The sequence below is a fragment of the Grampus griseus genome (assembly GCF_964374135.1).
Source record: "Grampus griseus genome assembly, chromosome: 9".
NCBI classification, from domain to species: domain Eukaryota; kingdom Metazoa; phylum Chordata; class Mammalia; order Artiodactyla; family Delphinidae; genus Grampus; species Grampus griseus.
The window spans coordinates 33196716-33268804 of record NC_139003.1 but is presented as its reverse complement, the minus strand read 5'-3'; the positions used below and the strand labels follow the sequence as shown (position 1 = coordinate 33268804).

At 38.5% G+C, this 72089-nt stretch overlaps 1 protein-coding gene across 1 annotated transcript; it reads left to right on the top strand.

Moving 5' to 3' along the window:
• The first annotated feature begins 15146 nt into the window (after positions 1-15146).
• On the top strand, positions 15147-62795 carry TES (testin LIM domain protein). Its single transcript, XM_082661908.1, has 7 exons — positions 15147-15310; positions 41175-41260; positions 52396-52648; positions 53827-54162; positions 55134-55349; positions 55768-55926; positions 61544-62795. The coding sequence occupies exons 1-7, from the start codon at positions 15284-15286 to the stop codon at positions 61730-61732; spliced, it is 1266 nt and encodes a 421-aa protein (XP_082518034.1). The 5' UTR covers positions 15147-15283; the 3' UTR covers positions 61733-62795.
• Positions 62796-72089: the final 9294 nt, after the last annotated feature.

Genomic DNA, 72089 nt, shown 5'->3' with positions numbered 1-72089 from the left:
CAAATCAAAACTACAAAGAGATATCATCTCACACCAGTCAGAATGGCCATCATCAAAACATCTAGAAACAATAAATGCTGGAGAGGGTGTGGAGAAAAGGGAACACTCTTGCACTGCTGGTGGGAATGTGAATTGCTACAGCCACTATGGAGAACAGTATGGAGGTTCCTTAAAAAGCTACAAATAGAATTACCATATGACCCAGCAATCCCACTACTGGGCATATACCCTGAGAAAACCATAATTCAAAAAGAGTCATGTGCCAAAATGTTCATTGCAGCTCTATTTACAATAGCCCGGAGATGGGAACAACCTAAGTGTCCATCATCAGATGAATGGATAAAGAAGATGTGGCACATATATACAATGGAATATTACGCAGCCATAAAAAGAAACAAAATTGAGCTATTTGTAATGAGGTGGATGGACCTAGAGTCTGTCATACAGAGTGAAGTAAGTCAGAAAGAGAAAAACAAATACCGTATGCTAACACATATATATGGAATTTAAGAAAAAAAAAAGTCATGAAGAACCTAGGGGTAAGACAGGAGTAAAGACACAGACCTACTAGAGAATGGACTTGAGGATATGGGGAGGGGGAAGGGTAAGCTGTGACAAAGCGAGAGAGTGGCATGGACATATATACACTACCAAACGTAAAATAGGTAGCTAGTGGGAAGCAGCCGCATAGCACAGGGAGATCAGCTCAGTGCTTTGTGACCACCTAGAGGGGTGGGATAGGGAGGGTGGGAGTGAGGGAGACGCAAGAAGGAAGAGATATGGGAACATATGTATATGTATAACTGCTTCACTTTGTTATAAAGCAGAAACTAACACACCACTGTAAAGCAATTATACTCCAATAAAGATGTAAAAAAAAAAAGTAAATAAATTGAAATGAGTTGAATTAAATTGAATGGAATTAGTAGCCTGCTGTAGGCAGTGAAACGTAACATTCTTTCCTTTTATTCACCAAAAGCAAAAGCACCAGGACAAAATTAACTGTATACCTATTTTGAATATGTATAGGTGTTTATTTTTTAAGGTTACAGAGAACTTGAGTCTTAAGGAGAAGCATACCAGTCAATTAATTCATTCACCTTTGATACTCTTGGAATGTCTTGTGCGCATATGAATACTGATACAGCTTCTATGACCTATCAAAAACAGATGAGATACGATGGAAATTTTATTGAGCAATTTCCTTTTCACGTATTCAAAAAGAACATGCTGGCCTTATTTGGCATACCTCTCACATCATTATTTTGACTAATCCTTTTGTTTAAATGATAGGCTTCTAGGAGTTACTACATCCTCTTATGGTAGAAGAAAAGCCTTTTAGAATGCATTCCAGGCTAGGTTTTTGTCCAGGGATTAAAAGCCTGAGTTTTAAGTGAACAAAATCTACATCTCTTTCAGAACTATAATTGATTTTCCTCCTTATCCAGCTATTACTGCAAGCATGACACTAAAATATTCACCAATAGGCTGTTGTCATCCCTTTTTAGGACTGATTCAACTTATGAAAAATAAATTAGTAGCTTGTGTTCACACTTAGGCTTACCAGAGACTCATATTTATACTATGGTTAAGAGGCAGTCTTAAAAGTACAACATTTCCATTAGCCATATCATATTGAGCTCTCAGGAAATGTATACGCAAGGAAAATCAGTTTAAAAAAAAATGAGATCTGTGTAAACTTTTAAGGTAAGAAAATTTATTAAATGACAATATATTAGATAGAAGAAGATTTTCCTATAAAGTAAAATTATGATTTTACTATTAAGTAATAATACTCCTTTAAGGCAAGGTATTGTGTTATAATTAATGTAGAATTAAAATATCTGTGAGCTTTGAGCTGTATAGGAATTGCACACAGTACTGTGTCTTATGTACAAGCCAACTTGTCTTTTTCTGTACTAAAACACTGTACTAGAAAAACCATAATTACATTGTTTAGAATATAAACTGCTAAAATAGTTAAAAGAATGTAAGACAATAATATTTGTTTAATTTTGCATGTTACTTGTCTTAGTCCTTTTGGGCTGGTATAATGAAAATACCATAGACTGGGTGGCGTAAACAACAAATATTTATTTCTCATAGCTCTGGAGACTGGGAATTCTGAGTTCAAGGCACTAGCAGATTAGGTGTCTGGTGAAAGCCTGCTTCTCCCTGTGTCTTCACATTGTTGAAGGGGCAAGGGAATTCCTTGGGGTCTCTTTTATAAGAGCATTAATCCCGTTCATGAGAGTTTTGCCCTCATGACCTAATCACTTCCCAAAGGCCCACCTCTTAATACTACCACATCGGGGTTAGGTTTCAGCATGAATTTTGGGGGGACGCAAACATTTAGTCTATGGCAGTGCTCATGGTTCTTTTCCACAGCTGTTTTAATTACTGAGCAAAACTAAAGAAGCCCACATTGCTTATTTCTAAAAGGTATCATTCTACCCAGGGAGCATGCTGCCTTAGACAATAATTCCACAAATACCATTCAGCACTCACTGCATTTGCCCACAAGAAAATATTTATTCTAAAAATGATGTGAAATTCTCCATTACAAGACACACAGGGATTCCTAGCCAATTACCTCAATAAACTCCAATGCTATAATGTCTCATCCTTTTATTTTACAACCCTTTTATATCACATTTTCCTTGTTTGCCTAGGAAAGTAGTGAGCATATACTTAGCATTATTATTAACCTTTAACAATGACTTGTGGGAGAAACAGATAATTTCTGCTTTTTACATCATTTCTAAATTCATCCAGCAATTCAAGAGGGGTTATTCAGTGCTCTAGGTTTAGGGTAAAAATAAATATTACTAAATTTTGGTGCAATAGTATGGAGTTTTCTCAACCAAAATAACAAAAGAAAAATGTTTTTTTTCCTAGAATAGAAAAATGAGTATTTTGTGCCAGTATCTTCCTTAAGGTTATAAGGGACTTAAATAAATAATAACACCTTGTGACTCCTTAGTATAATAAGAAAAGAAAGCTTGACTGATCATAGATCATTCCCAGAATTTTTCAAAATTGAACTTGTAAAGAAGAGCCTTATTTTATTTGGTTATGAAAGATGTGAGCTTGAACTATCCGTAGCCTTGTCACCCATGACATGGAGAAGCTTGTCTGAGAGAATGAACCTAAAATACTGCAAGGGGCGGGGGGGAGAGAGAAAGAGAGAGAGAGAATGAGAATTATAATGAAGTCAATAAACCTAACTGGCTTAAACTATTTCAAATTATGTTTCTGTCCTATGCAACTAGATAATGGCAAGACATTGAGAAATTACTATCTGAAAATGGGGTATTGCAAAGGAAAGGCTTTAATATGTGATTCTGTTGGTGGAGGGAGGTGACAATGAGATACAATTCTTTGAAAATGATATTAAGAAAGTTAGTCAAATTTCTTTCCAGTTTTCTGTTAGGACACAGGCCATACACATCAAGGCTGTCACTTAAAAGAATTCCATAGCAAATGTCAGGGTATTGGAGGGTATGGGTGACATCTTGAAGTCTTCATAAGTTACAAGACAGAGATAAGCTAGGATCCAGGCTGGCTCATCAGAAGGAAGAAAGGATCCCTTGGGATCAATCAACGGTGTTTTTAAGAGAAGCACTTTCCACCTGTTGCCAGAAATCCAAAATAGCAGAAGGTAAAAAAATCATGTGTTCTGCTCATTACAAAGACTGAACACTTTGTCCCATGCTAAATGTAGTGTGTTGGCTTAGAGTGGTGCTTTCAGAAGAAATCACAGGAAGGAAATGGGGAACATTTAATCTCCCATGATTCACCAAAGTATCTCCTGTGTACTCCCTACTACACTACTCTCCAAAACCCTCATTTCAAGCCACAGTAACCTGGGATTAGCCCTGTGGCAAGGCGAAGCTTTCTATTATCTCTGTTTGAGGACAGTGGCCTAGAGCAGGCAATTAAATTGAGGTTAGAGGGGGTAGATAGAAACCCAAACTTGTTGCTAAGAGATCAAATCTATGGCTATAGGCTAGAGATACAAGATTTTACTTGACAAGAGTGGCAGACTGTATTTTCCAAAGATGGCCACAAAAATATCTTCCATGCTATATTCTTACTATGTGATATTGACATCCTTCCTATTGCACAGTAAAGTTCTATGACCCCGTGATCCTGAGTGGACCGTTGTGACTACTTTGACCAACAGAATTTAGTGAAAGTGATGCCATGAGACTCATGAGGCTAGTTCAGAAAAATGTCAATCACTTCCACCTTGCTCTCTGATGTTTAATCTGGAACCCAGCTACCATATGTGAAGAAGTTCAAACTAGCTCATGCTGAAAGAACACATGGAGAGACCATTTATAGATGTTCTTGTTGATAGTCCTAATCACCAGCCATCATCAGCTAGACACATGAAACACCATCCGATAATTCTAACCCTCACCATTGAGACAACCTCAGTTTTCAAGTCTTCCAGCAAAAGTGTCAAACATGATGTAACAGAAACAAGCCTTTTCCTATGTCTGTGGTCCCCAAGACCACTCTCAGATTCAATGATTCAGTAGAAAGACGCACAGAACTCAGAAAAGCTGTTATACTCATGGTTATGTTTTATTACAATGAAAAGATGCAGATTAATTTCAGCAAAGGAAAAAGGCACATAGGGCAGAATCCAGGAGAGACATGAGATTCTAGTTGTCTTCTCCCAGTGGAGTTATAAGGACAGCACTTAATTCTCCCAGTAATGATGTGTGACAATATTCATGAAGTATTGCCAACCAAGGAAGCTCTCCTGAGCCTCGGTGTCCACCGTTACTATTAGTAGTCATTCACATAGGCATGGATCTTAGTTACTCAGTCTACAGTCCCTCAAGAGGTCAAATTGATACAGCACAGTCCAAGGCCCTTACCATGAGTCACGTTTTTAATATAAACCATCTAGTATATCCTAAGTCTCCAGATATACAAAGACTTTGTTCTCAGGAAGGATATTCCAAAGGTTTAGAGGTTATCTCCTAGGTGACAATTAAAGCCAATCTTATATGTGGAATGTGCAGGGTTTGAACAACCCAGATCTGCTGAGTTAACCCTCTACTGAGCACAAGGCTAGTTCAGAAAGATGCCATGCACTTCCACCTTGCTGTCTGGGATCTTGGAATTCAGCTACCATGCTGTGAGGAAGTTCAAACTAGCCTATGCAGAAAAAACACATAGAGAGGTCATATTTAGATGTTCTTGCTGATAGTACTGGTCAATATCGATCATTAATCAGACATGTGAAGACACCTCCAGAGAATTTTGTTCCCCAACCATTTTGTCATCCTTAGCCTTTAAGACTTCCAGCTAAAGTCCCAGACATCATGGAACAATACTTTCCCACTATGCTCTCTCCAAATTCTTGGCCCACAAAATTTTTAACCCTACTAAAATTGCTGTTTTATGCAGCTAACTTCGGGATGCTTTGTTACAAAGCAATAAATACAACAACAGCTTTTGAGCACTGGAAGTAGGGTCCTGCCCCACCCCAGCCCCCCAAAAAAAATCTAAAACAGGTGGCACTGGCTTTGGGAAGAAGTGAGAAGAAACTTAAGGGGCCTTAAGGATACTATCTGAAAGTCTAATGGGCTTCTAGGCAACAGTTATCTGAAGCTAAAGGAAGCTGTCAGTGAGGGCTTAAAGGAAAGTATGAAAGTGTTACTAGAAGCTGGAAGAAAGAAAGCAGTTGTTATGTAGTGGCAGAAAGTTTGCCAAGACTGTTGTCTGCAATAATGTAGAAAACAGAAAATACCTAGAACTTGATGACCGAAGAATATTGAAAGTGCCATCTGGCTTCTTTTTACCATCTATGATAAAATGTGAGAAGAGAGATGAACTAAAGACTGAAATGCACTGTTAAACAAAAAGGGACTGGTACTGTCTGCGTTCAAAAGTAAAACTGTTTCCCGTACCCAACATTTCCATATGTCAAATAATTTTTAAATTAAGAATTGAGAAATGACTTCTGGGAAAAGATCAAATCCAGGCTGGTGTGTAACAGCCTTTGTTAAGACATCAGAAAGGTTTAACAGAGTGACTCATATATAAACTTTTAGACAGATGGAAGGCCCCCTAAGGATCTTAAGGGTGTGCCTCAGAAATCTTCTGCATTTAAAACAGAGAGTTTCTAAGAATACTAAATGTGATATCTCATGGAAATTTCACACTGGTAGGACAAGATAAAGAAAGGATAGTATCAGAGAGGTTTGTGGATACGACTTTGGCTTAATAAAATAGATTATACATTGACACATAAGAAAACACACATGATTTTTCAAATAATTATACCAGCTTGGACTGAAAGGGAGAGAGTCAGTACAAAATGCAAAGGGTTTTGGATTCCTAACTTTTGCATTCAGGAGGCAGATTGAGACAATGACTCAAAAGCAAACATGGAGTACTTTTGATGGAAAAGGAAGAATGCCTCAGAGAGCAGAGCCAAGATTCCAGAGAGTGGAGCCAAGATCCATGAAGAACAATTGCCAGGGAGTAGAAATGAGTCCTAATCAAGAAAGTCACAACATGGTCCTGGCTGGATTTCAGAACTGCTATGGAACAGTGATTGTTATATGCCTCCTGTTTTACCCATTTTTGAAAGGGATGGTTTACAGCAGGTATTCTAGGACTGGCCCACTATGTATTAAGTGTGTGTGAGGTACAGATATCTTGTTTCTTTAGTTCAGAGTTTTTCAGATCAAGATGAATGGTATTCAAAGAGCTGTAACCAATTAACCACACCTGAGTATCATCCACATCTAGACTTGATTTAGATGACAGATAATAGACTTTGTACTGAGAAGACCTGAAGATCTTGGAGAATGAAATAATTATATTTGGCATGTGGAAGGGATGTGAGTTTTTTTGACAATAGGGCAGAAGGTAGAAGATGATATTTTCCAAAGAAGATTGCAACAATATCTCCCATCCTCTATACTCTTCTTAAATTGTGATTTGGATACTCCTCCCATCAAGGTGGGGGTCTATGTCTCCTCCACTTAAACTTGAGCAGATCTTTATGATTATCTCAAACAACAGAGCACTATATAAGTGGCACTATGTGACTTCCACAGCCAGATCATAAAGATGCCATAAATTCCACCTAACTCTCTTAGAACACTTGCTTTTGAAACTCAGCCACCAAGTTGTAAAGAAGTCCAAGCAGCTCACAGAGGCCCTAGCTGGAGAGGATCTGAGGCGCCCCCCTACAAACATCACTGAGGTCCAGCACCAACATGCCAGTCATGTAAAACCATTTTGCAGTACTCCAGTTCAGCCATCTCAGCTGATAATGCATGCAGCAGAGACAAGGGATTCTGGCCTTTCCTGCTCAAACTGCTGATTTGTGAGCAAAATAAATTTGTTGTTCTTATTGTGTAAAGCCATTAAATTTTAGGGTGGTTTGTTACACAACAATATATAATAGATTTCTGGAATCATTTAAAGCTGAGTGGTTCTCAACCGAGGATGATTTTGCTCCACAGAAGACATCTGGCAATGTCTGGAGATATTTTTGGTTGTCACAGCTGGGGAGGGATGCTACTGGCATCTAGTGGGTTAAAGCCAGGAATGCTATTAAACAGTCTACAATACACAGGACAGCCCCCTGCAACAAATATCAATAATTATCTGGCTCAAAACGTCATTGGTCTCATGCTTGAGAAATGCCGAATTAAAGTTCCCCTGAAATAAAAATGACAGGCATATAGTTACCTTAAGTCTCAAGCCTGGCAAAAGGTGTTATGTTACCCCAAATACCTCAGTCCTCCAAAAAGGTGCGTATGCTAGCACAGCTCTCCAGAAGGAAAACCTCAATCAATGCCTTTCTAGAAATTCACCTTAGGGAACACTGGATAAGGAAGAGTTTTCCAGAAGTAATAATCCAGTGCATCTATAGTAGAAGACAAAGGAACTAGCCCCGCTGACAGTAAATTTAGTTCTTATATTCTCAATTCTGCAAGATATAGTGTTTGCTGTGGAACAATGGCCACTGATTGCTTCTGCTTTTTCCAAGTAGCAGTTTTATTGTGGGTATGTTACTTTTGTTCCCCCACTGTAATGGGTCATACTGTGTCCCCCCAAAATTCATATCCACCCAGAACCTCAGAATACAACTTTATTTGGAAATAGGGTTTTTATAGATGTAATTAGTTAAGATGAAGTCACACCAGGTTAGGGTTGGCCCTAAATCGAATGACTGGTGTCTTCATGAGAGACAGGAGAGATTTAGACTCAGACACAGAGAAAACAGCCACGTGAAGATTCCTCAGGAAGGGCTCATGTGAATTGTATTTCCTAAGTTCTATGTTTATAAAAGTTTGTGCCCTTTATACTTGAAAGTCACTTCATACAAAATCCTTGGTTTATACTATCTTTCTTGAATAGCTTAAATATGTTACTCTACTTTCTTCTGATTTAGAGCATTGCTGTAGAAAAAGTGTGATGTTAATATAATTGTCTTCCCCTTGTAAGTCACACCCCTTCCTAAAGCTGGATACCCAAAGGATTTTTTTCCTATTGTTCAAAGTCCAGTAGCTTCACTAGAATATGTCTTGTGCTGGTTATTTTGAGTCAATATATTCTCAAGTATGCAGTATGATCTTTCAATATCTAGTTTCATATCATTTTTTTTTAATTCAGGAAAATTTTCTTGAATCACAGTTTTTTAGTGTTTGTTCCTTTGGTTTGGTTTGCTTCTTCAGAGACTCCTATCATCCATATGTTTGATCTCTTTATCTTATTTTCAATATTTGTAACATTCTTTAGAAAACTTTGTATTTCTGCCTTCATTATTTTTTTATTTGGTTAGAAAAAAGAATTTTTACTATCCATTGTTTGTAGGCATTATCAGTTTTTTGGCCTAGTATTCTTTTTACTTAAGTTTTCATCTATGTAATATTATTTTCTTCATTTCTAATTCTTGCCTGAGTCCTATCACCTCACTTCTGAGTTTTTCTAACTCTGATTTGTGTGGTTCTTTCATGACATGCATTAACTTTGTAATGTCTTTAACTTGTTTTAAAGTAATAGCTTATAGTTTTGTTCTGTTTTGTGGACACATCTTTCTGACGTTCTTTCTTTATCTGTAGGGAAGTTATTCTGCTCTGTTTTCTCTCTTTTCTTATAACCTTGTATTGGATTTGACCTTAATATAACATTTACTGTTACCTATTTTTATGTGATATTAATTTTCCTAAACTTTTACAATGACGCAGCGTTCCGAAAACCATGTCCAACTTGAGAGAGCTCCATCTTCCCTTGTTTTTATGGAGTGTTTAAAAATACAGCAGGACTTTTAGGATTTCCTGACTCTGTTCCCCTTTCTGGCTGCTGAGCACTTGAAATATGTCTAAATTTTAAATTTTAATTAATTTTAGTTAATCTAATTAAATTTTAAACAACTACATGTGATTACTGGCTACTCTAATGGAGAGAACTCCTCTAGCCTTTCACTTTCCACTGTCTCTCCTGCCCCATCCTACTTGATTTTGATTTCCTTCGACAAAGTTTCTTGTTGTGGGATCCTCTCCTAGAAAGGAGTCCTGGTGGGTTAGTTTTCACATATCATAGGGTGAGATTGCTTCAGCCCCTTCAGTCACTTTTCACTGTTTCAGTTGCTGTTAGAAAATTGGCCTGCAATGTTTTAAAATGAGTAACTGGAGGAGAACATCTTGAATTTTCCTGTCCATCGGACACCAACTTATTGCTTCCCTCCCTCCCCGACAGAATTTTTTATACATGCATGTCTTGTGGCTCTTGGTGGTTTGTCCTTACCTCTTGTGTTTGGGGATTTATGGACATACCTTGTCACCCAGTTTTATTGTAAAGGTTGTCCACAGCTTTCAGTTTTGCTAACCAGTTTTTTTTTTTTAATGTAGATTTTCAGGCAGATTGAAAAATTATGCTGCCACTGCCCTATCTTCCTAAAATGCTTTGAATACAGTAAGTCCCCTACATAGGAACCTTCAAGTTGGGAAATTTCAAAGATGCGTCCTTGCTGTGCAATACAAGGAGCTTACTAATGAAGACCTGATGGAATTGGAGGTCCATAGAAAGGACGAAGAGAGACAAGAGGAAGAAGAAGTAACTGAAGAACTAAGAGATTCACAATGCAGGAAATAGCAAGGGGATTTACTTTATTTGAGGAGGCACTGTTAGTTTCTGAGGCACAGGAACCGAACGTAGAATTGTACACGAAGGTTGCAGCAGCCGTTCAGTATGCAATCCAGGGCTACTGTGTCATCTATGACGAGAAGAAAAGAGCTACTATCCAGAAACACTGGATCATTTTTTCAAGAGGGTAGAACTGAATACAGCAAGGAACCAGAACCTGTGCCATCAATGTCAGGTGAGTGAAATTGCAGCTTGCCCTCCGTCTCCTATTGCTGATGACCCTTCAGCTCTACTATCCGCCACCTAGTCTCCCTCCTCCAGTCAGTAACTCTTCCTGCCTATCACTTGATGCCAGACTCTGTATGCCAGCTGTTGTACTATACTACTGCACTTTTCAAGGTACAGTACTGTAAGATTAAAAATGTTTTCTTTATTTTTTGTATTTGTTTTTTATGTATTATTTGTGTGAAAAGTTTTATAAACCTATTACAGTACAGTACTATACAGCTGATTGTGTTAGTTGGGTACCTAGGCTAACTTTGTTGGACTTACAAATGCGCTCTGGGAATGCAACTCATTCGTATGTAGGGGACTCACTATATTATATTTTTAAATAAGGTTTTTCCATTAAGAAATATGCCATGATCATCATGGAATATTTTTTAAAGGAAGGAAGGAATCCCTATGGACCCACCAATCACAGACAAACCACTGCTGACATTTTAGTGAATCTTCCTCATGTTTCTTTCCTGTGCATGATGTTTTTGCATAGTTGTGAGCACAATCTATATAAATTCTATTTTGTTCCTATAACATTATAATTGTTTACTGTTACAAAACAATTTAACATAAACCTATCATGTGAATCATCCATTATTTGCTTAGCCAATCCCCAATGCCTAGTCAATTAAAAAAATTTTTACAGGTAATAGTTTGCTCTGAGAAATGTTGGTATATCCCTATAGAACAATGTGTAATCCTATACAAGCTGCTAATGAGCAATAATAGCTATGTCAGTAGCACAGGAGTTCCTCTAACAGGTGTTAATAAATGATTAATATTCACTAAAGAGGCCACCTTGGACCACATTAATAATTGAGGAGACAGGTACAGTCATCTTTACCTTGAAAATTTACCTTACCTGGTATAGAAAACGTTCCAATTGGTGTTTCCTTTTCCTCGTGTTTACAGTATGTTGACCACGTGTGTGTGTTTATATGCACATGTGTATATGTAGATGTGTGTGCCTGCATATTTATAATCAGTCATCTGTATCTCCAGCCCAGATGTTTCTTTTGACTGCCAAACTCAGATCCAATTGGCCTTGCAAAATCATTACATACAAATGAAACCCCTCATCTTTCTCAATCAAACTTCCTCCTCCTGTTTCCTATCTTGAGTGATTTACAGCCATCATACCAGTTACCAAAATAGATTCCTAAGAGTCACTCTATGCTCATCCTCCCTCCCTTCATTTCAACCAGTCAATTCCAATTTTCTACTGCCTTAAAATCATTGGTTACTCCTTCTAACTCTCCATAATTGTTGCTGCCTCAGTTTGGCCCACAGCCTATTTCACATGGGATATAGCTATCACTTCCCAAGTTTACCAATGACTTCCTTTTTGTTAAACCCAATGAGAATTTGACACTTCTCCACAATTTGACATTGTTGATGAATTCCTTCTTGAATTTCTTCTCTTAGTTGTTGGGACTCTAATTTTTTTTTCTTACCATCTGACTAACCCTCAACTCCTTTCTGTGCTTTTTTTTTTTTTTTTTTTTTGCGGTACACGGGCCTCTCACTGTTGTGGCCTCTCCCGTTGCAGAGCACAGGCTCCAGAGGCGCAGGCTCAGCGGCCATGGCTCACGGGCCCAGCTGCTCCGCGGCATGTGGGATCCTCCCAGACTGGGGCACGAACCCGTGTCCCCTGCATCGGCAGACGGACTCTCAACCACTGCGCCACCAGGGAAGCCCTGTGCTTTTCTTGCTCAGCTTTGCTCAATTGTAGTCTTTGATATTCTTTTATTTTGCAATATCCCATGCTGATCTTACTCCATCCATGGCTTTCAATTATTTGTCTATGTAAGATGTTGACTCCTAAATTACCATAGCAGTCCAAGTCTCATCTCTAAGATTTATATTTGGATACCTTACTTCAATACCCCAACCTCAAACCCAATATATTAAAAACTGTACCCTTAGGGAGATCAGCTCCGTGCTTTGCGACCTCCTAGAAGGGTGGGATAAGGAGGGTGGGAGGGAGACGCAACAGGGAAGGGATATGGGGATATACGTATGCATATAGCTGATTCACTTTGTTATACAGCAGAAACTAACACAACACTGTAAAGCAATTATACTCCAATAAAGATGTTAAAAAACAAAACTGTACCCTTTGTCCCCACCTCACCCCCAAGAAAACACAACCAAAAAAACACTGCCTATCATGTATTTTCCCTTTTCCTGAACCAGCTATATAAATGATCAAGCCAGAAACATGTGTCATCTTCTACTCATTTTTCTGTTATCAACTACATCTTGTCACCAAACAATGCCAGTTCTAACTCCTCAATATCTCTTTAGCTTAACACTTGAATAGCTAAATAAGAAATTGAAATCTAATCCTCCTAACTTAATATTTATCTACCTCAAAGTTACCTTCTACATAATTGGCATAGTAATGATTCCAGGTAGAAATCACTGCATTTCACCTTGCCAATGATACACAAAGTGATGCTGGGAGGGTTGAGAGGGAAGAGAGAGAGAAGGGCAAAATATGATGGTAATAAAATGTTTCCAGATATCTTTCTTAGTGTTGTCTCTGAAATCTCACCAAATAAGCCCAAAATTTATGTTACAACATTTGTTTGATGCCTTATTTAAACTGTTTCACTGGACATTTTAAGCTCTCTGAAAGAGATCAAGTTGCCTTGTCATAACTAAACCTCATGCTCATTGGAGCTTACACTGGGTAAACTTTGCAGGGGCCCAAACATTGTAGGATGACTTGGGAAAATGGGATGGGAAAGTTTTACTTAAACTGAGTGAGAAGAAAAATTCATGACCATTTTGGTCATTCCATTTTTAGTTTATTAAGAGGATAAGGAAAACATCACATTATAAATCAATGTTCTATTACTGAACTGAATTTGGGTCTGCTCATCCAATGCACAGTAAAGCTAATCTACTGACATGAGAGGGTGGTGAAGTAAAGTATAGTGTTTATCGCAAGGCACCGAGCAAGGAGAACAGGAAGCTAATGCTCAAAAGACTGGAACTCCCCAATGGCTTTTACAGAAGGGTTTTTAAAGGCAACATCAGGGGTGTGGGCTGCAGGGTGCCTGACCAGCTTGTGCACAATTCTCTGATTGGTCAATGGTGAATTAACAGGGTGCTGTTTCAGGAATCCCTGAAGATTCATTCATTCCAATTGGTCTGGGGTCTACACTCTGGTGGTCAGCAGTTTTCATCTTGGGGGGGAGGGTCTGCTTTCTGCAAAATCAACTCAAGGATATGGTTCAGGATATTATCTATAGCCCTTAAGGAGGAACTAAAGGTCCTTGACTTTATTTTATGGTTAAACTATTATTATTTAGCCTTGCTTGACTGTTTTCCTTTGTTTCTGCATTTTCTCAGTTCTCTGTTTAAATCTGCTCTTTGGAACTTGGGAAAGGCCTAGGTGGCTAAAGCTCTTCTACAGACAAGGAGCAGAGGACACCAGGGGTCTGTCCCTGGGAAGGTCCTGCAGGGTCTTGCTCGGTTTCATGTTGAACAACATTAATAAACAGCCAAGTAAGCAAAGGGTTAAAAGTGTTAGCTAAAATGAATTTGGGGTGTTTTCAGTTACCAAATTTCCAGAGGTAAGGGGGAGAGAAATCTGGACCTATATATCTACATGATTTGGGACTTTTTCCTTTTTAAATTTAGATGCCAGATTAAGAGGTCACCTGCTACCTGACCATTATAATTTTCTGTCATTACCGTGAACTGGGGAAAAAAAAAAAAGGATTCTTTTCTTTTAATTAGTCAAAATTCTGTGTTTGCTGTCCCAAACATGCTGGAGACACTGCTTAAAGACTCATGAGCACTAGCTCTGCCCCCAGGAGACTATGAAATTGGGCAGGTCCCTATACCTCTGGGGTCCTCAGTTCCCTGCAAAATGAGAAAGCTAGACTCAATAATCCTTAGGATCCCTTTCAGATCCACCAAGCTAATGGTATATTCATTGCAACTGCTCCTGAATGAGGCCATGATTTGTATCCAGCTCTAGTGCTTCAGTGTTGCTTGTTATGTCTATGAAACTGCTTCATCAAAACATGACGCACATGAGCACCCTCACACCATTTCACACAACAAGGACAAAGGGCAAACCTCTACTTCCAAAGGAATGACATAACCTGTCTCTGAAGTGGTTCACATCATCCTCATCTTTGAACTAACAAGTGCTCAGAAAACACATAACCATCTTCATTGACATTAAGGCTGTGAGAGGAGATTCCCAGTCAGTGCTTGGGACTTGGAGAAAAGCATTTAAGAAAAGGCCATCTCCACAACTTAATAGTGAAATTAGGGTGCAACACCCATCACAAGGATCCCTAACAACCTCCACGATTTCTTTGCTAGGAAAAGAAACCAAGAAGCCAGTAGTGGTATACTACTCCGCTGGACACATATCCAAGGTCCCAAGCAAAAACAGGTACAAGCTTACTGAATGGAAGGGCTCTTCTTCAGTTGGAGGTAGGCTGGGTTCCAATTCTTTACCAGCAGGTCGGCTGAAGGCCAGGGCAGCCTCAGACACCAGGTCAGGGATACTGAATTGCGCTCTGCAGGGCGCCGCCCCGGACGGGGCCCCGCCCCTCACCTTGCCTTCGCCGCGCTCCGGCCGCGAAGGTGCGTGCGGCGCTCGGTGATTGGCGGCTGCCCGGCGGGGCCAGGCTGCCATTGGCTGCCTGGGCCTCTTTGTTCCCGGTCCCCGCCTCAGGCCGTCTGTAGCGGACTGGGCGGCGGAAGTTTGACGGCGCCGGGCGAGTGGCTGCGGCAGCGGCGGCGGAGACCCAGCAGTTCTCTCCTAGTACCTGCAGCGGTGCCGGAGGCCAGGCGAGCCTGGGTGTTAGATCCCGGACAGCAGGAGAAACCCCTCTGACACACAGATATGGACTTGGAGGCCAAAGTAAAGAAGGTAGGGCGGCGCGGGCAGCGGGGCAGCGGCCGCTTCACCTGCGCGGGGCGCCGCCCTCTGGCTGCCATTGGCGGGTGGGGCGCACGGGCCACCGGGCCCGAGCCAGCTCTGGGTCTCCGGAACCCGGAGCCCAGGTACCCGACCCTCTCGGTAGAGGGGATCCCCGGCGGCCTCGCAAACTCCTGAAACCTGGGAGCGACGGAGAGTCGTGCGCGCGCGCGCGCGCGAGGGTGGCACGGGACATTTCTCCCCGTCTAACCACGTCCAACGGTTGGAAGTGTTAGAAACTTTCCTTAAGATGTTTCAGCTGCGCCTGTGCCTCCCTAAAAGAAAAGGATGAGGTTAGGGCGCGTTAAGGCGAGGCTGTGACACTACTTCTTCCTGCCTCAGGAAGTTCAACTTTATTAAGCCTCTGTGGTTTGGGGTCACTGATGTGACTTTGACAGCTCAGACCTCCTCCCCGCCCAGCTCGGCTGTCCGAGGCTCTCTAGAGTGAGCGTTGATTGAATGCGCTTACTTCGCACCCGCGGCTGGTGATAACGTGAAAGGTGATGATGTTTTTTATATTTTTCTTGGTCATTCATTACTTGACTTCCAAAGCACTGCCTCCCTCTTCCAAAGAAAATGTTCTCCCTGTTTGGCAGCCATCCCCAAAGGACGATTGTCACCAGTGGTTTAGCTCCAGGAGACGTTTCCTGCCTGGCTGCCCTCCGGGCGTCAGTACCCACGGCCCTACCTGAGCCGCTCCCTGATTTGGGGAGCCTTACGTTTCTTGGCAGAAAGGGGTGGGGGACCACACTGTGTCTGAAAAGGAATGCTGATGTCACATTCCAGTGTAACGTTCGGTGTGAAAGGTCTCATTCCAGGGAATTGCTCATATTTACTTTGCGGTAAATTTAAGCTAGCTGCTTCTTATCAAATAAGGAAGGAAGTTTTGCAGAGAGAAAAAGGGGAAAAAATAGAACCTAATTTTCTTCTCTTGCCCACTGTGGGTTGCCAACATTGACATTATTTCATCTTCTAAAGACAAAGTTCCTGACCTGAGCATTAATTCTGTTTCATGCCCAGAACTGGATTTTTGAAAATGTATGCAAGTGCAAAATAGTAGGTCAGGAGGCTGTTGAAAAATGAAAACCTGCCGTGGGAAAAAAAGTTTGCCCCTTATGGCTAGAACCGGCACTCAAAACGGAATCCAAGGACGGGAAAACATAGTGTAAATTCTGACAGTCCTGATTGCATTCTGTTATCTTCCAGTTTGGTTTATTTTCTTTGCTTTTAGATGACACTAAAATTTTTTGTTAATTTTGCTTGCTACTAGGAAAGCATTTTGTTTGCCGCTAATTAGTCTTCTGTTGATGAACACTTCTTATTTTGTTTTTCAAGTGGGAAAGAATGGGTAATTTAGTACTTGTCAAAAATTTGGGAGGTCTTGTCTATGCTTAAACATATGTTGCTTCAAAAATTACTTTTTAAATGTTAACATCCTTTGGGAGGGGAGGAATGAATGCGTGAAGCACAGAGGATTTTTTGGGGGAAGTGAAACTGCTCTGTATGCTACTATAATGGTGGTTACATGTCATTATATATTTTTCAAAACCCACAGAATGAACAACACCAAGAGTGGACCCTAAAATAAACTATGGATGTTGGGGGATGATGATGTGCCAGTGTAGGTTCATCATTTGTAACAAATGTACCACTCGGATGTGGGATATTGACACTGGAGGAAGCTTCGAAAGGGAGTAGGGAGATATATGGGAATGCTGTCCCTTCTGCTAAATTTTGCTGAGAACCTAAAACTGCTCTGAAAAATAACATCTACTTATAAGAAAAAAAAAAATCAACATCCAAAAGTGATTTTGAAATTATTTGAGACAAAGAACAAGTAATTCTGAGGGAGAAAGTACAGAGTTAAGAATTACATGTGCTAGGAAGGGAAAAATCCAGACATTATTTATAAACAATTTACTTAGTTTTAGAATGTGGATTATAATAAGTAATGCTCTTGATATATGGTGTAATTTTTCTCCTCCATCTCCCCTTTACTTTAAAAGGTTATCTTTTCAACCAAGAATCTTATCCTTCTCTCTAATCCTCCTTCTCCCCTTCCCCCACCCTCAAGAAAAAGGATTCCATAAGTTTAGAGCTTTTACAGACAATACCATGACTGTAACAAATCCTTGTTTCACTACTTTGTCATCACTGGTGATTCTCAGGACAGAGTCCTTAACTAGTAAATTGCAAAGTACTAAAAGATCCCAAAGGTGTCCAATTTGACTGCCAACCATACCCTCTGTGTCTGTGCAGGACCCTTGACAGACTTAATGTTCTGTGAATTCAACAAAATGTTTCCCAGCACAAAGAATTTAGAGGTCCCAGGAACACATTTCATAATCTCAAAAAGAAACTTGCATTCCCTTTAGAAATTGCTTTCTAAGACACCAGAAGAAGGAAACATTACAAGATCATCTCTGATCTATGATCAGAGCCTTCTTACCCTATTTTGGTACCTAGATAGTTTTCAGGTCTCCTTTCTTTTTGACTTGGGTATACAAGAAAACTAATAGTTTGAATGTACCTTTTAAAAAGCGTGGTTGGAAGTTGGAACAAAGACACAACCATTTAAGTAAAACAATTTGACTTCTGGTTTAAGATACATGGCATTTTTTCCTTCTAAAACCCTTGTACTGTTGTTTTCATAAGAAATTTTCTCCAGGCAGATGATAAATGTTACTTTCCTTTCCCATTAACATTTTGTGTAAAAAGAATTAAAAAGGGTTGTCTTTATTTCACAACCACCTAGGTGGATGATACTATTATAAGATTCTTTGTTTATAAAATGAGAACTTGGGTGTCCATATCATTGGCATAAATTTGGATTCATTACCAGTTAAAACACACAGTCACAAAGGCAAGGAATTTTTATAATTAGATTTTACTATATTTTGTTTTGTTTGAGGTAAGTGAGCTGTTGCTAGGATGTGAGAGCTAGTTTGGTTATACAGAGTTTTTGTTTCAATAATATTTTAGAGTAGAATTTGACTTTTACGTATTGGCCCTGTTGTCTGAGTTATTTGTCTAGATCTCTTCATTATAATTGACTTCGTGTAAGTAGACCCTATGTTTGCTTGGAAAAAGCAATGGACTTTGAGAAGCAGAAAGAGAGTCTCATTTTGGTGGTGACTGGTAGATCATGGCCCACAGCCAGATGTTTTCTTCTTTCCTTTCTGTGTTACTCTTCCATGAGAATCACTTTTTTTCCCTTTAAAAACATACCAGAGAGAAAGAGAACTCTAGTAATTTCCCTTACGCTGCCTGGAATTGCTGCAGAGCTTTAAATTTTACACCTTATTCATTGTTTGTCTCCATTCTAACCTCCATCTTTTGATCCTTCCTGATGTCTTGCATTTTTTTTCTTAGGACTCTTTTGTTTCTTTAATTTAATTTTAAAAAGATGAGATGTACTTTAAAGATTACAAGTCACTAAAAACCCCCTTTCTCAGCATCCAAACATGTTTTGAAAGCTTCTGTCATTTGCCAAAAAAACAAAATGAAACCAAGTGATTGCGCTTGGAAAGAGTACTGAACCACAAAGATTGTTTCCATTAGAAATTAGAATGAGCCTTTTCTCTAAGGTGGCCCCTGATTGAATGGAAAAGGCAAGTAAATGGTGACCTGGAGGCAGAAATCTACAGTTGAATTCTCTGCTTGAAGCCATTCTTTCTGCGAGAATCATTGGCAAGGCTTGGGGTAATGGGAGGGCAGCGTGCTTCCAGGGCTTTACCTTAGAGGCAGTTACTCTCTCAGAACAAGTATAAAATAAAGTGGTCCTCAGCGGGGCTTTTATCTCTTCCAACCCATAGTATCAGTCATTACATTAATTGGATATGAAAAGTCACTTTCTCTAACTTGGTCTGAATATTGGTTTGAATAGAACTGTAGTAGGTTATCTATTGATTTTGTTCCTTAACTTTATCCTATGAAGTAGAATTAGTGATTTATGTCTCTGTTGGCTGTTAGCTGTGTACCATCATCTCTCTCCTTGACTTTGCTTGCTCACCTTCAATACTAAATACTACTCATCTTTAAAGACACACTCCTTACCCTACCCACACCACACATCACCCTCCAGGTGATCTTTCTTCTTGTTCCTATCTGGATGGAAAATCTTTCTTCTGTATTCCCAAAGTATGTCATCATAACTCTTAGGACATTCATCACTTTCTCCCTCTAGATTATAGTCTTCTTCTTACCTAGATTGCAAGCTTCTTGAGAGTGAAATTCATATCCTATTTATACTTGTATAGTTATTTTGTTTGCTGTTCAAAGCAATTTATGAAGTAGATCTTAGCCTCACTTTAAGGATAAAGAAACTAAGGCTTAGATACATTAATCTGAAACTGGCAGAACCTAACTGTGATCTTGAACCATAGTTTTCAGAATCCATGCAACTCCCATCATGCCACCTAGCCTGAGTCCTCTGATATCCTTTGCCTTGATCACTACATGTATGTTTGAATGAAGTACCCTAATATAAAAAGAGAAATAACCTGAGGTCTGTTTCAACATTTTTTATTGGTTTGTTTAAAGGAATTATATTGGAAGAAATGGTTTCTATTCCAATAAAATTACCACCCTACTGGTTTTCTACATTTTATTTATACTTTATCCATGGTTATATGTATGCCCTTTAGTGTAAGTTGCCTTTGACCTTCTTTGCACGGAAACAAGTCTAAATAAGTAAAAATATCATGAAAAGGAACTTCTGCGAGACTTTTACAGTCAAAGAAATTCCATAAGCTCCAATAATATTCTGGAACGTATCTTCTGGATTCTTCCAACTTCCCAGCTTTTGTTGGGAGCAATGATAATGCTGCCTCCTAGCTACTTAATATGGTTCTGAACAATAGCGACCCTGCTTTTGGCTCTCTGCTTTGGGATTTCAACCAGTGACATCTGGAATTGTATAGAGGCACTCATGGTTGGCCTGTTCAAGAATCTGTTCTACCTGCTGAAGCCCAGACTTGATAGAAAGCCTTACACATAGCATGGTAGGCTAAACCTCTCTTTCTCCTAGCAGCAAAGTGCTCAAAGTGCCACTGGAATGGCAGACCAGGCAGCTTAGAATAGAGCAGTTAAAAACAAAAAAAGTTCAATGCTAGGAAGAGAACTGTTCATTAAAGAGCTACCGAGAAGCAGTAGGAAACACCAAAATGTTGAACTGTTTTGTGAGGCTCTCACTGAGCTCTAGGATGATACCAGCATTGTGAGCACGAAATTAACATCATGGACCATCAGGGTTACTCTGAGGGGCCTATTTAGTAGAAAGAGAATGATAAATTGGTAAAAGAGTACTACTTCCTATGTTCTTTTTCTGAGAACCAGAAGTAGTTTGCCCCATGCTAATCTGAATATGTTTTTTACAAACCAGATCACTACAATGTGTTCAGAAATTAGAAAAGGTCAGTAAGTGCCAGTATAGGTAAAGAGCTGTAGTAGTATACAGAAAGATCTTCTGTACTATATCAGCTTTCTCACTCCTGTTTATCAGTATGATATCATTAAATTCACTCTGGGCTGAGAGTTAGTAGATCTGGGTCCACTCTAGTTTTTGTGATCTTGGCTACTTTGGATTTCAGTTTTCATATCTATAAAAATCAATAGGGGGGCTTCCCTGGTGGAGCAGTGGTTGAGAGTCCGCCTGCCGATGCAGGGAGCACGGGTTCATGCTCCGGTCCGGGCAGATCCCACATGCCGCGAAGCGGCTGGGCCCGTGAGCCATGGCCACTGAGCCTGCGCGTCTGGAGCCTGTGCTCCGCAACGGGAGAGGCCACAACAGTGAGAGGCCCGCGTACCGCAAAAAAAAAAAAAAAAAAAAAAAAAAAAAAAATCGGGGAACCAAGTGATTTCTAAGATTTCTTAAAACGCTGTTACTCTTTTTGACTATGGAAAACATTATAGTTTACCAAGTATAATAGTGTTCCACAGTGCTTAAAAATCATACAAGCCAAGAATATATAAATATATGTGATTTTAATGAAATGGCATGTATATACTCCTGTGAAGTCCATGAGAAAAATGAAATAATTTTTTTTCATAGATCTTAGCTGTGTTTCAACTTGTTTTTACTTAATTAGTTTGCCTTTTAAATATTTGTGGGGATTTGAAGACATTAAGTTTAATTAATTTAAATCTGTAGTATAAAGCTTCAAAGGCATATAAACTGCTCTGTTAGCATGAGTCAAATAAGCCTAGGCATGATGTATCACTTTCCTTGGTACTTAATTACAGGAAAGTGAAAAATAATGGAGCTTTTATTGTCTTTAAAAGTTATCTCTCCCCAAATAAGATGAGTCATTTAAAAACTATGTGAGTAGTTTATGTGCAAAGCACTGTTCTAAACTCTGGGGGTATAGTGTGAACAAAAAGGCAAGGTACCTTGTATTATAGAACTTACACTGTTGAGAGGAATGATAGAGCAAAGAAAAGTAAATGAAAGTAAATGACAAAATAAATGATAGAAAGTAAGCGCAAATGGGATTATACCCCTTAGTGAACTCTTTACAGGTCAGGAGTACATTAGATTTCCAACACAGAATGTCCTTTTTTTTTTTTTTTTTAAATAAATTTACTTTTTTATTTTTGGCTGTGTTGGGTCTTCATTGCTGCATGCGGGCTTTCTCTAGCTGCAGCGAGCAGGGGCTACTCTTCGTTGTGGTGTGTGGGCTTCTCATTGTGGTGCCTTCTCTTGTTGCTGAGCACGGGCTCTAGGTGTGCTGGCTTCAGTAGTTGTGGTGTGTGGGCTCTAGAGCACAGGCTCAGTAGTTGTGGCGCACAGGCTGTGGCATGTGGGATCTTCCTGGACCAAGGCTTGAACCCATGTCCCCTGCATTGGCAGGCAGATTCTTAACCACTGCGCCGTGAGGGAAGTCCCAGAATATCCTAATTTAGTGGTGATTCTTGGTATTGGTTCCCGGTTTTGCAAACTTTGTAATTAGGGGTTATTATTTATCTTAAGTAATGGCAAATGAAAAAGAGATGAGAAGGTAGCTTTTATGTATTAGAATATAAAAAAGCTCATAATTAGATAAAGCTAAAATATTTACAATCTTACACCTATAAAATACACAAACTGTCTTTTGCCTGATTACAAATGCTCTGCAAGAGTCATTCCTGTATTGCGTTTACTGTTTACAGTCATTACTAATTTTTGTTTGGTAACTACTGTCATGGTACCTGAAAGAATGACTTTTAAAAATCTGTTTATTAGATCATTAATATATAGTACATTTAGGAAATTATTTTGCTTTTTACAAAGTGGTGATGTTCAGGGAGCATTATATAAATTATGAATTATGAAATCAACTTTTTCAAGGAGAGGAAAATAGAGAAAAGACTAACCAAAATCAAAATGGGTTTTAAAACCTCATAAATTTTCAAGATCTTAAGGAAAAATAGTTTGATAATTGATAAATTCACCCCTAGTCTTTGAGTAAAATCCATATATTAAAACTTGCCTTAAGCACTGTTATTAGAGGATTAAATTTAGAGGTTATGCTTTTCAGCTGTCTAGCTCCAATCTTTGATTTTCCTATAAAAGAGCTCAAGTCATATTTGGTTTCACTTATTTTTCTAAGTACCTGATCTACCTAACTCCCTACTTGAATAATAGGAAATTAGATAATAATATGCCTGACTGTAATTTTCTAATGAAAGTTCATGCTGTGACCCTAAAATGACTTTTTAATTACTTTTCTTTCTTTCTTCTCAACCACTTTAATCACTGTTCATTGCCAGTGACAAGAACATTAAGAAAGAACAGAAGGTGATAGAGGAAAGAACGAAAAGAAACTTACTTGGTATAATTTGGGAACAGTGCTATGAAAGTGTTTCATGTTTCTATCACAATGAGTATTTAGCTATAAAAACTGGTTGATTCTAGGTATCGTTACTTTTATTTCGGTCATATTCAACAAAGGAGAAGAGCATAGCTCAGGATTGCCAATTTCTCTTACCCTTGGCTAGTCTGCCAAGAAAGCAGGACTGCTTGGGTTTGAGCACGGCTTGAGGCGGGAACTGTAGGAGAAGCCAGGCATTGAGCATTGCTGAGAGCTTATCTGCCAAATGACAGCCAGGCTCCCAGTATATAAATATAATTAATCTCTGAATGAGGCTGGATCATCCTCAAATCACAAGTGATTCAGCCTGTGTTTATTACGGTGACATTCTGACCACCATACAGATTTTAAAAAGGGGTTTCAGGTTGTCTGTTGGTTATAAAGGTTCTTATCTGAACAGTGAGCCTAGCAAAAAGGAGGCTGAAAGCCTAGCACCAATGCCTTGGTGCTGAGTCCATTAATAAGTCTGCCGCCACCATGAACTTGCCTGTGCTTTGTTTGAAGATGAAATGATATCATGTTTCATTGCAAAATGATTATGCAAATGTTAGGTGGATTTTTATTTCTGTAAGTGTAACATCATAGAAGTCTTGATAGAATGAGTCACAAAGTAAAGGTAAAGAATGTATTTCCTTCATGGGGTACTGGCCTACAATAAAAATAATCGGGGGTTAAACAAAACAAAGTCACCCTCTGTTTTTCATAGAGAATATTAAAAGTTTAGTTTAAATGTAAGACTACAGAATCTCAACTCCTTTTCTATCAATATTACCTGTGGAGCTTGTATCCCCCAAAATACTGTGATGTCAGCTTTTGTGGATAAAAGAAGGAAGGTAGGCAAGCTAGCTAGTGGGCAAGACATGTACGTTAACTACAGTGCTAGATAGAATGAAATAAGTGCTGTATGCTGTAATACAGTGTTGCTCAAAATATCTATGTTGAAGAACCATTTTTTCAAAACTCTGAATCTGTCATGGGCCGATACTTTTAAAACAAAAAAAAATGAATTACTAAAAGGAAAAAAAGACAAATACGAGGCCAATTTTAAAAAAAATAAGTATATCAGACATAAAACTACTGTCAAATTGCTTAACAATTCCTAATTGCTTTCTCTCAGTTTCTTTCTATGTCTGATCACAGACTGGTAACCAACAGTTTGCAGACTGCCACACTTTGTAGCAGTGCAATAATAGGAATAGACAACTACAGTATCCCCCCCCCTTATCTGCGGGGAATATGTTCCAAGACCTGCAGTGGATTCCTGAAACCCCAGATAGTACCAAACCCTATATATACTGCTTTTTCCTATACATACATACCTTTGATAAAGTTTAATTTATAAATTAGGCAACATTAAGAGATGAACAACAATAATAATAAAATAGAAAAATTATAGCAATATGCTGTAGTAATAAAAGTTTTGTGGATGTGGCCTCTCTCCTTAATTAACTTCTTCAACTCTGCCACAGATTCAGCAGTGGCTTCTTTATTGGCAGACGCGGCCTCTCCAGTAATTTTTATATTTTTCTTTCCAAACCTATTCCTGAATCTTTATAACCATCCCTTACTTGCAGTAAATGCTGTTAACACATTTTAGGGGATCCCTTGCTGAAGTCTTCATGTGGGCTCTATTGCTTTCTGGTGCCACATGTTACTACCAACTGGAACATGTTTTCTGTTTGTGTGTCCCACCCACAAATTTAATGTCTTTTCCATCTTAAATAAGCAATTAGCATGCACTGTGTGGCCATAACTTCTGCAGTTTGAGGTGCGACAGCAACACTAACATGAATTTCTTTTTCCTTCTTCACAATTTCATGGATAGAAGATTCCTTCTTACCATAGATCTTAGCAGCATCAGCATACAATTTTTGTTTGTTTGTTTGTTAAGTGGAGAACTTTCACCTTTTCACCTAAAGGAAGCACTTTAAGGCTCCTGTTTGGCAGATCCGAATTGCTAGCATCGCTGCTTCTGCACTTGGCCAGCGATTTTTATTTTGGCTGGCCAAAAATTAATTCTGTTATTTCACTAACACTTTGCAGGTTATTACAGTCTATAGTTACACGTGACACAGCTGTAAATTCTTCCAGTTTTCATGAAGTGCTGTCTTCAATCCACTCTTCTGTAGAAGCAAAGGAGCATTCTCTAGCACTGTGAGTTTCATTTTCACTTTCCATATCAGAATAGATCACTAAGGTTTTTTTGTCTTTTTGTTGGTCTAATATTCACATCATCTGAATCAGAACTATATTCTGAAGAACTATCATTTTCTGAGACACTAGTATATATGTCGCTCAGACAGTCAGAGAAAGTATCTGCATAAAATTCACCGAAAAATTCTTCTTCACTCAACATTTCGCAATGCATCATTTTTGAAAGTTTTACGTTTATAATATACACAAGATTGGAACAAAAACCTAACGGAGCAAAATGTGAATGATAATGACAATCATAAGTTGTATAATGAACGCTTGATCAATTTTAAGCTCTAACAACTTCTCATGTTATGTTAATTGTACCACTGTCTAAAAACGTATTGATACGTCTTCGGTCAATAACGTTCTGGTAACAAAAGACGAATTAATACGTCTCCAGTCAATAATGTGTTTAAGTAAAAATAAGGGTTACTTGAACACAAGCACTGCAATGTACTGCAACAGTCAATCTGATAACCAAGTTGGCTACTAAGTGACTACCTAGCTGGATAAACTGGACAAAGGGATGATTCGTATCCAAGGCAGGACTGAGCAAAGGCTGGAGATTTCATCACGCTACTCAGAATTCAATTTAAAACTTAGGAATTGTTTATTTCTGAAATTTTCCATTTTATATACATATACATATATATATATATATATATATATATATAGATAGATAGATAGATAGATAGATTTTTTTTTTTGTGGTACGCGGGCCTCTCACCGCCGGTGTCTCCCCCCCCCCCGCCCGTGGAGCACAGGCTCCGGACACGCAGGCCCAGCGGCCACGGCCCACGGGCCCAGCCGCTCCACGGCACGCGGGATCCTCCTGGACCGGGGCACGAACCCGCGCCCCCCACACCGGCAGGCGGACCCCCCCAACCACTGTGCCACCAGGGAAGCCCTCCATTTAATATTTTTGTATCATGGTTGACCGTGTATAACTGAAACCATAGAAAGCAAAAATGTGGATATGGGGTGGCTACTGTATTATGAAGTTTCAGAAGCAGAAGTAATTTAATTGGGTAGATTGGGAACAACATTATGGAGGAAACAACATTCAAACTAACTTCTGTAGGATAAATAAGGTTTCAGTAGGCAAAGAAGGAATTCCAGGAAGAATAAATAAATGAACCAAAGAAACAAGGCTGCAAAAAGTCGGTAAACCCTTGGTATTCTCACCATAACATTTTCAGTGTTGACGCTTCTAAAACAAAGCCAAGGTACATGATCTGTAGTGAGTTGTGACTTTCCTAGATTTCAGGTTTGAATTTAGGAAGTGTGCCACTGAGCTTGTACAGGAACCTAACCTACTGCTGAGGATCTCTATCTTTATCCTAATCTTGATTTTTATTGAATACACTTTGTCATCTCTTGAGGTAGAGGAGGAAATTTCACTGGCGTCTAGCTGATATAGTCTGGGCTTGGTTCCAAGCTGTGGGTTGGGACTACGTTGGCTCCCCGTATCTTTCATCTTCCTTAGATCATTGGATATCTTAAGCAAAAGTTTGGAGCAATAGCGGGCATGTCCAACTGCAGGAGCACATTTTAAGCCTCTGCTTGTGTCACAGCAGTCACATGTCCAAGTTCAAACTCAAGGGGAGGAAAAGTCCAGTTTAATGACTATGAGGCAAGGGTGTGGATGTTTAATAACTACTTGGGAATGAAAAATTGGGATCATTACTTCAGCCTATCACATATTCTACAGTGGGATTTTTTTTTTTTAAATTTGGGGGTATAAGTATACTTTTCTGAAGTTCTCTCATGTATCAGGAGTCCATTCTGAGAAGATATTCTGCACAGTTTCATAGACAGCTGGTATTTCAAAGCAGGGTAGTTTTTGACCCTTCTGAAAAATTATAAAGGAAAATTGACCTTGGGGTATCCTTTACTTGATTTTTAGAGGGTTCTTTTTTTCATTTAGTCACTCTTCTGTTAGTTTTGAGACTAACAGACTTCTCCAAATTCATCCCAGCTAGGTCATATGATCTCCATGTGAAGAAATGTAGAACTCATTTCTTTGGAAAATGTCAAGTTGCCAAAGGTTTTTAAGAGGAGTTAAAAAATCTGACCTTTGAAATACTACAACAAATTGGAAATAGATTCTACAGATATTCAAATGATGCCATGTGTTAGACTCTGCCAGTGGTAGCAGAATAGAAAATTATCCCAAGAGAAATAGGCAGAAATTAATGGTAGAGGGAGGCAAGACAGATTTGAGTGGCTTAATATCCATATTTCTTTTAAGATGTCACAGGTAAAAACAATTGAGATGTTATTTGTTGGCACTTTTCTCATGGACCAGATGAAATCAAGCCGGAGGATGGAATCATCCAGTGGACCACTGTTGCCCACCCCTCTGGAACACAGGGAGTTTAGAGGGAGAAGAACAGAACTTTCATAGGTTTGAATCCCAGTTTGACACTCCTCTAGAAATTTGGACAAGTTTCTTAGCCTCCTTGGCTTTAGGGGACTTATCGGTAAAACATAGATAATACCTCCTTATTGGGTTATTGTGAGATTAAATAAAGTAATGCTTGTAAACACTTAGAACAGTGCCTGACATATAGACAGTACTTGATCAGTGTTATTATTAATGTTCTCTGATCGGTTTTGTTTAGTTATCTAGACCTTAGTATCAATAAGTAAATGTTGGGAGAACCAGAATTGCAGGAAGGTTATCAGCTTTAGAATTCTGGGTTCAGTCTTAGCCTTGGCACTTACTGGCTATGTGAATTTGGCAAAATTATTTAACCCTCTAATCCTCAGGATCTTTATCTGAAAATGTATTGCAGCCATCTATCTCACAGGGGTATAAGAATAATTGACACAAACATTTTAAAGCACAAAGTATGGTGCCTGCACATACAATAAATAGATGTATCATAATCATTATCAAGAAATCCAATTTAGAGGGAAGAAAATCCTGCATAGATCTTCAAACCATTTAACAAGCACCTGAATCTATCATCAAGAATTTTATGATAACACGCTTTCAGAAAATTATTGATACTTGATGCTTTGTTGGACACAAAGAAATATTTAAAATTCAATAACTGGAATTTATTAAATTACTAGATTTCATTTTTTCCTTTTTATAATTTGCAAATTATTTTGATTTTAATTTTTTATGATAAAAATTTATAAGTTTCTAGTACTTGTTTGAGTACATGCCATGTGCTAGTCATTATGGGAAAGATTTCAAAGCTATATTAATTAGGTTCCCTAGCAGGGGCACTTGATTTAACATTACCAGGTACTTTGGTCCAGTATAGGAAATAGGTATGTTTTCCTGAATAGAATCTTCCTCAGAGTTTTTGGGGTAAATTGCAAAAATGGCTACAATTCTTTGCAGCACCTCCCATTAAGAAATGGAGTCTGTTTTCCTACCCTTTGAATCTGGGCTGCTGGTAGACAGTGGTAGAACTGATGTTGTGTGTGCTGCAGGCTTGGCCCTCACGAGGGCTTGTTTGCTTCTAACTACTTTATTGGAACCCTGCTACTATCATGTGAACTAGCCTAGTCCAGCCCACTGGAGGATGAAAGATGACATAGAAAAGATGAAACATCTCAGCTGAGGTTCCCCTATATTAGCTGTCCCTAGCTCACCTGAAAGGTGACTACGGATGTAGTGAGCCCAGCTCAGACCAGAAGAACTATCCAGCTGAACCCAGTCCAAGGTGTTAAACTGCAGAAGCATGAGCAGAATATCATGACCGGAAACTACAGAATAAATGATTGTTATTTTAAGCCACGATGTTTAAGGGTGGTTTGTTAGGCAACAGATCGTAACTTATACCCCCTCTATTGCTAGGATGTAAGTCTTCTCAGCCTCCCACAGTGAAAGCTATGGAAAAGGTCTTAGAGAAGGCTTTTCTCATTCAGAATTACCCTCATAGCCCTCTGTACATAAGAAAGAGTAAAGAATCAGGACACTGTAGGTTCCCTGACATCATTGGGCACTTGAGAATGGGCCCCCTTTCTAACCTAGTCAAATCTAATTTTGATTTTGAAAGTTGTCTATTTCCCCTGAACCCTAGACAAATCTAAGATGATGTCTGTGTACCTTTTGTAGTGACAAAGTCCTTGGGCTGTAGTTTAAATATAGAACAAAAAGCATGTGAATCTAAACCATTTCTCTAATAGATCAAAAATCAGAAGATGGATCAAAAATTAGTTAAGGCACTTATGTTTACACAACACATCATATAAACATAATTCATTTTTTCCAGAGTAAGGGATGGTGTGAAAAGGCTGAACAATAAGTAAATAAGCATAAGGCATCTGGCAGTAGGGTTTCTGTATCTCTCCCTTCCTTTCCCAGTTTCCAAGACCCCTATCTGTGCTATAAGACTTTGTTTTTGCTCTAAATACACCTGAATGCCAATCCTGGGCAAAAGTGGAAAATGAGAAGATGGTCTTTTTGTGCCTTTTACCCCCAATTTTCTGTGAAAGCCTTCTCTCCGTTGGGCTTTTCTCTCCAGGTCCTTTGGATGCTCATGATTCCCTGGGCATCCTTCTCTAACAGCTCTCTCAGCCAGTGCCACAAGCCTTTCCCTTCATTCTGGCTCTGAAAACATGCCTGTACTGTCCTCTTTTCCTGCGTGTGCTCTGATTAGATAGGCAATTAGTGGCAATAATCACTTAATTGTATAGTTAGCCTCACCCCACTCCTATAACAGGTTACTCCTAAAGAAATAATACTGTAGCCCTTAGGCCTGGTAAACAATGATGGTAATATTCAAGTTTTGGGATATGCAGTCTTATTAAAGGCTTCTCAATACACAGCACTGTCTGTGGAATCCACTCTTTAGAGCCAGCTGTGGAGGTAGTGACAAGACCAAATTAGAACTGTTTGTCATGATCTAAATTCTTTTAAGAGACTCCTACAGATGGCTTTTGGAATCAAGTTTTTAAAATCCCTTTTATAGCTAATAATTGGGAGTCTCTGAGACCTGTGTATAAAAGCAAACGCATTACGGAGTCTTTCCACTGAGCCAGAGCTCAGCCTATCCTAATTAAGAAGCCATTTCATCAGCAATTGTAGTCTGTGACATTTTTATAGCCCGCATTGTCTTTCTCAAAGTAACAGAGTTAGGAGGAGGCCCTTTTTGAGTAGAATTCGCGGAAGAGGTATTCTATTGGTGAACATCTCAAGTGACTGCCTTTAGGTAAGAGTTTAAAAATAATTTGATAGTAGTCAGTTTGAAAAACGTTTATAAGGAGCCAGCATAAACTGAACAGACACAATACATTTCTTTTTATAATTTGCTACCTAAAATAAGTGCAGTCTCTTAAAAAAAAATCTAAATTATTTTGTCCCTAATAATACGGTGAGGATACATTAGGTTTCGAAAAAGTATACAGTACTGAGAAGTTGGTTATGAACTGGTGACTATAAATACTACCTAATTTGAATCAAGTAATTTACATTCTGATATCACAAAGAAGTGCTATATATTTTTTCCTTTACTTTCCATCACCAGAAGAGTTATGTAATAGAATAAGGTTTATATCAATCTTTTTCCAGTTTTATTCTCTATTCATTAAGGAGGACTATGACATATAAAAATTGTGAAATTTTTCTCTTAAATATATTTCTAGAAATTTCTTGCTAGTCAAACCTGATATTTTGTATTCTGGTTTGTGGCTGTGTTCTAAAACACAAGTATGTGTGCACACAAGTGTGTATGTATATACATTGAGATGGTTAGAGAATAAGACTTAGAGACTAAAAATCATATTCTACCCTGTCTTCTGGAAGACTGTTCCCTGATCTTGACTGAGTGAACAGTTAAATTGAGGTGAATAAGAGCATTTATAAAGGAATGAGCAAAGTTTTGTTTTACTATGCCCGTTGGGGTGAAGACACATTTAAATATTTGAAATGGAAAAAAATAAAGTCAGGGGTTGTAGATAAGCACACCCTATATCCTCTCCCTTTGTAAAGTCTGTCATCACAAATCGCTTAGTATTTAAAATCAAAACAGAATAGAGGCCGTGGCAGACAGTCTCTAAGGTGGCCCCCATTGATCCCCACCTCCTAGAATTCATACTCCTGTATATTCCCCTTCCCTTGAGTGTGGGCTGGACCTGGTCAGTTGCTGCCAAGGAATATAACATGGCAGATGTGATGGTATATCCCTTTCAAGATTAAAGACTGCAGCTTCTGTCTTGGGTACTCTCACTCTCTGTGCGATCACTTGCCCCTGGGAAAGCCAGCTGCCATGTCACAGGTGCCAATGTGAGAGAGCTTAAAAGTGGATCTCCTTCCAGTCGAGCCTTGAGATGACTGCAGCCCTAGCTGACCCCTGATTGCAACCTTGCAAGAGGCTCTGAGCCTGCCCACCTAGGTAAGGCACTCCCACCTGCCTGACCCACAGAAAGCTATGAGATGACAAATATTTGTTATTTTCAGCCCCTAAGTTTTAGGGTAATTTGCAATTAATACAGAGGTTTTCCATTATAAATCTAGGAATTTAATGATTTGAAAAAAAATGAAAAGAATTATTGCAGTTTTTGCCTCATTATGTAACCCCTGGACACTGCATAAATGTACGGATTCGTTTCTATAATGTAGTAAGTAATTTTGAGTACTAGTGATGTCTCCATGTTTTGAATAAAGATCTTTCAACTCTGAGATTCAATTTGTTCGTTTGTATTTCGTTGTTTCTTTTAAAACATTTTTTCTCTTGCTATAACATTGGAAGAGACCTATTTTGCATCGGGACCCTGGATATTTTCCTTGACTCCTGACCCATGCTTTTGAGGGCCCTCTTGTGTGCGTGATTAATCACCTCAGGGCATTCAGTGTTAGTGCAGCTGACACAGGTTTCTTATAATCAGTCTCAGGTTTGTCTAGGAAGGAGAGCTCCTGGCTGGTGACGAATAAGCAGTCTTTCAGATCAAAATCTATTGTTCTACAGAAGTTACAGATGAGGCATATTACTCATTTAAATTATTACTTATCTTCAGAGTCTCATTTTGGAGAAAAAAAGTGGTGACTTTATAGTCAAGAGCTCAGGATTTAGAGTTAGAAATGCCAAGATTCAAATCTCAGCTCTGCACTTGGCATATTGCCAACAAGATAGCTGGGCAATCTTAGACAAATTTCTTAATCTCTCCAAGTCTCAGTGTCTTTATTTGTGAAATAGGAGTGATAACACTTTCCCACAGGTCGTCTTGAGAGTTTCATAAGGTGATGTATGTATTGTGCCTGGTAGGTATTAACATCTTAACAAATGGTGGTTGAGGTATTTTTACTACCACTTCCACCTTCACAACTACCAGTGCTCATTAAGAAAAAGAATAATTAGAATCGCTTCAAGGTATCCTACCAAAACTAAAATTCATTATTGTTTCCTAGAAAAAAGCAGCGGGATCTACCTCTGATCTTCATCAAAAACGTTACCATATTTATTGAAGTTGTATGGATGTCTTAGGTAATCTGCTGCAATTTGATTACATCCCAGATCGAAGTAGACAGGTTGCCTTGGTTACAGTCCTTGTATCACTTACCTAATACTGGTACTGACCTAAGAAATGTAGGGGAAGACTGGGTGGGAGTTATCTATTTAATTTGTTAAAGTTCCAGGAAGATTGACCCAGTACCTCCAGAATAGAATTTATTATAAACTACTTAGACTGAAAGATCACTTGTTTCCTTTTCTTTCCTACCACAATGATTTGTTAGTGATGATTTACTACTATGTGTGAACAAAAAGGTGTCAGTCCATTTGTCTCACAGCGGATTTTATGATACAAATTCATCATGTAGGGCTCTGGCTTTGTACTTCATGTGCTGAAAAGCTGAAGGGATATGGAAATGAATCCTAGAATCTGCTATGAAGAGTTTTATTCCCACTTACTTCTGAATAAGTGGTCTTGAAAACTAAAGACCCTTCATTGATTATTTTATTCTTGGCTATAATATTTTGATCTCAAGTTAAAATTATATTTCTTTCTATTTAAAAAATTTAGTTACTAAATATTTATCTAATCCAGGGTCTTTCCATGTTCATGACCTATGTTTAGGCACTGGAGGTTAAGAACAGGCATTCGGCAATGCAACTGACATTGGGTCCGTTAACAATTTTCTGCTTTAGTTTCTTCATCTGGATGAAAATGCAGATAATGAATAGTTTTCATAGAATTGTTATGAGTATAAAATGAGATGATCCATGTAAAAATCTCATAACCATGCCTGATAATATAATTGCTCAATAAATATTTGCCATTGCTTTTATTATCACCATCACCCCTGCCAGAGCCATTTTATTTTATTTTATTTTATTTATTTATTTTGTGATACGTGGGTCTCTCACTGTTGTGGCCTCTCCCGTTGCAGAGCACAGGCTCCGGACGCGCAGGCTCAGCTGCCATGGCTCACGGGCCCAGCCGCTCTACGGCATGTGGGATCTTCCTGGACCAGGGCACGAACCCCTGTCTCCTGCATCGGCAGGCGGACTTTCAACCACTGCGCCACCAGGGAAGCCCTAGAGCCGTTTTTTAAAAAAATTTTTTATTTTTTATTTTTCTTGTGAAAAGCAATGGGAATTCCTTGGGGTAAAGGTGCTATGTCATAAATCATTTGATAATTAAAACAAGTATTAAATAAATAGATAACACTTTTTGGCATTTCTACAAATCTCAGGCTGTGTAGCAGGCGTCAGGAATTCAAATATGAACAAGAAACTCACAGTCTAGTGGGGTAAATGGATGTCATAGTATAGAAAAAAGGGACTAAATAATAGAATTTGAACCAAGACCAATAGGAATTCAGAAGAACTTTGCTGAGGATAGTTCAAGGAAGGTATCACCAAGTAACTGCTGTTTGAACTGGGTGTATAGAGAGTAGCATTTTACCAGATGGAGAAGAGGAATGAGATCCAGGCAAGGAGAAAGCTCGTCTAGAAGCAGAGCATGGCTGGAGGGGAGGGGTGTGAGGAAGGGAGCTGTAGGAGCAAGGGTGGTGCCAGGTTGAAAAGGCTTTTTTCTCTCTGCCAGGCTAAGACATGTGAAATTCACTGCACTCATTAAAAACATCTAACAAGGGGAATGTTATGATCATCTTTGGGTTTTATTAAAATAACTTTGGGAGCAGCACTATGACATTATATGAAAGGAGTGATTAGTTTGGAGAGTATGTTCCCAGGTTGATGTGATAGAAGTTTGAACACGAACTGTGGAGTGGAGATGAAGGAGGAAACTGTAGGTTTTAGAGAAGAGACCAGAAAAGACAGGGACCTAAAAAGCATGGCTTAGACGAGGATAAAGAAGGCCTCGTGACTAAGTGACTGACTAAGTAATGACTTTTTCTTCATTCTTGTTCTCATGTATTTCAGACTTGAGTAAGTGAGAGATGGGAAGTTTTCGTTCTTATGATTAAAGGAAAAGATAACAGCAATTTTAGTAGGAATGATTAATCGTGGCTCTTAATCACAATAAATTACTCTCACCTATAAAGTGTTCTCACCTAAAACACTTGGCAAACTATAGAAGTTAAAGGATGCCTCTCTTTTTACTTTTAAGTCTGGTTTTCTATGCAACCTAACCTTTTTTTTTTTTTTTTCTATGGGGGGTGGTTACTGAAAATCTTAGTAGATAATGTGAAACAGGCATTGAGCTAAAAATCTAAAACTGTTTAAATCTGTCAGAGAGATTAATGAAAACATATCGATTTGGGTTTGGGTGGGGGGAACTTCACAGATTATACCAGGTTTCTAAAAGAGCCACGTGCTGAGAGGAATTATTTACATAGAAATGCAGTTCCTTTGTCCAGAATATTCATTCGTGTGAACAAGATCTAAAATGCCTAAGAGTGTAATATGAATGCATGTATGTATACATATATATGTATAGGTAGATGAATACAGATACACATATACAGAGACAGAGAATATATGTGTATTTCATATAATCTACCTTGGTCAGCTTCATTCCAAGATGATTAAAGAAGTCTTAGTAACACTTGCTTGTTTAGTAACCACATATGATTTTTTGCTCCAGAGGGAAATTTGGTTATGAAAACAGCATGAATCAGATGATCTCACCATGAATACTGAATAATATCTTCCAGACCCAAATTGTATCCAAATCAACTCAGACTGTGTTTGAAATACCAGATGTTCTCTACTCTTCTTTCCTCTTTCTTTAAAGTATCTGACATGCAGTACCCTTTCCTGGGTCATAAGGGTCACTTGAAATGTTGCCAACCTATCTGGTTGCCTGAAATTATGAATATGGAGAAATTGAACCCATTCCCATTTCTTACTCTAAAATAAGCAGGAGATGATGGATGTTTGGAGGCACAGATCATAGTGCTATAAGCTCAGTATCTGGATCCTATAATTAAGGATATTTTAAAAGTCTTATTTGTCTATGACTAGTGTTTCAGAATAAATATTATACGTCATTTTTATTTTTTCAAAGGACCTTGATAGGTATTCCTAAAGCGTGACTGTAGTTTTTCCAAATATAGTCAACCCAAAGAACCTGTTTTCTTGGACACCGAAGAAGAAAAATTAATCTGTCATAACCTTGTATTGATGCTGACCAGAATGCGTTACTAAAATTATATGAAGAAGACAGCTTTGGGACTTGTGTGCTTATGAAAAAGCATGTGTTTTCAGGCATCAAGCATTGACTCTGCAGGGAATACTGTATCACATTTGCTGTTGAAATAATTATGTACAACAGAACTGTGTCTTATCCCTCAGAACGTAAATTTTTTGTTTCCTATGTGTACTTTATAAACTACTATTCCAAGCTGAATTCCAAATGATTCTGACCTGTAAGAGCCAATAATATATTAGCTTTCTCAAATAATTATTTTCTATTTAGTGTTTAAATGTTGAGCAGATGACCATGCTGAATAACAACTAAGATGAAGTTAATCTGAAACATGATTTTCAGTCATAATTTTAGAATTAAAAGGTGTCTTGGAATTGATCTAGTTCAATTCCTTCATTACCTAGATGAAGCCTAAAGAAGAAAAATGACTTCTAAAATCACTGGACTTGGCAGTGATATAATACCTTGGGGCCAGATCACAGTTTTCCTGACTCTCTTCCAGTGCTCTTTCTGCATTTTCACTGTTTAGCCATGTAATTCTTGATCATTTCCTTAATACCTGGTGTAGCTAATTCTCGTGACATACGACATATGAGCACACATATATTGGTGTTTATATTACTCCAAGGATCTGAACTTCACGTTCTAAACAGCTAGGCTATCTTAGCTGAGGCTAATACTTTCTGGACTTCCCTTCCTCTCTACCACCCCCTCCCACACACCATGGGTATCATTAAATAACACCTTCCCTGTTCTCATCCCTCACCAAGAATTCTCCAGCCCAGAAACCTGGGCAGAAACTAACCGGTAAGATCCGGATGTCTAAGAGTAACAGCCATGGCTCTTGAGGAAAGGAGAAGGACCCTGACCAAAGGATGCAGTCTGTGCTGCGGGTAGGGGGAGGGACAAGGTATAGTGAGAAGAATTCTGGATCCTGGACTTAAGGGAATCCTGAACACAGAGTAAGGAGGAAGAGAAATTGGCTGAGCCCTTAGGACAGATGGGGTTCCAGACCCTCAAACTGAGACTAAGAAGAGTTGGGGAATCCCAGCTCCTGTGACCTCTGCCCAAAAGGTCTCGGAATAGGTCTTGAGAAACTGTGCCTAGGGCAGCTCTGGCTCTGAAACTCATTTTACTACAGAGTAAAATCCGTACATTTTACTTCATTTGATATATGTTTGACTTGTTAAAGGGAGGGTAGCAGATTCCTGGATGGCTAAATTGGCGTGGGAACAAAAGCAGAAGAAAGTTGCCTCACACCAGTAGGGATGTGTCTGCTGGGGTGCAATTTTATCATCTAAATTGGATTGAACAGGATTAGAGAACACACTGCACTCTGGATTATAATTTAGCCTGGAACTAGGCACATTGACGAAACAGGGAAAATGCTGGAGTGTGACCCACAGATCTTTGTTGTCTGAGTGGCTTTGTGCTTTTGTATCCTAACTGAGGTTGATAAAAAGGGTAAGATTATGGAAGACGTATCCACCCAGTAAGTGGCATAAATTAGAGATCTTCAATGCTGGGTGTCAAGGAGGTTGACTTTTTATAGCTTCATTTACAGGGGAAATTTAATGAAATTCCCTTAAAGAGAGTAAATTCATTGTCAGTCTGAAACTCTCTAATCACTTTAGCTGCTAACAGTGGTTTTGAAAACTAGGTGCTTTTTTGGTTTGAGTGTTGTTTTTAAATTAGAACTGCTTCCTTTGGGTTATAGCAGGAGAGAGTGTATCATATTGCCATGACCTCATTCCACTCTCTTTCATTTACTTGTTGTCTCTTTGTGATTTTTGAGAGTCCCCTCACTCCTTATGTCTGGGCCCTGGGGGAAGAGGAAAGTGTGTGTGTTTGGGAAGGTGGGAAGGGACATGTTCTTAAGGTGGTCACAAACCCAAATTGCAGGAAACAGCCTGTATGGAGATTAAGGTGACCTTCCAGGCAGGCCGGCCGGCAGGGGTGGAAGAACATTGGAGCAGTGCTTTCTGAGCTTTCCAGGGCAGACTGCAGAGCCCTTTTCTCAAATTACTGCTTTTCTCAGAGTCGGGTCTCCTGAAAACTAAAATAGCTAGATTCTTTTGTCTTTTGCATAATGCACTTTATTTCCGTGGGTCTCCCTAACCCTGAGGTTTGGCCAGCAGAACTTAAGAGGGGCTCTTGCCCCCTTTCCCCCATTCTCCACTCCACTCCCATTGCCTGCATGACTTTTCTCTAAAGCTTCCTCCTTAGAGTATCATCCTTTCTCTGGGAATGTCTTCTCTGTTAAATCTGGTGGCCTAAGACACCGTACCAAATTGTTCAGGATATATATTTCTTCCTCAGGAAAAGGAAAAAAAGAGAGAGAACCCCACCTGGCCTGCTGCAAGGCTGGCTGTATCACCTCTCAAGTACTCTAAGATGTCCTCAGCTCTAACCATCCCTCTTCTGTCACAGGCTTCAAATATGGTGTCCCCTCTGCCTTGAATGTACTTCCTCCTCCTCTTTACTGAGTTAGATGTTGCTCATCCTTTCCAGCTCAGTTCAGCTATCACTTGTTCAAAAGAGTTTTCCCAACCTCCCTGCCTGATTCAAGGCTTCTCTTTATAGAGGCCTCAAACTCATCTCCACTGAGACATGTTGCAGGAGGCTTGGGGCCTGTAGTTCTTTTCCTTGAAGCAGAAATGAGGCAGGGAATCTTTTTAGAAAATGGAAGGGGTCCCACTGGACACCCTATAGAGTCTGCCCCAGCAGCACTAGCACAGTGCAGCACAAGTCAGACTGGGTTTTAGGTTAGCTTGCTGTCGACTAGCTGTACGACCAGGAGCAAATCAACTCTCCTCTGAATTTTAGTTTCCTGATCTCTTACACCAGGGGGACGCCTAGGCCTGTCCCGCACTAAGAATATGTGGGGCACTTTAAAAGAGTAGATGTTCATGAGACACCACCAGTTCTAATAATTCTAATAAATAAACTGATAACCATTTTAAGAAGATTGAAAAGCAGGTAGGAAAGAAACAACTTGCCCCTTTCCAAGGCTGACTTTGTAAATCAGCAGTGAGCTACACTGAGGCCTTAGTGTAAAATCTCTGGTGACTAATTGAGGTTCTAGTTACATTAGCTGAGCTTCCAAGTTTCATTCAGAAATACAGAATGAGATGGTATTGGTCCAGTATGTTTCTGGTATTTTATTAAGGCCAGTGTTGCTCAGACCAGATGATTTAGATTGGAAGGCAGGCAAGAATTTGTTTAGGTGGCCATTTAACTTAGAGGCAGAAGCATACTTAGTTCTCCATTATTATATAAGCCAGTAAATCTTTGTTTCAGGATTTTATACACACTTACATATAAGTTTGTGTATGTCTGCATGTTTTCTTTCATGGGATAAGATGTATTTCTTACTGTGAATTATATACAAGAGAGTTTGAAGCACCTGCTTTAAGCTAAGCTATGTGATTAAGGCTTAATAATGTAATCTTAATTTTCATTTGGGATCAGAGTTTAGCAGGAGATGCATGAAACACAGTATGAGGCAAATCCATATACCAGGAGGATTCAGGATTGTTACCTCTCCTGTAATGGAAAACTAGAAAGGGCTTGAAAAAGAATAGACCTCTTTTTAGATTTGCTGTTCATTTTACTGTGGATATCGTAATGGAGAAAACTCTTTAATTATGTTCCTTGCAAAAGACCAGAAAACTAAAATAGCTAGATTCTCTCTGTCTTTTGCGTAACCCACTTTATTTCCGTACTGTGAACTATAATGATCAGTGACAAGGAAATAATTTGATTCTTTCAAAAAAAAGTGTCTAGTTTTAAAGTATACAATTTAGAGAATTTTAAATCTTTGAAAATTGGTAATGGAGACATGGCAAAGGTGACAAAGTTTAGTTAATGCTGGACAGATTTTTATCCCCTTTAGAAAGTATTCTTGAGAAGGTATACCTTTAAAATATTGTAGGTTCTCCTAAGCAGCTGGGTGGACCAGCTGGTTTTGAATATGCCCTTAGTTATCGTAAGAGGATGTGGTCATTTTCTTCAGGGAAAAATGGAAGGGCTTCATTTAAACTTCAGGGCATGGTCAAGCTGATCTTTCAAGGAACAAGTTACAATGTGGTTTGATTGCACAGGAGAAACACAACTTGGTCAAGCTACAACAGGGAGCCACTGAAAAACATCTCTCATCTGGCTTGAACTCTTACTCCAGATACTAGGCAGTAACAAATTTGTCAGCAGTCACTGATGTGATATTTAAGCTACAGAATAATCGAGGCACTGGTGATTTGCCAATGTGCTGAGGCGAAGCCAGTCAATCTTTTTTACTCTAGTATCAATAGTTGGGTAAAAGAGGTTCCATTGCCTTCTTGTGTCCTTCCCTCATCTGCACCCCCCCTCTTCTGCTTATGAAGTCATGTCTCAGGAGTTCCAGAGGGTTATTGTTCAATACGGGAAAGGGAAATAGTCTGCTATAATGAGGACAGTAGTACAACCCCTCCACCCCTACCTCAGGCATAAGAGCACAGACCTTGGAATCAGGTAGACCTGGAGTCAGATCTCTTCTCTACCATTTATTAACATTTTGATCTTAAGCAAGCTCTACAGCCTCTCTGAATTTCAGTTGTCATCTCTAAGATGGAGAACAATATTGCCTACTTTATAAGCATTTTATGAGGTTCTGTAAGATTTCAATGAGATAAGTACTTTATCTCTATTCCTGGCATTCAATATGTTTGTTGTTGCTATTATTATTATATTTATCAAAAAATAAAATAATATTAAATTGTATTTCCCTAAATCATTTGCATATTCCATGTTTGCCAAAAAATATGTCATTTGGGGCTAGGCTTGCTTTCCGAGCTCTGGCTCCTCTGACTGCTCCCTGTATCTATTGTATACAGGGCATGAAGTGGCCAAAGAGATGAATTCATGACTTTTTGTCACCTGCAATATTTGTAGTCTTCTATGTAGTTGTATTCTAATGCTTTTCTATTCATGAAAAAAAGCAATAAGAATACAAAGTATGTTGTGTGTGTACTTGGAATCGCCATTTAGTGTACCTGGGTGTCATCACTGACTAAACAATGTGACACTCATAAAAGATTTATTTGCAAGTTCTATCAACAGGAGTGGTAAATGGAATTAAAGGTATAATTTATTGAATTTTTTAAGATTTTTTTTAAAAAAATGTAATAACAGGTTCACGTTGTTTTCTCTTTTAACAGATGGGCTTAGGACATGAGCAAGGATTTGGAGCCCCCTGTTTAAAATGCAAAGGAAAATGTGAGGGGTTCGAACTGCACTTCTGGAGGTAATGTTTTGAAAACCACAACCACAATAGTAATTCCTGCTTTTTGTCACTGCTTCCTCAGACAGCAGAGATCGCTTACAGGCTACCCAGCATGGTTGCTAAGTTGTGGATCTGTTATATTCTTTTCTAAGAAGTAAAGCTATTCTGACTTCCCATCATTATTCGAGCTAATTGGGCCATAGTAACTATATTTAGAATTGTTTGATTTATTTACTGTTCTTCAGTTTCCCTATGAGACTGAAATACTGAATACGTCTCTTTTCTGAGTGGCAAATAAGTTTGTGGTAATCTTGAAGGACTATTTTGTGGTAATCTTGAAGGACTATTTATTAGTTATTCTTTTGTTAAAAACGTATAACTGCACATCTCATCTGTACATTTGCGATAAACAATAAATATGATGAATTGAGCAGTCATGTCCTAGTTCTCAGGAAATTGACTTGAATCTAGGTCTTTCCAAAATTTTCATTTGTAAATATACTACTGAAAATCTTTGAAACACTTGAGTTTAAAAAAATAATAATTCATCGCCATTGTTTTTGTTTGAATCAAGTGCCTATATGTGGAGGATGAATGTTAGTGGATCAAAAATATGTATTTTGTATAGCTCTTATTTGCATGTTTTTAAAAAAATATTATCATACATCATATAAACCTAAAATTGGTATTTTAAACCTGTTCTTTTGAAGAACATAAATGTTCATCAGCGGCTGTCAAGACCGTAATAGTAGTTTATAAGTCTGTTCAAAGTTAGAATTAGCACAACATTGCTAGAAGAAAAATATTAAAACGATCAACCATACATTATTAGGATGGAAGCTGCCTGTTGGAATGAATCTTACTTGAGAGCCACTTTTGTACTGCGTATTTCCATAGGAAATGCTCTAGAATAAAAAATGTCCTCAGCTATTGAGGTTGTATACAGTGCAAGTTAAAGGAGAATGTAAAATAAAATTTGGGATATTAGGCTCTTTTAAAAGCTCATTTATTTAGTAAGTTTTAGGAAACAAAGACAGTTGTTTTAAATAGTGAAGGCAAAGGAAAACCTTAGCCCTCCCCAAATGATGATACAGTTCTTTATCTGGAAGGAGCTAATATGTTCCAGGGAATTTCAAATTTACAGGACTTTAATAGCTGTTCCTGTGCTGCCTCTTCAAGGGACATAGCAGTTTGTCAATATGTCTGTCACGTTTTAGAAAGGTAAAGTCACTAGACACAAAATAGTTTTCATGGATTAGAATATTTCAGCTCCTAATGTGAGCGCGACTCTCATTTGTACTGAGTTTTGTGGAGAGCTGCACTGCCCTCTGCTGGGCACAGTGCTTGCTTCACAGTCTTAAAATATACTCTTTTTAGTTTGACTATACATTTGCCAAAAACTGCTGATGAGATTTTTAAAGCTCATTCCTAAGTGATGGCGTCTTTTCTCTAAAGCAGGTTAGTTTATAGTAGTTCTTATTTGCTCTATGTTATTTTTGTATTGTAGATAACTATCATCTGATATTTTCAGATAAAAATGTCAGATAAGAACAGATATCTATGGCATGAAAATCACTTATTTATTTTAATTTTTCCACACAATCTCATCTCCTTACCTGGGTATTGTCTGAGAATCTGCTAAGAGCCATAAAAGACTAGGGCTTTGTCATGGCCTCTAATCTAACTTGGGTTTATATAGTCTGTCCAAATGGTGTTACTTAGTAGTGCTGTCTTATTCCTGGCATTCCAGACACATTTCTCAGAATTTTTGATAATTCCTTGACCTTTTCACCACAACTGGAAGGCTTGAGGGTAAGTGCCTTTACCTCCAGATGAGCCATTTTCAGTACAGTCTTTGAAGACCTTTTACAGACTTTCTAAGGCTGGTTGTCCTGAGTGTAACAAAGATTCCAGGTCTGGTCCAGGGCCACAGAACTTCAGGGCTGGGACTGAAGTGGACATAGGGTCTCAGGATCCTGTCCACTTAGCTTCCTCCTCCATCTTCACGGTGACCCTGGACTTCTGAGACCCTTAGGGCCTCATGGAGCACATTGTGAAAATCAGAGCCTAATTATTCTTCACTGTTATTAGTCTGGCCTTCTATGCAGCCACAAGAATGGCCTTTTGAAAATGGATACTATTATGTACTTCCCAATAGCTTAAGAACCTTCAGTGTTTTCCCACTGGAGTTGATCCTTTAAGCGAAGTCTTTGGCCTTTGATGTTAAACCTCAATATCTGGCCTCTGCTACTGTTCCAGCCTCCCCTCCCATTTCAGGCACCTGTGCTTCAACTACTTAGACACATGCTGTTTCCTGAAATTTCTGTGCCTTGCCTCATGTTCCCTTTGCCTGGAAAGACCCTACATCTCACCACCTGGAAACAAAAAGTCCTTCCTGTTCTCTTCAAGTCTTAGCCCAAGCACTATCTCTGAGAAGTTCTTTACTCCCTGTATTAGTCAGCTCAGGCTTCTATAGCAAAATACCATAGACTGGTGGCTTAAACAGCAGAAGTTTATTGTCTTACAGTTCTGGAGGCTAGAAGTCCAATATCAAAGCATCAGCATGGTTGATCAAAGCATCCTCACCAGAACCACTTCCTGGTTTGTAGATGACCACCTTGTGACTGTGTCCTCACATGTCCTTTTCTCTGTGTGTGTACATAGAGAGAGAGAAAGATCTCTCTCTTCCTCTTGTTATATGGCCACCAATTGTATCAGATTAGAACCCCACCCTTATGATCTCATTTAACTTTACTTCCTAAAAGCTCTGTCTCCCAATACAGTCACATTGGGGGTTACAGCTTCAACATAGGAATTTGGGGAGGGACACAGTTCAGTCCATAGCACCCTCTGTCCCTGCTTCCACACACTCCCAAGTAAAGTAAATCATTTCCCCCCTTAGCACCTTGTACACTTGTAGGAAGCCAGGAAATAAATACTGAGACCTCATTTTCTTCATCACTTGGACTTCCTGCTGGTGCTTTCCATTGCTGGGGACAAGGTAACACACTGCTTCAGTCCTTAGGGGTCAGCCTCCTAGGGCACAACACAGGGTACTGTGCAGAATGGATCTAGAGAGTGAGTGGAAGAGATCCAACAGGCATGACTGTCTATTCAAGGTGTGTCTCGAAAGTTGTAAAAAGCTGAAAATGAACTGTTAGATGTATGGAAGTTTAGAGTGGGACTCGTAACTTAGCTAGCCAAACCTCATTTTACAGATCAAAGAACTAAAACCCAAGGGAGTTAAAAATGACTTGTTTGAGCCTATTAGTTATTAATAAGAAATATAATACATGAACATCTTCTGTGTCACACACCAATAAACACTTACAATAGTTTCCTGTTGCTGCATAACAAATTGCTACAAATTTAGCAGGCTAAAGTAACACCTGTTAATTAACTCAATATCCATTTACGCTTTAGATCAGAAGTCTAGGCAGCTTAGCTGGAGTCTCTGCTTAGGGTCCCAAAAGGCTGAAATCAGAGCATTGGGTAGGTTGAGCTCTAATCTGGAAACTCTGGGGTCAGAATCTGCCTCCAGGCTCATTCCTCAGGTTGGTAGAATTCATTTCCTTGTGGTTGTAGGCCTGAGGTCCCTGTTTCCTTGCTGGCTGTCATCCAGTGGCTGCTCTCAGCTTCTAGAAGCCACTCACATTCCTTAGCACTTGGCAACCTCCATCTTCTAAGCCAACAACATTGCTTAGAATCCTTTCTGCACCTTCGATCTCTCTGAATTCCTCTCATGCTCCCAGCCAGAGAAAACAATATTTTTTAAGGGCTCTTGTGATTAGATTAGGCACACCTGGATAATCTCCCCTTTTCCATATAAAGTAACATAATAATAGGAATAACACCAGGGGTGAAGGTCATGGGATGACTTAAAATTCTGCTTATCGCTTTATTTACCTGATTGTACCTAATCCTCATAATACCTTTTGAGATAACTGGTAGTATTCCTGTTTTATATACAAGAAGTCAAAGACTAAGAAAGTTAAATAACTTACTAAGCAAGGCTTATCGATGGCAGAGCTGGAATTTGGACCCAAAACTTGCCAAAACCTTCCTTATCACCGCCTTTCTACAGGATAGAACAGAAACTCAGAACCATCTTTACACTCTCCTGCCCAGTGAACTGTGGACTGCACCAGACTATCCACCCTACATGTGGCACTTCTGCAGCATAGACATTTTGGTGGACAATAATATTTTAACTGTGAGCTCTCCTTTTTTTTCAGTGCACCAGTAATTACAAGACCAGAGAAAAATAAAAGGTTGAGGAGACCTGATACTTATCACATAAGAGCTACTATCTTCTGGGCACACTTTCAAGTAATATTTAGAGATAACAAATATTTATGAAATGCAAGGCAGAAACCTAAGATATCAAAGAGTTTATAGCCAATTATTTCATATCATTGGAACCACAGGTTCTTTATCATATAAGTAATATAATTATTTGTTTGTCTTATCCTTGATAAATCCTTCCAATAAAAGAGTTACATTTTACAAGAAAAGTGTTACTTGAATATAGCATACATCTGTCCGGAGAATTTCTGATTGGGTTAGAGCTGGCTGAAAACTGAAAATTCCCCACCATAAATGGATTAATGCTTGCGCTGAATTCTATAACAGAGGCCCACGCTTAAGTCCATATATGTATATCCCTGTTGTAAAAGGGCAGCTTCCAACTCTTTTAAATTATTGGTTTATAGCAGTGCCATGACCATTCCTTTAAATCACTGTGACTGCTGGCAGCATGTCAAAGCACTCCAGTTGCTACTACTTGCCTTGGAAAAATAATAATTTTTACAAATAGTACTACAAAAATAATTTCTCTATTGAGGAGATGAGGGATAGTTTCTTGACTGCTTTCAGCTTGAAACTGTAAATCTATCTACTTTTCTGAGGCAATGCTTTTGGTAAATTTCGGTACTCTCTCTCATGGACTTAACTCAAGAACTCTGAAGTTGTAATGTAAAATTTTGAGAACACAGTTCTGATTTGTCATGCATATTAATCTTTGCATGTGTATGTGTTAACAGCATTAAACATTTTTGTACAAAAACTTTTTAGTACAAATAACCCTCCTCCTCCCACATCTTAGAGCTTCCCAGTCTACCAGTCTACCCTCACATCTTTTTTAGAAAGTCATAAAAAAGACTTTTAAACTAACTTAACTCAGAATCCCCCCACCCTTTTTTCCCTTCACACAACTTTAATTAACATCCCATGGAGAGCTTGGGGAGAATTGCTTTAGGGCAGTTTAGAAGATTTAGAGGTAAGACAACTGTGCTAAGTATGGGAACTGAGTTATATACTCCCCCAAACTGCTATTGAATTGGAATAGCTCAAATAAATTTAATAAAAATAAACTATTTAAGTCTACATATATCATCAGAAGTTATGTGTGAATCATCTGAGGAAAGATACTCTACAAACCTTACAAACATAGTCCCTAGCACATGGATACTGAGCTCACCTAAGCCCTGTTTTTGTTTTGTTTCCGGTTGGCATAAAACCAATTTTTTAAAGTTCCTTGTTTTCTTAAAAGGGATGGAATCTGGGTTATTTTAGACTGAAATTAAATATATTATAAATGTCCCACTCATCCTCACGCCTTCTCTTAGATACAAAGATAATGGTATCTCTTTCTTCCCTAATTCCTTAACAAAATTCTCCTTTTAATAAATTTATTGGCTAGTTTCCAGATGACTTTGAAAGTTCTTAAATGATATTTCTAAAAATAAAATAATTTTAACTTAAATATGGGAGATTCAAATATAAAACACTATAGACTAAAATCCCAAGAATAGGATTTAAAACATTTTTTTAAACCTAGATAAGTAGTAGATGGCACACGTTTCCACATGGATAGCCCTTGGCACCTGGCCCAGATTTTATGGGTTTATTTCTTGCCTAGTGGTTTGTAGCTGTCCCTTTTTATTGTAGAAATGGAGCTCTGGTATTAGGAGTCTGGAAGGGATGTGGTCATTCCAGCTCCTTCAGTGATGACAACTCTGACTAAAAGAACCATCCTACCCTTCTTGAGTCACATTCCTGCCAAGTGCTCTGTTACTGCAGGTTACCATGCTGGCGTAAGGATGCAGATGAGGCTAATAATATATTGGGATTTTCAAAACTATCATGAGTCAATCATAGGTTTTCCCCACTTAGAAAACTGATAATCAGGCATAGTCTGACTTCTTTAGCTACTTCTTTTTCCCTCATCACTGCTGCTATTGGTGTAGTGTTTTAACCTGATTTTTCTTGCTTTAATAAAGGTATTTCAGGTGGCTGAAGGGGTGGACAGGGAATATAGATTTTCTCAGAATGTAAATATTCCAAGAACAGCCAAGATGAAAAATAAGAAAAAATATAGAGATGGCTATTATATCACTGGTTAATATACTTCTTTTATATAACATTTTCACAGTAAATATAATTTATTTAACCATGCTACAGCTTGTCGTAGTATAGTTCATGCTTTAGAAAGCCCGCAGGCTTTATTTCACTTACTCTTTTACTATTTGTCTTTCATATTCTAGAATCTAACTCCCCTCATTTCATAGCATACATGTTGTACTGGTGTAGAACTGGATAATAAACATTTCCAAAGGAACTCCAGTATTCATCACATCCTTGTAAAATTATTACTTCCTTCTTTAGTGAACCACTTTGCTAATATTAGGATGCATGCCATAGTTCACAGCCATATAAGGATCTATTTATCTATATTAAGAACTAAATTCCCAACCCACCTCTTTACCCTCAGGAAGGTGTGATTTAAAACTTGATCCAAAAGCAATGTGATAGTTTTATGTATAATTATATTGTTTTTGTTAACGGAAGAACAAGAATGAAGAACATACTGTAGTAGAATAGTATGCTCCTTTCCACTAGATGGAAGTATGAGATAACCAGATGTAAGAGTCTTTTATAGCTGAACTGGAATATGCAAACTCTTCAGCGAATTCTTACCAAATAAAGAATTCTGACCAGTGTGTGCACAAGGCAAGTATTTAGCCTCTCTACCTTCATATCTCTGACACTCTGTCTCTTTCTTTCTCTCTCTTTCTGGGACTGTATAAATCAGATCTAATGTTTTCAGTTTGCATACCTCACCTTAAGAAAACAGGACACAAAAATCAATAATTATTTAATAATGTGTTATTTGGCAAAGAGTTTTTTAGTTGTTTTGTTTTTTGCTAATTTTCTGATGTAGAGAAATCCAATGATTTATATTAATTTTAAATCCTTAAGACTTATTAAACTCTTAATGATGGTGATACATTTTTATATGATCAGTCATAGCATGTGTGGTTAACAACAGTTTAGTTTCTTCCTTTCTGATGAATCCTTATGACTTGTATTTCTCTGAACTTTCTTACTGCTTTGGTTAGTAACAGGACAAAATGAATGAAGTCACGATGGCAAGGTTGCTTTCTTGCTTCAGATCCTAAAATGAATGCACTAAGTGTGATGGATGCTGAGTCTTGTGGGTTTTTTTTTTTCCAGAAACCCTTTCTAAAATCCTAATTCCCTTCTACAGCTAAAATTACTTTAAAATGTAATCAGAAGAAATGTTGAAACGTATTGAATCCTTTTCCTATATCTGACGGGAAGCAAACATTTATCTTATCAGTTTCCGCTGTTATTTTTATTTTCCTTCTTTTTTACTTTAGGTTTAGTCTGAATTTTTCCTAACTTCCTGAATTAAACACTTAGCTTATTAATTTTTATTCTTCTTTCTAATTTGAGCATACCTTAACTATAAATTTCCTCCTCAGCATCCCTTTAGTTGTGTTCTACAAGTTTCAGGAAGTAATATTTTTGCTTTCTTTTTTCCTAAAATGATTTTGGTTTTAATTTCTATTGTGATTTTTTCTTTCAACATTGAATTTTTTAAGAGGCTTTTAAAAAAAAGTACTTTGTAGTTACATTTTTGCTGATGATTTCTAACATAATTGCATTCTGTTCAGATAATGTGGTTGATGATGTGTCCTTGGGCATTTCTTGAGCCTTGCTCTATGGCATAGTAGACTTTTAGATTTTCAAAGTGTTTCAAATAACTTATTAAAAGAATATATGTTCTCCAATCACTGGATATGATATTTTTATGTGTCTGTTAGATCAAGCTTGATAATTGTGTTATTCAAATATTCATTTCTAATTTTTTTAGTCTCACCATAATGATGGGTTTGTTCATTTATTTCTTATAGTTCTGTTACTTTTGCTTATATATGTTGAAGTTAGGTTATTAGGTTGTATTAAGTTCAGAATTGTTATATCATAGAAGTGTTTTTAAATGTTTGTTACAATGAAGTGACTCTCTTTATTAGTCATTAAAGGAAAAAGCATTAATTGTATGATATTCATATAGGTATCTAACTTACATTTTGTTGGCATTTACCTGGTTAATCTTTTTGCATCTTTATACTTTCATCCTTTCTGTGTGTTTAAACTTTAAGCATTTCTTACAGACAGCATATTGCTTAATTTTGTTGTATTATCCTTCTGAAAGCCTTCATCTTTCAGCTGGAGAAATAGGTCCATTTATTGTGACTGTTGATATGCTTGGGTTATATCAACCATCTAATTTTTGCTTTCTGCATGTCCTAATTGCCTCCGTTTATTTTTTTCTCCTCTCTTATTTGACTAATTACATCTTTATACTTTCATTCCTTTTTCTTTTAGTTTAGCAATTACATTTCTTTCTTTAGTTATCTAGGTATTTTAACATACATGTTTAACCTCTAATGTTAATCTATATCTTCAGTATCTTCCTGAACAATATAAGGACATTAGAATGTTTTTTTAAAACTCAGATTCCTCCCTCTAACTTATATGCTATCATTGCCCTGTATTTTAGTACCAGTATATGTTTTTAACCCCACAAAGTCTCTCTACTCCTCTGTTTTCCTCTGTCACCTTTTCCAGCTTCTGCTCCTTTACCAGACTCCTTCCTGAGTCCTCATCTTCTTCCTCTGCTCTTCCCCCAGGAAGTGAAAGTGACCTGTTCAATTAACTCCCTGACTTCCAAACTTATATTTTCTATCAGGCTACAGTTTTTAACACTAGATCTATATATCCTGTAATCTACTTGATATCTTTACCCTGTCTCATAGGCATTTCAAACTTATTATTTCAGTTTTGGATAACTTTCACCAACCTTTTGCCCCATACCTCAGATCTGTTCCTTTGCTTTTACGATCTAAGAAATTAATTCCTTTCACCAACTTACTCATCCTGGAAACCTGGGTTCATTTTTTAACAGACTGGACCTTCCCTTCACTATCACTATATGCACAAAGTTTAGTCAGTTTCACATTCAAGGATATCTTAAATTTGTTCCTTTCTTTTTATCTCCAACATCAAATAATCTAGTCCAAGCTATTACACATCTTACCCAGGCCAAAACAATAACCATCCAAGTTGTAAATTCCACTTGCGAAGTAGCAGTAGAATCTCTGTTATTTAGAACCTTGCCATTGCAAATTGGATGCACCATTGACATGTTAACTGGTCTCCCTACTTTCAGTTATGTCTACCCCTAATTCATTCTCCATGTGACAAGTATTACAATTTTTGAAAATGATCTAATCATGTTATTCCATTACTTAAAAGCCTTCTGTGCCTCCTGATAGCTCTTATAATGAAAGCCAAATTTCTACAAGCCCCTGCATGATCTCAGGCTTGCCTACCTCTCCAACCTTGTCACCACCCCATTTACTTACCTCACTGTAGTCATACCAGACTTATCTGATCATGGGACCTAAGGGCACAATCTCTTTCCTAATTCAGGACCACCACAAATACTCTTTCTACCCAGAATGTCTGGAGGCTTTTCTTCTCCTTTCATTACCTCTTCTCAAATACACACACATACACAATTCACACATCCTTCAGATCTCAACGTAAATGTCCCTTTCTTATGGAGTAATGTTCTTATGGAGTCCTCTCCTCACCAGTTCTAAGTCAAAATTATACCCTCTCGGGCTTCTCTGGTGGCTCAGTGGTTGAGTCCGCCTGCCGATGCAGGGCACACGGGCTCATGCCCTGCATGGGAAGATCCCACATGCTGCGGAGCGGCTGGGCCTGTGAGCCATGGCTGCTGAGCCTGCGTGTCCAGAGCCTGTGCTCCTCAACGGGAGAGGCCACAACAGTGAGAGGCCTGCGTACCGCAAAAAAATAAATTAATTAATTAAAATGAAAAAAATAAAAAAATTATACCCTCTCAAAGTATCCTGTACTTTTCTTTCTTATCACAAATGCAATTATAGGTGTGTGTGTGTGTGTGTGTGTGTTTGTATGTGTGTGCATTTTTTAATGTCTGTCTCCCCACCAGGTGGTAAGTTCTAGAATGTCAGAGACTGGGCCTAATTTTTTCACTATTATGTCCTACTATCAAGTTCATTGCTTAGCACATGGACACTCATATACATTGCATGAATGAAAGATTACATGCCAGACCAGTCTGGGGAAGGGAGTCGGTGTCCTTCAACTATAAGAAGGCCAGAGACTTTATCTGTCTTCTTATACATAAGGGAGCGCATGATAGGTGATCACTACGTGTTTGAAGAAATAAAAGAAGGGGGAAGGAAAGGGAAGGAAAGAGAAAGGAGAAAGGAAATAGAACATGAGAAAAGAGAGGAAAGGAAATTGGAAAGGGGACAGAAAGGAAATGATAAAAGCTAAACCTAAATCTTGGATTACCGTCCTTGATCAGAAAAGGATATATCAACCTCCTTCTCTCTCACTTAGGGACAAAAACAAAAACAAAAACCCATGGGCAATGGCTGTTATCATGCAGTAAAATATGAAGCTGCTTACTCTGATAGTTTTTTGGTGATTTTGTTTTATTTATATATCTGGTTGAGAGAATGAGGAATACCAGATGGGGTTATCCTCAGACATGCCCCCTTGAGCATGCACTTTTTAATCAAAACCTAACTTTTTTCAAAGTCTTATAAAGCGAAGATGCATTTATATGTTTCCTTGTTTAAATTTATGGATGGCTACTTGTAATCTCCTCACCCTACCCAAGACTTGACTTTGCATACCATTATGTGGAATATTTGTAAAAGTATATTTTGAACTATATATGTATGACTGATTAGATCTAATTAATCATTGCCTGCTTATCTGCAAAATTATAGAAAAATATGTCGTAACTGCAAGTGTGGCCAAGAAGAGCATGATGTCCTCTTGAGCAATGAAGAGGATCGAAAAGTGGGGAAACTTTTTGAAGACACCAAGTATACCACCCTGATTGCAAAGCTAAAATCAGATGGAATTCCCATGTATAAACGCAATGTTATGATACTGACCAATCCAGTTGCTGCCAAGAAGAATGTCTCCATCAACACAGTTACCTATGAATGGGCTCCTCCTGTCCAGAATCAGGCATTGGTAAATAATAAGGGGGTGGGAAGTCCCGGTATTAAACTTCATGGGCTACTTATTTAGGGCAATTCCTTTAGTGACCCTAATCGACCTCAGGTCTATTATTTTTCTGGGGTCCCCATTACTTTGACTTACAACTCCTATTGGTCTTTTGAAAGTAAGATTAGATACCTCATAAAATTTTTGACTACCTAGATAATCTGTGTTAACTTTTTCAAAGAAATGGTCTGACATTTTCAATAATTAAATGAAAAACAGATGTTTTGTATAAATCTAGTAACTTCTATGTTACTCTTGAGAAGATTTCTCTTAAGATAGTTAAGAATATCTAAAGAATAGAATTTTCTTTCATTTTTTATAATTCAAAAGATGTTCAACACTATATTTCTTTTACTATGTAAGGCAAAAAAATGCAATTTTGTGTCAAGGTACTTCCACTAATACAACAACTAGAGGAGACATTTGGAAATCTTTTAAGAAGGTTAGTTAAATCATAAGAGTGAATCTTGTGATATCATTTTCTTATAGTGATGAAAATACTGATGATCCTTAGACCATTCTAAACACGCTGCCTAAAAAATTGTATTCTCTTGCAACTATACAGTTGTGTTTTTTTGGTTTTTTTGGGTTTTTTTTTGTGGTACGCGGGCCTCTCACTGTTGTGGCCTCTCCCGTTGCGGAGCACAGGCTCCGGACGCGCAGGCACAGCGGCCATGGCTCACGGGCCCAGCCGCTCCGCGGCACATGGGATCTTCCTGGACTGGGGCACGAACCCGAGTGCCCTGCATTGGCAGGCGGACTCTCAACCACTGCGCCACCAGGGAAGCCCTTTTGGTTTGTTTTTTAAAATTTTTATTGGAGTATAGTTGATTTACAATGTTGTGTTAGTTTCAGGTGTACAGCAAAGTGATTTTAGCACATGTAAACATTAAAAGAAACTGGAAAAAAGAAAAGCTTTAATTTCATGAAGAAAAATGTGTTCATTTTTACTGACCTCAATCTATTTATTGTACCATTTTTAACGTGTTAACATCTCAAGATACTAATATTATGAAGATCAATTGTTAGTAATGGATAAAACTGACTTCTTTCTTCAGTATTTTGATTCTAATGAGTGTTGTAAAATATCATTTATATGATGGCCAAGGCATCTCCCAGTTAACACCGGTCTCCTTGTGGTCTAGGCCAGGCAGTACATGCAGATGCTGCCCAAAGAGAAGCAGCCAGTGGCAGGCTCAGAGGGGGCGCAGTACCGGAAAAAGCAGTTGGCAAAGCAACTTCCTGCTCATGACCAGGACCCTTCAAAGTGCCATGAGTTGTCTCCCAAAGAGGTGAAGGAGATGGAGCAGTTTGTGAAGAAATATAAGAGCGAGGCTCTGGGAGTAGGAGATGTCAAACTACCCTGTGACATGAACGCTCAAGGGCCCAATAAAACATACATTCCTGGAGGGGATAGAAGCACCACGACAGCGGTAGGGGCCATGGAGGACAAATCAGCCGAACACAAAAGAACTCAGTATGTAAGTGATAACAGTCACCATGTTGGGCCAATTGGTATATTTTACAGGTTCATTCCATTTCTTTGAATGGCTGGTGGGGGGGCGGGGTCGACGGGGAGGAATACAGTTACTCTGTTTCCAAAAGGGAGTAGATGAGGGAAATAAATTGAATTATAATTCAGTTTAGGCTTATTTTAGAGAATTATCTACCATGTTTGAAGCCTTGGTCTAAAGCCAGGTTTTCTGATTATCTGTTGCCGAAGATAATTGTGAGTTTTATGTATACATAGCAGTTAGCATTGGTGTCGTGCTGGAATACAACATACAATCTAGAGTCTGTTTCTAAACATAATTTTGATGTTAATTGTCTATCTCTTCCCATAAATAAGAATAATACATGCTTAGGTTAATTCAGTTTTGCTTGTGAGAACATGCCTAAAATTCAAACTTAAATTTATGTGGATATATGGTCAATCATACTTTTAAAAAGTCTCTCTAGAGAGGGATATTGAAGTCTTTTTTTTAATGCCTTGAAAGTAGAAGCAAATTGTGACACAGATGAACAAAAAATAAGAACTAAACTTACTGTAATGTGTTTCTCACAGATCCCGTTAGCACATCAACCAACAAGGCTTAGTCCTGTATTAAAAAAAAGAAAAAATAAGTACAATAATTTCTGAAGTAGTCATTTTTGAGAGAACTACTAAAATTGAAGTGAAAATTACTATTAGCCTTTTTCCATAAGCAGCTTTAATTCAGAAAACAGTGCTGTGTTACACGTAAGGGTGCAAGAATTAGGTTTGGAGAAGCTGGAGAAAGCCTAGAGATTCCTTTTCACAAATACTAACACCATATTGCCTACATGGACAAATTACTGATTTCAGTAGAAATTATTTCTCTTGAAAGTGGTTTCTCTGAATTCCTACTAAAACTGTTGATGAGAAATGCCAGTCTTAGGATGACTAGATTGTTTTGGCTGGTTTCGCTTTCAGTCCTGCTACTGCTGCACACTGAGTATGAAGGAAGGAGACCCAGCCATCTATGCTGAAAGGGCCGGCTACGATAAACTGTGGCACCCAGCTTGTTTCGTCTGCAGTACGTGCCATGAACTCCTGGTCGACATGATTTATTTCTGGAAGAATGGCAAGCTGTACTGTGGCAGACATTACTGTGACAGTGAGAAACCCCGGTGTGCTGGCTGTGATGAGGTATGTTCTCTGGGGCCACCTAAATGCAGGCTCCTTTTTGCACCCATCTATGGTTTCTCCACCATGGTAACCAGGCCACCCTTAGCGAGAAGGTAAGATGAATTAACCAAGCATTAGTTGCTTTATTTATATCCAAAGAAGTTGAATGAAAAAAACTTTAAATTTCAGTCATTTTGAGTGTCCATGTTAACTGAGTTACCTAATGAAATACTGTCCAGAAACGTAAAAGATTGATTTGAACTAAACTAAATGATCACCCAAGTTCAAGCTTTCGGTTGTTTTCAGACTTCACACCCCAAAAAGTTGACTGATATTCCTTGTGGATCTAAATCCCTTATTGGTCTAAAGAACCTAGCTTGGTTATTTGTAGTAAAAAGGAAAAAACATGATTGATCTTTTATTTTTATCCTCTTCCCAGCTAATATTCAGCAATGAGTATACCCAGGCAGAAAACCAGAACTGGCATCTGAAACACTTCTGCTGCTTTGACTGTGACAACATCCTAGCTGGGGAAATATACGTGATGGTCAATGACAAGCCCGTGTGCAAGCCCTGCTATGTGAAGAACCACGCTGTGGTAAGAGACATCTTGGGATGTGGTAGCCTTGACCTGCCTTATTTAAGCCTCCTACAAAGGAGAAACAGAGAGCACTACTCTTAAGTAGGAAACACGTGATTCCTACCATAGGGTGTTAAAATCCAGGTAATTCAAAACAATACATGCACTGACTAGGATGAACCACCTCAAGATTCTACCTGTGCAGTTTACACTATAAACTGCTACTTGATAATAAAATCCCCACCAAAAAAAAGTTCCTTAATGGGAGTGAGATTGATTGATTCTCATCATACAGATCAGATTTCACTTAAATTAAGGTATTTAGGGGCTTTTCATATTGCTTTAGCTCTATTTTAATGTTTATATTTCTGTTCTTGTTACCAGATCACCCACTGTGGCTTTGTTTTTGCTACCTGTAGATTGTACAGTACCTATTTCTTAAACTCTCATTGAATTTATATATATAACAAAATTTGACTTGCATATTTATATTTATTTGCATGAGCCAAACATTCAAATATTTAATGTGAAAGTATATATATATATATATATACACACACACACATACACCCTGCTTACACAGAGCTTTTGTTGAATGATTGCCCAGAGATAGATAAATAAAGAGTAGATAAAGAAAGAGTTGGCCATATGTGGTAAAGCTTATAACCCAGGGGGTATTAAAAGGATAGATGTTTACTTTATATGCAGATAAATAAGTACTAGTTAAAGATCTCCCTGAGCTATCAAGTAGAGGAGACTCCTAGCTAAGGAATAAAATGACATATTTATTATGTATAGTTCTCGGAGTATGATACAATGAAAATACGGTAAGAAGTTTTGGTGTCAGTGCCAGTTTTCAACCTTTACCCACTGCCCCCAGATATAATCTATCAGCTATCATCTTCTATCAACTCTGCCTCATCGATATATCTCAGATTCTCACAGTTACAACTACTCTACTTCAGATCTTTATTTTTTTGTTGTTTGGATTATTGTAGTGAACTCAAATTTGGCCTCCCCACTTCCATTCTTCTTGTTCAAAGCCACCTTCCATAAAGATGGAAGATAATCTTTCTAAAATGAAAATCTGATCATTAAGCCTTGCTTAATAGATCCAGCCCCTTCTTATCTGTCCAGCCATTTCTACTAGTTATCTAACCCAAATCATACATTTCCCAAGTTACCTGCATTTCATAGTTTATACACTGTGCTTTGTCTTCTGCTCACACTAATTCCTTTGTCTGATATGTCCTCCTAGTCCCTGTTGTTTTTTTAACTTATTTATTTATAATTTTTTTTTTAGCCACACCACACAGCTTGTCGGATCTTAGTTCCCCAACCAGGAATCAAACCCAGACCGCCGGCGGCAGTGAAAGCTCTGGGTCCTAATCACTAGCCCACCAGGGAATTCCCTCCCTGTTTTACTTGAACTGTGCCTGCACATTCCTCCAGACTCAGTTTAGGCTTAACTTTTTTTCAGAACACCTTTCCTGATTCCCTACCCCAAGCTCCACCCCTTTCTCTCTGGCTAGGCTGGATGCCTCTCTTCCCACAGGACTCTGTGTATGCTTGCCCACGTGTGTGTAATTGTTAATATCATTCATCTGTCTCTTCCACCAGACTGTAAACAGCTGGAGGATAGAGCTTGCCTCTTTATTTTCACACCCTCAGTGTTTGTACTTAGGAGATGTTTGAGTGACTGACTTGTGTTTTAACATTTCTCATTTGCTTTGGGGGTCAACATGGACCTTCCTTATACCTGGGGATAAGATGTTGAATCATCATATGGCCTGATACGTCATTTAGCTAAAAAAAAAACGCTTCTCTAAATGTTGTTGCAACAATTTCTCTACAGAAGAAGATTATCATAATGTGCATTTTACACATTACAGGGGTATGTTACCTTGGTTTCAAGGAATAGAATGTAAACTCCATGAGGGCAGGGATTTTGTCTGCTTTTTTTCTGTTCTATTTCCAACACTAGAACAACACAGTAGGTACTCAGATATTTATAGAACAAAGCTGTAAACAGATGAAGCTCCTTTATTGTTACAAGCTTCTTTCCATTGCATTGCAATAATCATTGGAGAGGAATAACCACAGATATGATTAAAAAGAGAATGAGAATCTCTAAATTATTTAGCTTTATAATATGGCATGATTTCTTTTAGAAGGTTTACTTTCTCTGTAAGATACACTATTGCCATTTGCTTAATATTAAAATGAACATATCTATCCATCACCTGAATAAACCTTAGCTGATAGCAAAGAGAGGTACCCATGCAACATGCTAAATGATATAAAAATTGGAAGATTATCTAGTTCAGGGAATTGATCTGCTTAGATCTTTTAATCTTAAAAAGAAAAAAAAAAAGGAGTGAGAATACAAATTATTTTTAGACCTGAAGCCAAGAACCCAATTCAAAACAGGGCTTTTCTGAGGAAAAAATTAACATGGAAGGAAGAAAATGAGAAATAACTTAGTTTGTCTCTTCATAGTCTCTGGAATTCTAGTCTCAAATGGCCACCCCCAGAATTCACATCTCTGAGATTTCACAGGATCCTCCTGCTAGAGAGCACATTACATCAAGTGTCATTATCAATTTTATATTGTGTATACAAATAAATAAAAAGTAGGAGGGATTGAAGGAAATAAGAACTTATTGAATTATTAGCGGTTTAATTAAGAATCCAGGAAAGGGCTTCCCTGGTGGCGCAGTGGTTGAGAGTCCGCCTGCCGATGCAGAGGACACGGGTTCGTGCCCCGGTCCGGGAAGATCCCACATGCCGCAGAGCGGCTGGGCCCGTGAGCCATGGCCACTGAGCCTGCGCGTCCGGAGCCTGTGCTCCGCAACGGGAGAGGGCACAACAGTTAAGAGGCCCACGTACCGAAAAAAAAAAAAAAAAAAAGAATCCAGGAAAAATCTAATGCCAAGCAGAAAGTGGTGAAGTACATCATCTCCCTGACTGGTCCTGGAGTCTCCAGACCTTTGGTTGGGACCTGGGCAGCTTTCAGATCTATGAAGAATGAGGGATTGGTAGTTTTTACCTGGGATCATGTCAGACTTTGGGATGAATGGCAATCAAATTATTAATAAAACTAAATTTCATGAAGCCCACAAACCCTAAATTCCTATACCATTCAGCGTGCTAATTATTTTTTTTTTTTACCAAAACAATTTCCTTAATTTTACGTGCAGTTGAACAGTAGTTATCACTTTTTTTTTAATTGCAAACGAAAATGTGAGTTTTGAAAAATTATAAAAAGATCTACAAACATGAGAGGGCTGAGATAAAGAAGGTAGATCATGGTCTAAAATCAAGGGAATAAAAACTTGAGTGTGAAATACTTCTATTGTACACAAACAAGTTTTAAAATATTGAAAAAATAATATGAAATATAGAAAACAACAAAGGGCAACATTCTAAATGAATTACAAAGCTATAAAAAATGAATATACACAAAAGCAATTGCTTGCATGGTGCAGCTACAAATTAGGAGTATGTTTGTAATCAAAACACTCATTTTTGTTGTATTCAGGAATAGTGGATCGATAATGCAAAGAGAGTATCTCCCTTGCTTCTCAGGGAAGATTGGGTTGACATAACCTGTGAATTAAGGAGCTACAATCTCTGTAATTAGAAGCCTTGTAGTTCTAAAAAATATGGAAAGTATATTGCAGGTCTGAAGTGAATATTTATAACAAGGCCTCACTTCACACCCTAAGCCAGTTCACCCACTGAGTGGCAGCCACACTTTCAGGTCTTTTCAAGTAAGAAGGCTTAGGCTAAATGACCTTCCTCAACCCACCCACCCCTCATCTCTCAGGAATTCCTGACAATCACATTAAGAGACCAAGGGTGTGGAAGATTAGTCACTTTGATGTAATGCTGGACAATATTGTTGGTTTCTTCATTTGTTATAAAATATTTAAAACAAAAACTTTAGACACATTGATTTATAATATATATAAACAAGAAGGCATATGAACTATCTAGTGTTTTGGAGCTCTCAACTGGGTAGTTTTGTTTTCTGCTGTAATATTGCCAGTTATTCATTCATTTTCTTTCTATACATGTCCAACTAAAGAAGAAAATTATGTGTGTTTGTGGGTATGGATGTGTGTATGTCATATGTTTATTTTTACATAACATACATGTACACTGAATGGTATATGGAATGTGTTAATGTTCCATGATATTAGATTATACATAAATTATGACATGACAGAAGCCAGTTAACTACAAGTTATATTTTTAGTGCAAACTCATTATTCTCAAACACTGTCAGTACTTTTTGACTGAGTCCTTAATTACTTTGAACATGATTTTCATCTACTACTGTCTAGAAATTAGTGGTGTTAATAATCTCATGTGTCATAGGTAAGACTGGTAAAATTACCACTTCAAAGCTTTAGTGAGTGACGAAAAATCTCTTTTTTTTAAGCCCATTTTTTAGAGCAGTGTTAGGTTTACAACAGAATTGTGAAGGAGATACAGAGATTTCCCATATCCCCCCTACTCCCCTCACATGCATCGCCTTGAGCATGATCCACATCACTCACCAGAGTGGTACGTTTTTTAACAAGGGTGAATCTACATGGACATAAAGCATAATCACCCAAAGTCCACAGTTTACCTTAGGGTTCACTGTTGATGTGTATTCCATGGGTTTGGACAAATGTATAGAATGGTCAAATGACATATATCCATCATTGCAGTATCATACAGAATATTTTCACTGGCCTATAAGCCCTCTGTGCTTTGCCTGTTCATCTCTCCTACTTCCCTGTCCCCTACTCCCTACCCCTGGCAACCACTGATCTTTTTATTTTCTCCATAGTTTTGCCTTTGCTAGAGTGTCATATAGTTGGAATCATACAGTATGTAGCCTTCCCAGATTGGCTTCTTTAACTTAGTAATGTGCATTTAAGGTTCCTCCAAGGCTTGACAGTTCATTTCTTTTTAGCTCTGAATCGTATGAATGTACCATAGTTTATTTATCCATTTACCCACTGATGGACATCTTCCAAGTTGTGGCAATTACAAATAAAGCATCCAGGTGCAGGTTTTCGTGTGGACATAAGTTTTCAACTCATTTGGGTAAATACCAAGGAGCATGATTGTTGGATTGTATGATAAGAGTAAGTTTAATTTTAAGAAACTGCCAAACTGTCATCCAAATTAGCTGAACCATTTTGCATTTCCACCAGCAATGAATGAGAGTTCTTATTGTTCCACATCCTTGTCAGCATTTGGTAGTATAGGAAAAATCATAAAACTTTTTTTTATAATTGCTAATGTACAATCTAATAGAATACACTAGAACCAAACACACTGCTTTGGAACTTGCTGTAAAGACTTTTTGCCGTGGGGATATCTTACAAGCACTGAGTCCTGTTTGGACTTCAACTGTTATTTCTCACAGTGTTCCACATATAGACCCCCATTAACAATTGTTGGCTATGAAGGTGAACGAGAAGAAGGTCATTCTCAGTTGTATATCTCTGAGGTTGTCATTCTCAGTTTAATCTGCCATCTGAAGCAATGCACTGAGTTTGTTCTAACATGAAAATGTTACCATCACAGTTCGATCTCTCATCTTCTTTTCTTCTTTGTATAACTGACTTAACAGGTATGTCAAGGATGCCACAATGCCATTGATCCTGAAGTGCAGCGGGTGACCTATAACAACTTCAGCTGGCACGCGTCCACAGAGTGCTTTCTGTGCTCCTGCTGCAGCAAGTGTCTCATTGGGCAGAAGTTCATGCCAGTAGAAGGGATGGTTTTCTGTTCAGTGGAGTGTAAGAAGATGATGTCTTAAGAGGAGGGTACCAAGTAATATTGAGCCATAGCTAACTAGAGTGGTCTGCATTTCTACTGTAAAATGCAATTTAGAAAAACAAAAGGAAAAAAAGAAACTATAAAGGAAACCAGGAGATTTTGTTCAGTATCTTTCTTTGATGTTTTTCCTTATCAAATTTTTCATATCAATTTTTAAAACCTGCTTTAAGCATTTGATTTTAAAAATGGTAAAGAGTTTTACCTTTTCTTGGCTTTCCAGATGTAAAATCTTTTGAGTTGGAAGCTTGGGTTTAATCATTCTTCATATTCCTGCCCCCTTTGTGCCAAACACAGTATATATGAAACATTTAAAAGTTAGTATTTGAATGGAAAGATGAGCATTTCATGTTCTATATTCTTTTTCACTTCTTGTATAAAATGAAAAGGAAATTAAACTTGCCCTAATGCCAAGGTTCTACGTTTATTGCCTCATCATATTCACTGAATTTTGTAGCGATACACAATGAATTCTTTTGACGGAGAAAATAGAAATGCAGCATAGTATGAAGAGCCGTTATCATTTTAATGCCTATGCATTTGCTATTTCCTAACTTAGGCAGAGGTGGCTTTATCGCATATCTCTATTTTTTTTATTTGCTCTGCCTCTCAGTATTCTCTTTGTAAGCTGATGACCTCCATCTGTGGCCTTGAATATTTTATTGTCACATGTGGCATCCACACTTTTTAATTCTATAGATGATTTTTGGCTTGGACGTAAAAGCCAAGCCACTCCTTTATATTATGCTTTCAATCCAAAGAACATGCATACTTTTGTATCCAAGAAACTATAACTTGTATTGTTTGCACTTGCCTGCTGTGGTTTGGATAGACATTTTGCATGGTTTTCTTTCTTTTCTAATGGATACTGTCCTATGATGCCTTTTCATGGATATATATCAAATGCCTTCTTTGCCTGTATACTTCCATCCTTAGATATTTCTAATGTTAATTCTGCCTTATCTACTTCCATACATAGCTATGCACTATGAAAATTAAATGGAATGAATGATATGTATATTATTATTCAAAATAAAGTCTCTTTCACTTTAGTACTTGTATCTTTATTCTTCGTATCCTTTTCATTTCAGAGCAAAAAAATCCTTCTGCAATTAAGCATTTGTTACAGCAGGGGGCGGTGTTTCCAAGCATAAAAAAATAACCCCCCACATAAAGGCTACTTCTGACAAAACAGGACAGAAACTAGGCTTTTCATTATGGTGAAGGGATAAATTTTATGAAACTTTATAATAAATGAAAGCATTTAAATTGTTGGTTTTCAAGTCATGCACGAGTTTTTTCTTTCAGGAAAAAAATGTCATTTTAATTGAAGTTTGGGAAAGCTGTATTTTCTTGAGGTAAGTCTAACAAGTATTACTCTTATACTTAAATTGCAACTCTGTTTGGTTTTCTAAGAATTTTTTCATGGCAGCCTATTGTGAAAAGGGAAGCAAATGTGGAATAGTTTTAACTTCATTCTTCCTAATATTAGCAGGTCATGAGATTTCTTTTCTTCTTAGTCTGAAGCATTTGTCATAGCAGGAGTAGCACTTTTCTCTGACACATACCCAGAATAATTTGACTTTTATTTTTTTCAGCTCATGTCTGTTTGGCTAATAGCGCTTCTCCTAAATTCCACAGCCAGCTCCCCCGGCCCACCCTACCCCGCACTCACTAACATACAGATATCTGCACTTACTCCCTCTGCACTGTGCCTTCCCCAGCCATGAAAAGAGTGTCTTGAACACATCACCTTATCTAAGAAGTACTCTAATCCTGCATACTATCACAGATATCACAGATATCCATCATTGTCTATAAATATCACTTTATGCTTTCTCTCTTTTACCCTTATCTCAAATGGCAACAGATATATTTCCATCTTTTCCATGAAGTTGAACAACTTAATTTTCCCACACATGGCTAAGTGGGAATAAATTGAAAAAATTTCTTTGCATGCTAACAGGCCTACTCCACATGTCTGCCTGCGCAGCCTGCACTCTCCTGCGGCTGAGATTGAATCAGGCTGTTTTGGAGATGTAGAGGCTCAAGAAATTTGACTAAATCCATCACTTACTACCTGAGACACTGATTGCGTGTCTATTAGGCATTTCCTAAAAGAATAAACTACTTTGCCTGAGAAATACAGAACCACTTGTTTTGACTCATTACCCTGACTAAGTTTTAGTTTGGCTTTCTAATACAACAGAATGAACTGTAATGAAATGTAATGCAAGAGAATGTGCACCATTGTTAATTGTTAATCAGATTTTTTTTAAAGGGGTTTTTCAAATACTTTGTCCTATAAGCACTTAACAAGAGTGTAAGATGGTTACTAGATTCTATAATTTTTATTTTTCCTCTAGCCCTTAGGATATGTTCACCGCCTCACTTTCCACCATCATTTTATATTCTGCATTGACCTCAATTCTAGATAATGGCTTACTTGGTACTGGCGCCAGAGTTAAATCCTTCCTTTGCAATGGGGAAAAGATAGGAAAGTAATAAATATTTCTATCTGAATGTGTGCATTTTTTTCTTCAAAAATAGATAATGAAGAATAAACTTTTGGTCTACTTATTTCTTATGGGGTCAATAAATAGAAATTTCTATCATCCAAATCTCATTTACGTTCTATTTTTCAGATACATATAGCTTATCCATTTTTTGTACTCAATATAGCAGGCATTTGACTAACATGTCTATGTAGTTAGCAGTTGAGAGACCCTTACCCTGAAAGGGACTAGACAGGGAGGAAAAGAATACCAGAATATGAACCATGATAAAGGCACCACAGACAGTAAGAAAAGAAATGCCTTTTTCCCTTCTGCAGAAGCCAACATCTTGGATATTAAAAGGTATAATGATGACTTCTGATTCTCTTATTCCCCTGTTCAGCCGTGGGTACTTGAGAATAACAATGTTGGATGAGGAAAGAGAAGGGAGATATTTCTTTCCTGAGACCCAGGAAGTTCAAAAGAAGATTTTGACACATCAGTTGCTAAAGTATATTGAAGTAATACATTTATCATCCTTATTGGAAGAATGAGACATGTTAGAATGACTAATCATGAACTCATTCACAGAATCTGCACATAGCCTGTTCATCTCTAAGCAGAAGGATTTTGCTCTTAACCTTTGAATACAGTTGTAATTTTGAGAAATCAGTGGATTTGGTTATCCAATCCCTTTAAGAAATACAAGTTACTCAAAGAGACTCTAGTCATCATACTTTTTGGTATGGTATCTTTTTTTATTTTTTTTGGAAATGAGGGGATGAGGGTTGTTTTTCCTTTAATGAACTCTATCTGAAACTTCTGTGACTCTGAAGTCTTCAAGCACAGGTTTCCAAATCTGACTTTGAAGTATTTCAGCCCAATTTCACCAAAGGCAAGAAATTCATTATTGACTCATTCTTAAGGAATTTTCAACATGCAGTGTTTAAGCTCATCCAGCTTCACCATGGTTACCAAAGAGACACCACAGCCCAAGATCAGCATTAAGCCTCTGTCTCAAGATGCCCTGGCATATCTGAACTTGTCTTCTGGCTATTCACTTAATTCCTTGGAAAACTTATGACTCCATCAATGTCTCCATAAAATAGCACTTTACCACAAATTCTTACTAGATATGCCCTGCCCCTCCCTGACGTCTCCCGATTGAAGTGTTCAATGACAACTCTGACGACTGTACTGAATATTCACATATATGAAAGGGGTACATGGGTGTGTTTTGATCAAACAACCTGAAACACATTCTGGCTTGATTAATAGATTTTTTTCATATATTTACTACATGTTTAAATAGCTTTAGCTAATTATTTTGTCTCTTCACGGGGACAACATGTCATTGTAGCTTCTATTTAATCTGATAATGTATTTTGAAACCCTCAAAGCAAGGTATCATTAACCTTTTATATTGTTTTCAATGGCATTTTATGCTGACATTTTTGAAGGATGCTATTGATTTTTCTTCAATGATACTTCCCCCCAGGATATCTCGACCTTCAGACAAATAGCAAAACCAACCTATACCCTGGGGTACCTTTACTAGAGCCAGCCATTATTGAATGCAGAGACATTCGAGTTGATGTCCCCATAAGTAGTGACTAACTGTGAAGGCAACATGGTATAGTTCAAAGGCGGGCTGGGGTCAGGAGTCTAGAGACCTTCTGGCTAAGTCCCACTGATCCTCTCCTCCTCACAGTTACACTGAGTAGGACAGAGGACAAGATTGTTGGATTTGAGGAGTCTAGGAAATAATAGGCCCAAGTGTGGGTTGGACATCTATGAATATATTGAAGTCACCAAGAATAAAAACAGGGAAATCAGTGGAGAGAAGAGTGAGCCAGAGGCTAAAGTCATTTAAAACAAAAAACAAAAATCCCATGAAGGAGTGTCCTGGAATTTGATAGAAGATGGCATCTAAGGGTAGAAATGGGTGGTAAAGTCTGTGGCCACATACTAGATATGCTTCAAAGAGCTGTGATTGTGAGGAAACAAAAAGGAATTAGTGGAAATAACAATGGAGAATGAGGAAGATACCTACCCCACCGGCATTGTGGAATGCCCATATGGGAGAAAAAGTAACTGGCCTCTACTTGAAAGGTCTGGAAGGAAAACCAGGAGTCAGTTGGAGCAAGATGAAGCTGTTGAGAGTACAAGGGAGTTTGCAGTTCACAGAAGTTGAGCATAGAGGTAAATTTAGGGAGTATAGGAAGGCATAGAGCCAAATTAGGGGATTTGCAAAGTAGAATGGATATCAGGTTTCCAAACGAGGCCAAAAAAAATCTAGATACCTGGGGCAAACAGGACTGAGGGGCATACCAAGGTTAGTTTGCTAGAGGAGTATAAGTAATCAATTAGGAATGCTTTTGGTTGTAAGTAACACAGTTAAGAGTAGCTTAAAGACATAGGCTAGCCCAAATTTGGCTCAGAACAAGCTCTTTTTAATCTCTGTGCTCTGCTGTCCTCTATGTGTTGCATTCCATTCTCAGGTTTGTCCTTTCATTCAAGCACCACTCCCTCACATAACAGCATCCAAGATACAAAGCAGAGCAACGGCAAAAGGTTTTACTTTCTTAACAAGGAGATAAATCTTTCCCAGGAGGCACCAGCAGACCTACATAACTTTTCCATTTCATTGGCTAAAACTAGTTCACATGCTCGTCCCCATCTGAAGAAAAGGAAAATAGTAGCTATGGTTGAGTTATCCAATCATAATTCATACCCTGAGAGCTGGGCATATGGCCACCCAGAAGAAAATTAATGTTCTGATAGAGGAAGAGAAGAAATGGCCGTTGAGTAGGCGAATGACAAAAACCACTAAGGTGAATGATCGTTTAGAGTTCAGAGTCTTTAGCTGGAAGGTATGGGATGCCCAGGCAGCTGTTTAGTTCTGAAGCTTGGGGTTTCTGTTGGCCTGTGAGATGAGCCAGGGGCATCATTTGGGGGCACCTTTCTTAGGCAGGATGCCACTTACGTGGCGAGAGATGACATGGAGTCAGAGGAAGAGACACTGTGAAGTCCTTGGGGTGACATTACTAGATTTTGCTTGGCTTGCTCCCCCCACCAGCTCACTCTACCCAATCCATTTTCAAGCTGCAGGACATTGTTACTTCCCCTGTCAAGCTCCCTCACACTCTCTTGATTTCTCTCTCTCTCTCAACCTATAACTTGTTCCTTGGTGCCCCTACCATGCTGACTTATCTGGCCATCTGAAACACATTTCAGTCTGTCTGTGCCTGTCTCTCCAAGACCATAACCAACACTTTAGTGGATAACCTCATTGTTTCTCATCAGGGATATTGTAAGTTCCTTTCAAGCCCTCCTGTTGATAGTCTCACCCTCTCACCCTCATTCTAACTCAGTGGCTCACAAGCTTTAGTATGCAGTTTTGTCCAATAGAACATGAACAAAAGTAAAGCAGTCCCCTTCTAGGCTTGGCCATTAAAACTCAAGATCCCCTAGAAGATGGTGGAGCCAAGAAATAAAGAAGGCCCTTGGACATGCATACTGGAACATATGTGAGCAAGAAACAAGCTTTAACTGTTTTAAGCCACTGAGATTAGGTTTGTTTGTCATAGGAGTTAACCTTTCCTAACTAATACAGATAAATAAAGCAGACTTTTTACTCATTTTACAAACATCCCTTGACTAGGTCATGTGTTATATTGGGATGCTGGGGAACTGGGGGTGAACAAGGCAAGTCTTCTGCTCTCAATTCTCCATAGTCTCATGGAAGAGATAGATAAGTAAACAGAAATTAAAGTAATGAAGGGGACTTCCCTGATGGCGCAGTGGTTAAGAATCCGCCTGCCAATGCAGGGGACATGGGTTCATGCCCCGGTCTGGGAAGATCCCACATGGCACAGAGCAACAAAGCCCATGAGCCACAACAACTGAGCCTATGCTCTAGAGCCCGCACACCACAACTACTGAGCCCGTGTGCCACAACTACTGAGCCCGTGTGCCACAACTACTGAAGCCCGTGTGCCTAGAGCCTATGCTCCACAAGAGAAGCCACCGCAATGAGAAGCCCGTGCACTGCAATGAAGAGTAGCCCCCGCTCACTGCAACTAGAGAAAGCCCGCGTGCAGCAACGAAGACACAATGCAGCCCAAAATAAATAAAATTAAATCTTTAAAAATAAAATAAAATAATGAAGACCTGTCCCCAAGAGAAGACAATGGAAATGATCCCAGAGTGACTGTGATATTGAAATGTTTTCTCTGATAGCAGAAGTTATTTTCACTGTTTTCTTAGGTGAGTGGATGGATAAATAGAAGAAACACTGCAAATACAGAGTCTAAAAGACCTATCACAGTGGGATAGAAGGACAGGGAGGAGTCAAGGACAGCTCCGAAGCCCCAGCCCTGCCAACTGGAAGGATGATGGTAACAACCATAGAGATGGGAAATCCACTTGTGGAGGAGCTAGGTTGAGAAAAAAATGATGGGCTAGCTTTGGAACATGTTGAACTTGAGGCAGGTGGAAGGGTACAGTTTAGAACCTGAAATCTGATGCTCAAGAAAAACCTGTGGCTGCAGATGTAGATAAAGAAGTCAATGGAGGGGCTTCCCTGGTGGCACAGTGGTTGAGAGTCCGCCTGCTGATGCAGGCAACATGGGTTCATGCCCTGGTCCGGGAAGATCCCACATGCCGCAGAGCTGGGCCCGTGAGCCATGGCCACTGAGCCTGCACGTCCTGTGCTCTGCAACAGGAGAGGCCACAACAGTGAGACGCCCGCGTACCACAAAAAAAAAAAAAAAAGAAGTCAATGGATAAAAGTTACATTAGCATCTCATATTAACTTTCAAAAAGGAGCCCGAGTTTCCTTATGAAATATGACTATATGTCAAAGATACTTTTGAAATGATTTCCATGTTACTCTATTTTTTCCAGGGTAAAATTATGACAAGTTTAGTATATTTTCTCTTGAAAAAATAAAAATTATACAAACAGTTTTGGTACTTCCACAATAGGCATTGCAAGTTCTGAACAACCACTTAAACTTTGTCTCAGTTTCTCCTCTATAAAATGAGAATATCAATCCCTATGTGGCAGACTGCATTTTGAAAAATAGCTGTGGTAATAATTCTGGTCCCATATGCTCTTCCAGAACCTTGCCACTCACCATCTGGAGTCTAGCCTCCCTCCCCTTGAACCTGAGCAGGACCTTGTGACTACCTAGATGAAGAAAATGTGGCATGCATCCCTTCCTAGGCTAGGTCATAACAAGTGATATGACCTCTCCAGGCTCTCAAGGGTTATGCCTAGTCACCATAGTGTGAGGAAACCAAAAATAGCCCACCCAGTCCATGTGGAGAGGCCCATGTGGAGAGGAACTAAGGCTCCCAGCCCAATGCCAACATCAACTACCAGAAACATGAGTGAATGATTCTTCAAATAATTCCAGTCCCCAGCTCGAGTCTTCCAGCTGAAACCCTGACATCAGCAGAGAAAAGTTAAACCCATGTGTCCTGACCAAATTCTGGAACCATAGAACCCATGAGCATAATGAACTGCTGTTTGATGTCACAAAATTTTGGGGTAATTTGCTATGCAGTCATGATATCTGTAACACTTATTGAACAGAATTATTATATGCATGTTTTGCAAGAATTCTCCTTTCTGCATTATTATACATAATACATAACATTATACATAAAGAAGCATTTCTACAAAACATGTAAATTTGCTCCAGATACTACAAAATGTTACTTATATAAATGTATTACTTGGGATATTAACTTTCATCCTTTTATCTACCTTTCCTCTCCCTTTGCTTAAGGATTTCTGCAGACATACAGTCAATAAATGTAAATCCATAAACTCCATCTGCAGAGTTTATAAACATCAGAAACAGTTATAATAATCTGGATTCAGAAAACCTGGTGATCAGTATTTCAAGACAGTACATTCCATGGGTTAGGATCATGGTCCTGGAGCAAGTGGAAGGCCTATATCCCTATGAGGAGTCTTCAGGTCTTGATTCCTACTGGACAAATGAAATCCTCAGCACTCCAGCTGCCAAGGTGAGAAACACCTTCAATGCTGCTGAAGATTCAGGGAAAGAACTTAGAATACAGAATACAGGGCCTTGTTTATTCTCCAAATCCTATGAAATAAAAGTCACTTATTTAGGGAAGACTGAGGGGGAATTTATTAATAACCCACAAGTTCCCAAGTACTGTAGGTATAAAACTATATACAATATAGGCCTTGCCCTCAAGAAGTCCACAGTCGCATAAAGGAGACAGACACTTAAACAAACTAGCAATCCATTGTGATAGAAGAGTAGAGATAAAATCTGGAAATTAGCTCAAGAGTTTATCAAAACTTACAGTTTATCAACAAATAATACTATCACAATCAGTGATTTACTCGATTTCTTATAATTTCTTTCTCAAATTTAAGATGCATTACTTCCCTTTAATTGCAGTTTATATAATACCTTCAAAGTATTGAAGCATATGTAAGGGAGTATGTGAATTTTGACAGTCCTGCTTAACAAAGGCATACAGTACATTATTTTATTTCCACACACATTTTCTCTTTTTTTTCTTGTTCCAAACGAAGTTCTGCTAATAGACTTGAAATGGAGCAGGGGGAGGTGCGGGGAAGAGAAGCTAGAGGACAACATAGGACCATAGCAACATACAAGACTTTCATTCTGAATCGATTTTCCATGCCTCACTCTATTTTCCACCAAATGGCACTGCACCCAGCATTTTCCAATATCAGGAAATCCCTTTGCAGTTTTGCAAAATCTTTGAAGTAACTGTAGGGAATTATTGTGAAATCATCATCATCACCATTTAATATTTGTTAAGGATTCTTCTCTGCCCATTCCTACTGATGGCAGCATAAAGCAGAGAAAGCACTACAGGCGGAGCTGCTGACATAAAGTGTTTTATCTTAGAGGGAGAGTTCCGTATTCCCATCGAAAACTGAGAATAATTCTTGCTTCTTCACTTATAAAATGAACATAGGAATTTCCATTACTTATCTCCAGCAAAAAACTCATTGCAAGATAATCACAGAGCCTTATTCGGAGAACTTAATAAGGATTTTACCAAAGGAAGAGTTTAAAGCTTTAAAATGACATTTCTTATTTGTGTGTGTTGGGGCAAGCATTATTAAATGAGAGCAAATTTGGGCTGGAACATTTTTTTTTAAAACAAATTTCATTCATAGTCACTTTCTCCTTTTTAAAATTGCCTTAACATTCTTTTTTTTTTTTTTTTTTTTTTGCGGTACACGGGCCTCTCACTGTTGTGGCCTCCCCCGTTGCAGAGCACAGCCTCCGGACGCGCAGGCTCAGCAGCCATGGCTCACGGGCCCAGCCGCTCCACAGCACGTGGGATCTTCCTGGACCGGGGCACAAACCCGTGTCCCCTGCATCGGCAGGCAGACTCTCAACCACTGTGCCACCAGGGAAGCCCCACCTTAACATTCTTTTGAACAGCAAAGCTAGTCACTGTTCTAAGTGTTTTATACATATACACTCAATCCTTACAACAAACCTTTCAGGTAGGTATTTTTTACTATATCATTTGACAGATAAGGAAACTGAGGACAGTGCAATTATGTAATTTGGCACAAGTCACAGAGTTAGGAACGGGAAGAACTGAAATTCGAACTCTGGCAATCTGCCCCCAAAGTCTGAATTCTTACTCACCTCACTATACTGCCATAGTGAGTACATGTCTCTTCCCTTTCATATAAACTATGTCAGGACCACATAAAAATAGTTTTCTTTGGCTTGTTTGCCCTGTACAGGAATTTCTCCCATGCACCTCTGCATCTTCCAAAAGCTTTATTAGCGCATCCTTTAAA

Coding starts and splice junctions, on each gene's coding strand:
- TES (XM_082661908.1), top strand. CDS start 15,284: ATGGACTTGGAGGCCAAAGTAAAGAAG. Junction 41,261..52,395: donor TTCGAACTGCACTTCTGGAG/GTAATGTTTTGA, acceptor GCAAAATTATAG/AAAAATATGTCGTAACTGCA. Junction 54,163..55,133: donor AACACAAAAGAACTCAGTAT/GTAAGTGATAAC, acceptor TTTCGCTTTCAG/TCCTGCTACTGCTGCACACT.